The sequence below is a fragment of the Spinacia oleracea genome, chromosome 3, assembly GCF_020520425.1.
Source record: "Spinacia oleracea cultivar Varoflay chromosome 3, BTI_SOV_V1, whole genome shotgun sequence".
NCBI lineage: Eukaryota > Viridiplantae > Streptophyta > Magnoliopsida > Caryophyllales > Amaranthaceae > Spinacia > Spinacia oleracea.
Genome location: NC_079489.1, coordinates 13,259,128 through 13,320,549, shown reverse-complemented (window position 1 = coordinate 13,320,549; position 61,422 = coordinate 13,259,128). Strand labels below are relative to the sequence as shown.

General features: G+C 38.3%; 3 protein-coding genes and 3 long non-coding RNA genes across 6 annotated transcripts; 1 reads left to right on the top strand and 5 right to left on the bottom strand.

Annotated features, from left to right (window-relative positions):
* Positions 1-12,679: 12,679 nt before the first annotated feature.
* Positions 12,680-14,965, bottom strand: LOC130469484 (uncharacterized). Its single transcript, XM_056838823.1, has one exon. It carries the CDS (start codon positions 14,963-14,965, stop codon positions 12,680-12,682), a length of 2,286 nt encoding a protein of 761 aa, XP_056694801.1.
* Positions 14,966-21,670: 6,705 nt separating this feature from the next.
* Positions 21,671-23,465, top strand: LOC110791841 (UDP-glycosyltransferase 88B1). The gene has a single exon (XM_021996598.2). It carries the CDS (start codon positions 21,875-21,877, stop codon positions 23,315-23,317), a length of 1,443 nt encoding a protein of 480 aa, XP_021852290.1. The 5' UTR covers positions 21,671-21,874; the 3' UTR covers positions 23,318-23,465.
* Positions 23,466-24,597: 1,132 nt separating this feature from the next.
* LOC130469427 (uncharacterized) lies at positions 24,598-26,174 on the bottom strand. The gene is made up of 2 exons (XR_008929961.1): positions 25,646-26,174; positions 24,598-25,282 (listed from the first exon to the last, which is right to left on the bottom strand). It is a non-coding gene; the product is annotated as an uncharacterized lncRNA (long non-coding RNA).
* A 433-nt stretch (positions 26,175-26,607) lies between these two features.
* LOC130469180 (uncharacterized) lies at positions 26,608-27,735 on the bottom strand. Its single transcript, XR_008929548.1, has 2 exons — positions 27,584-27,735; positions 26,608-26,941 (listed from the first exon to the last, which is right to left on the bottom strand). It is a non-coding gene; the product is annotated as an uncharacterized lncRNA (long non-coding RNA).
* Positions 27,736-51,776: 24,041 nt separating this feature from the next.
* Positions 51,777-53,655, bottom strand: LOC130470669 (uncharacterized). The gene is made up of 2 exons (XR_008931389.1): positions 52,831-53,655; positions 51,777-52,237 (listed from the first exon to the last, which is right to left on the bottom strand). It is a non-coding gene; the product is annotated as an uncharacterized lncRNA (long non-coding RNA).
* Positions 53,656-55,539: 1,884 nt separating this feature from the next.
* Positions 55,540-56,259, bottom strand: LOC110791823 (pathogenesis-related protein 1A-like). The gene has a single exon (XM_021996581.2). The coding sequence runs from the start codon at positions 56,173-56,175 to the stop codon at positions 55,675-55,677; it is 501 nt and encodes a 166-aa protein (XP_021852273.1). The 5' UTR covers positions 56,176-56,259; the 3' UTR covers positions 55,540-55,674.
* Between the last annotated feature and the right edge of the window lie 5,163 nt (positions 56,260-61,422).

Here is a 61,422-nt window from a genome sequence, read left to right as displayed (position 1 = left end):
CCATAGATGGAGTATCTAATGCCATTAAATACTTGATCCGTTTACGTACTATTTGTGTGACCCTACGGGTTCAGTCAAGAGTAAGCTGTGGATTAATATTATTAATTCCACTTGAACTGAAGCGGCCTCTAGCTAGGCATTCAGCTCACTTGATCTCACTGAATTATTAACTTGTTAATTAATACTGAACCGCATTTATTAGACTTAACATAGAATGCATACTTGGACCAAGGGCATTATTTCCTTCAGTCTCCCACTTGTCCTTAGGGACAAGTGTGCATTTCCTAATTCCTTTGTCGCTCGATGCTTGCTCTTGAACATAAGGTAAGAGTTGTCATCCTTATTATGTCCAGAGGTGTTTCTCGGTTTCAGAGTTCAACTGATCAAATAAACAGATAATCATAGCCTATGATTCATCCGAGCACGGCCATGCATTTCACAGTTTCTAGCTCTCCGAGTGGCCTTGTACAACTTTTAAGCATCTCATCCCGATTTATGGGAGGACAATCCCAATCTTGCGATCTTGAGATTAGACTTCGTTTGATAGGTGATTACCTGAGCGTTGCCTTTATAGCCTCCTTTTACGGTGCGACGGTTGGTCAACGTCAAAGTAACCAGTTCTCAAACAAGTAATCTCAAATCACTCAGGTATTGAGGATTTAGTGTCTAATAATTTTAATGAAATTTACTTATGACAGATTTTCATCTCTTACAGTAAAGTTTCATAGGTCTTGTCCCATACTAGTCTTCCCAAAGTAAGTATCTATGCAAATGATTATGACATTGCCATGTCCACATAGTTCAAGAAACAGAACTACTAGTCATCTTGCATTCTAATCGTCTAACGTTTTCTATGCGTCCAATTTTATAGAAAACTCCGACTAGGGACCATTTTCAACCTTTGACATTCAAGTTCACTTGATAGACATTTCTTAGTCACAGGACTGGTCCTGACAGTCTATCTTGAATATATTGTCAAATTGAAGGGACTCATCATTTAATACTAAACCAAGATTAAATGGAATATGAAAATACATTTCATATATGATAAATGTTTAACCCCATTGTTTTACAACCATGGGCCTCAAACCCATCTTTAAAACAGTTCATGGAATTCAAAGCTATGCTTGATTTCCAGTGCTACAATGTGAGTGTTGTTTCTCACTTGTTGCATAGGTTTAGTTATCATGCTTTGCCAATCTTAATATCCTTTTCATCGAATGTTCTTCGAGATAGATGATAAGATCTTTTGAGTATGTTTATTATGTGATCTAGTCTTTCTTACTTCAAGAGTAGTTCTACGCATCTTGCAATGAAGAACCATCAAGTCAGAAGACATATGATCTACCCAAGTTCAGTGAAGAAACTCTTTAACATAAACAATCAACCCTGTTTTATTGCTTCTTAGGCAATAAGTACTTTTACTTCAACTGTTTAGGTTGCTAGTGATGCTTTGTTTGGATTTACTTATCCAAGCAGTTCACAGATATGTGGATTACTTTCCAGTTGTATCTTAGAACATAGAAATTAATATTTAATTTCCCACGCAACAACTCATGGTCTCCAATCCATGTTGCCATTTCAAAACACGATGCTCTATAGCTCGTCCTTATCAATGGTTAACTCCAAAGGGTCTTGCTTGATCCTTTGCCAGTGTTTATGCGTGTAGCATCAATATTTAGCATATCTTTATTTCCTTGAATCAAGAACTATTCCTATGTACCTTTTCAAGTACCATAAGTATTCTTGATCTCAATCTAGTTGATCTTCACTTAGATCAATAGAGATTGGTATATGTTCGTCATGCCTAAAGTCATACGATACGTTTTTGGCGATCCTCATATTATATCATACATGATAAATTCTTTTGGAGAATAATTCCCAATTGAATTCTATTCATGTAACTTTAGCTTATCTAGTTTCAGTAGATACTAAATTCGGCTAAATTCTTTGACATATAATATAGGTTAAGAATCTCATTTAGACTCTTTGATGTTTAACTTAGTAAATGCTTATACATAGTTCAAACATCCTTTACTTAGATTTATTCACATGGGTCGAATATCTCCAATGGAGACTTTCGTGTTTGATTTAGTAAATGCCATTACTTAATCTAAAACAATATCATAAGATCTTTGTAAATTGATCTTAATACCCAGTATGTACTAAGTTTCGCCATGGTCCATTATTGATGAATAATTTCAAATCTAAGTCATTAGCATTTGAATGTTATTTCACAATAGAGAGATATGTGTGTGATACACATAGGACCAAATAAGTTTTTATGTACTCCCACTAAACTTCTTATACATCTATAAGAATCATGTATATTTTATGAAACTAAAATGCTTATTAGCTTCACTTAAAATACAGTTCCAATTCCCAATTGCTTGCTTAAATCTGTACTTAGATTTTATAAGCTAGCTTTCCTTTTCAAGCATTTATTTGGATCCACAAATTCTATGACATACCATGTACATATTATATTCCAACATTTGATTGAGGAATACGTTTTGTCATCCAATTGCCATATGTACCAATATGCAATCAGTGCTTGAATTATAGACTTAAGCATTACGATTTTGCATGAGGTTTCAACACAATCCATGCCATGAATTTGCTTGTAACCTTTAGCAACTAATCTAGCTTTGTGTGTGAACACAATTCCATGTTTGATGGTTTTTATCCTTAAAACAAACTTGCAACCAATAGGTGTGAAACTATTCTTGCAAATCAACAAAATTTCAATTTTGTCATCAAAACATTGAGTATGTTTTATGGCTTTTAACCAATTTAAACATATAGTCTATATATGGCCTCTAACCATTTTAGGGAATCTGGGTTTCGTCATAGCTTTCTTACAGGTCACAAACTCCTTAATCTACATGATAATAGTTTGACTGTAAGTTGTAGGTTTCTTCACTATCTAATAGAAGAATTGCATAGTTTCAGTGACCTGAACTCCATGTTTCTTCACTATCTAATAGAAGAATCTTATAGTTTCAGTGATTTGAATTCTATGCCTACTTGTGTATAGAACATCAAACAATAGAATATCAATAGCCACTTGAAAGTCCTTTGAATATTCTGTTCTCCTTGAAGCACTTGTAAAGTCTTCTAAGAGATGTCTATTCTTTAAAGCCACTTCTAAAGTCCTTAAAGAATAAGTTCGGATTTTCTGAAGCACTTCGAAAAGCCTCCGGAATGTCCGTTTATGTTTGTTGTTCGCCTCGAAAAACTTTCGAGGTCTATTTTCTCCCACTTGTTATTTTGGAAACGAATCTCCAAAAGGACATTATTTCGAGCAAACAAACATTATGTTCTCAAAAATTCGTGGTAGAAACAATACCCTTGTGTCTCATTTGAATAAATCACAATGAAACATATATCTATACTTGGGCCTTAGTTTGTTGAATAACAAACACTAAGCTCCCACTGAGTTTAGCAACTCTCTAGATATATATAATTGAAAAGATATCCTGAAATTACTTTTCAATAGCTTTGACGAATTTGGTTTAGTTTGGTGGTAGTTGAGCATTTTGTTTTAGAAATTATAGGAAAAGTTTTTATGATTCATCATTAATCGAATCAAGTACCAATTGACTTCGATTATTCCAACTAAGATATGCCATATCTTATGGACCTAGATTGTGAAATTACAACACACAATCATTGATGATCATATTTGGTCTCAAGTAATCATCAACATGATCTAACCTAGATCTTTATGATTTCTTGCCAAGTGGATTTTATACTTCTGAATCTTTGAACTAGCCAAACAGATTCAACTTATATCACATTTGAGTAAATAAACCTATATTCACTCAAATCCATGTGAAATAATAAAGTCATAAAATCTTTCTTTAGCTTTGAACTCTGTTGTCTAGGCGTTCTAACAATAGTTCATATCTTTTGTTACTTTCAACAAGTAAGACTAGTTGTCTTGAATGATCTAGAAATCAATCAACTTTCAAAATTCCATCAAAATAGAACTTTTGAATGTTAACTTATTGATATGGTCTAAGAAACAATGCCAAAGATTAGTGGAACTCAAATCAAGGGGTTGATTTGAACCTAGTAAAGTTCTTTAAAGAGTTGTTTGTTTTAATCAAGCATATTGACTCAACCTGTAATTGACCATTTCATTCAAATAAACAAACAAACATTGTTTTTGTTTTTCCTGAATGTGAGTCTTTCTGTGTTTGAAAACAGAAATTTAGGTATGTTGATTATGGAACAAAATAGCCATTAAGTTCCAGCCTTTGAAAGGACTTAAAACAAACTAGATGACCCTACAACTAATGTAGCATTGCCATGCTTCATTTCCCACTTGTAGGTCATTAGTGTATCCTAGCTTCCATTGTTTGAGTTATTACCGAAGTAAGAACCTCAAGCGGTATATGATACCAAGGAAGTTTGATTGCTAGGTCACTTCTCTTTAAACATAAACTTATAGGTAGAAACGGAATCGTAAATTCCTTTCATATGTTCCTTTGTTTTCCTATTTCTTGTACCCTTTCTTATAGTCTTAAGAATTGAATTCTTTAGTGTTGACTTTGTTAGACATGTCCAATGTCACCAACAAGGTTCTTTACCATTTTAATTTATGTTGAATATTTTGTTTCAACTAGATGATCTTACCAGAAGCTTCTAAAGTTCTCTAAGTATCGATCTATTCGAATGTCTATGGACTAGACTCATTCGAGAAATAAATGGACAAAGATTTTAGGTTGTTAACCATTGGTAAGGCTGAGCGTTTAAACTCAATGCTTTATGATCTCAAAACTACATTGTATTTTGAATTCACAAGCACCAATTGGTTTGCCATTCGATTTTGATATTCGAAAACAACCATAAAAGTCGATATAAGAAACGTACATTTTAAATTGCTCACTTTCTCTCTTTTCCGTGAATCGTTCTTGGATTCACTACCAATCGAGGAAATTTACTGTTACCTTTCTAAAAGGATTTATTGCAGTGCAAGATATTTAATTATAAACAATAATTAAAACATACATTGAAGCATGCAAAGTCTAAACATTTATCATGAATAATAACTTGAAAATGAAAGCAATCATGCAATTTAAACAAGTCATTAGCATTTTATTCGAATTATGTGTTCCGGCAGGTGTGAATAAAATGATTCCAAGACCCTAAAACCATTGAAGAATTAAGCACAGTTTGTCGACTCAATTCTAAAACATTTTAGGTAAGCAAAAGCCTTTTGCTAATAGTCTAGAAACTACTCTTGGTTGATAGGTACGTCTAAGAACTTATTAGGTAAACCTATCGATTTTGCCACGACATAAAAGGACTCCTTACTTATATCGTTGAGTTTCACCAAAACTAACATGTACTCACAATTATTTGTGTACCTTTCCCCTTTAGGACCAATAAGTAACACCTCGCTGAGCGAAAACTATTACTAGATTGATGTAAAGGATATCCAAGCAAGTGTATATTTTGGCATGGCACCTTTTAACTCAATTTTTAAGTTTGGAACTTAAGGCTCTTACTATGTTGGTTAGATTTTAAGTGAACTAAAATTCTTAATCATGCAACATAATCAAGCTTTTGATCTCATGCATTTTAAGACATATTTAAAAGCAATAAATAACTTAAAACATGCATAAGATAAATGTGATCTAGTATGGCCCGACTTCATCTTGAAGCTTTAACTTCAAAGTCCGTCTTGAAAATCTCCGTGGGAGGCACCATTTTCTTCAAATAGGATAAGCTATAATTAAAACTAATTACAACTATTTGATGGTACGCAGACCATATTTGAATTGAAAAACAACTTTGGTACTTTAGACCAATTACATTCAAATTAATGGTACGCAGACCATATTTTCTATCCTATTTGGGCCATACTAGTCACTTCATAACCTGCAAAACAGTACATATACAATATATACCATTCACCCATTCATTATCATGAATGGCCCACATAGCTGGTTAGTAAAACACATTATGCATCACGTAAACATTTGCAGCAATTAATCAAGGGCACCAATAATCTACCAATTATTCAGTCCTTATTAATTCTAATCAAGTTGTTTTAACCTTAAGGATTTGTAGACCGAATCAAGAGTTTATGACTAAAAAGGGCTCCCACTCAAACCAATAAATTCATATGTTTTACTAATTTTAAACATAAAAATGTATTTCTAGTCTAACCGGAAACATACAAATTTAATTAAAATTTAAAGCTCATATAAATTTATAATTGAATCCAAAAGTTTAATTTAATTTCAGTCGTACTTAAATTAATTCATGATTTTAATTTTAGTAAAATAATTAGAATAAATAAAATTTATTTTAATTACAATATTCAAAATTAAAATCCTAGAAAATAATTTAAATTATTAATTTTAAAATTAATTAAAATTACGTAAACTGAAAAATTTCAAATTAAACATTCAAAACGATCTAATCGTAACGCAAACACCCTACGCATCGCACGCCCATGGGCCGCACGCACACAGTCATCGCTGGCCATGTGCGCGCAGCCCATGCGCTCGTCGCATAGCTGCTGCATCTACCATCGCAAGCCATCGCACGCTTTGGTGCTCGCTGCGCGCGCTCCATCGCTCGCTGTGCGCGCGAGCCATTGCTCGCTGTGCGCGCGACATCGCTCGTTGTGCGCGCGAGCCATCGCGCGCGATCAACGCTGGGCGCAGCGCTCGTGGCACGCGAGCTTGCGCTCGCTGCGCGCGAGGCTGCGCGCTCTTGCGCGAGGCAGTGCGCGTCGTGGCGCAGCTCGCTTGCTGCCCACACGCGACTGCCATGGCTCGCCTTTCGCCCATGCCCATTCGTCCATAGCTCGTGACCCACGACACAAGGCAGGGCTGCTACCTTGTGCTCGTGCACCATGCCTTGCTCATTGCATTCGTGCCGCACGGGCGACGAGCTCCCTTGCTCGTCGTCGCATGCCCGCACTATACAACACCCCTTAAGGGTAACACGAAGCGTCCATTGCTTTGTGCGTGCAAGTTATATGAACGAATCGCATAAAAATTTAAAATTTATATTTAAAATTAATGACAAATTAATAAATAATATTAATTTCATAATTTTAGGGCGAAAAATCGAAAATTTATTATTCAATTGATTTCCGATTGTCATGGATTCAAGTCTAGGTCATAAAAATTTAAAATTTATCATAAATTTACAATTTTTATGGTGGTTTTTTAATCATAGGTTTCTAATTAAATTATAATTAATTATGAAAATCAAATTAATTCTAAATTATTCTAATTTTCAACAAATTAATCATAATTACAAATTAGATTGCATAATTAACAAGGCTAGGCATTCAAACTTGTTAAACATATACAGTAGGTCAATCAAAAATTCAAGATTTATCAACAAGAATCGCAAATATTTAATTTAACATCTTAAATTTACGAAATTTTGCATTCGAAAAACTAAAACCTTCGAAAAGTCATAGTTAGGCTTCGAATTTGAGAATTCTGGGTTCGGCAGAAAAATACTAGTTTTGTCAAAATTTTAGAATGCCTTTTACATGCGGAATTGACACAAAAATCACTCGATTTGGATGAGTAACGAAGAAACTGCCGAAAAACTGCGTACGTATAATTAAATAAACCCAATTTGCAATTAATTAACAATTACGAAAATTAATCACCCCTTTTAATTCTTGCAAATTTGTAATATTTAACCATGTTCATGCAATTTAGATTATGAAAATAATAAGGGGCTCGTGATACCACTGTTAGGTTATGATACATATGACAATACATAAATCATGCGGAAACAACCATTAAGCCAGGAATACATATTATTTACACATAATCATATAGCATAATTTAGATGCATACTCTTTGTTGCGTGCCTTCCCTAGCTGCGCCCGAACCGAACAAGAACAAGTCTTTAGGACTCCAAGTGTCGTCCCTCCGTAGATAGTCCACAGCACGTCCGGATCCGCCTTAAGATTGACCAACTAGAATCGCCCTTAAGGTACTAGAATTTTCGGCACTATTGAGCAAGGAATGTGGCTGAATTTTTCTCTTAAAACTCACTTTGAATACTTGAATTAATCTCTGAAAATATGTGACCCTAGGCACGTATTTATAGAGTTATGGAAAGGGAATTGGAATCCTAGTAGGATACGAATTAATTAAACTTAGAATCCTATAAGAACTCTAATTAATTAATTTATCCTTTTAGGAATAGGAATTTAATCATATACTAATTCTAATAGTTTTAGGAATCGTGCATGAACACAAACTCACACACACACACGGTAGCCACGAGGGCCGGCCATGCGTGCGTGCGAGCAGCAGCCCACGCAGCGAGGCCCATGGCCTTAGGCGCGCGCTGGGCCTGCCTTGCGGTGGGCCTGGGCGCTGCCTTGGCTGGGCGCGCGTTTGGCTTGCTGGGCGATGGCCCGACTTCGTGCTGGGCCTTCGTCCGGCAGGCCTCGTCCGATGCTAATTCGTACGATACGCTTCCGATTAAATTCCCGGTTCCGGAATTCATTTCCGATACGAACAATATTTAATATTTCCGATTCCGGAATCAATTTCCGTTTCGAACAAATATTTAATATTTCCGTTTCCGGAATTATTTTCCGATTCCGATAATATTTCCGATTCTGACAATATTTCCGTTTCCGGCAATATTTCCGATTCTGGTAATATTTCCATTTCCGATAATATTTTCCGATACGTACCATGTTTCCGTTTCCGGCAACATCTACGACTTGGATAATATTTATATTTCCGATACGATCCATATTTCCGTTTCCGGCAATATCATCGTTTCCGGAGTATTCATTTCTTGCCTGTGACGATCTCAGCTCCCACTGAAACCAAGATCCGTCGATTCCGAATATCCATAGATGGAGTATCTAATGCCATTAAATACTTGATCCGTTTACGTACTATTTGTGTGACCCTACGGGTTCAGTCAAGAGTAAGCTGTGGATTAATATTATTAATTCCACTTGAACTGAAGCGACCTCTAGCTAGGCATTCAGCTCACTTGATCTCACTGAATTATTAACTTGTTAATTAATACTGAACCGCATTTATTAGACTTAACATAGAATGCATACTTGGACCAAGGGCATTATTTCCTTCACTACAGGCTGACTGTGCCGAAAGAAGAGCAAACGGTGGCCGACTGCCCTTAAGGCCATGTCGTTGTGTACACGAAAATGTTTGACTATGGGTTGCGCTTTCCCTTGCACCCATTCATTGAGAAGGTTCTGCGGGCCTGGAATGTCGGCCTCGTTCAGTTATCGCCCATAGTTATTCGCAATCTGGTTGCGTACACCTGGCTGTTTTCATTCAAACAGTGGCCCTTGACCCTCAACCTTTTCAAAAAACTGCACTGGCTGAAGCGTGATGGGAAAGATACCGGCTGGTGGACGATCTTTACCAAGAGTCAGCGTCAGACTGTGAGTCCCCGACTCTCCAGCTGCAAGGACTGGAAGGACCATTTCTATTTCATGGCTGTTCCCGAAGACTACCCCCTTCGGCGTACTTTCTACCAGCCTAAACCTAGGATGGAACAATTTGACCAAGCCGACCTTGGGCCCCGAGAGCGACGTGCGTACGACAGGCTGCTGGTTGATTATGTCGACGTTGGGCTGTCTAAGCCTAAAACCTTGCCGGCTTTCTGGCTTCCTCCTGTCGGTTATATTCTTAGTCCTGCCGCACTGGGTGCAGTCGGTCTTGCACCTACACATCCCCTTGGTAAATGCAGTCGTTTGCTTGCGCTCTTTATCTGTTGTACTTGTTTATACTTCTTGGATCTCTGTTGTGTCGTTTTGCGTTTGTTAAATTTTTTCCTGACTTCCTCGTTCTTTTTTCTCAGGGCACCATCTTTTAAACAAGGCTTCACTCGGCCTTGATAAGAACTGGAGGGTTGTTGAAAAGTGTCCGGCGGCTCCTGCTGAGAAGTATTACACTGTTGCTACCTTCTGCGCGAAAGCTTGTCGTGGTCGGCCAGCCAGCTTTGTGACTCCTTCTGCTGTTGTGGACCGAGGTGTGGTTCCTCGCGTTGTTCGAACAAAGGTTCTGGCAGCTGACCAAGCTACATCCTCCGCCCAAGACGAAATGACTACTGGCAGGTTTGCTTCTCTTCCTACCGGTCGTGGGGGGCATGCTACTCGGAAGAGGTCTTCCAGCCAGGCGAAGGCCAATTCTCCCAAACAGTCGAAAAATGACGCTGCGAAGACAGCGCAGGAGAAGGTGAAGGACGTCTACGCCAGCGTCGACAAGCCCTTGCAGACATCTGGCGCCGGAGCGAAGATCGCTTAACAGCCTGCTCAGTCGGTTGAGATTTTGGATGTCGACCTGATGTCCAAACTGAACCGGAAGCAGGTGTTGAGCGATTTGATTAGCGATCCGATCCACCCTGTGCCTGTGTCGAGGCATAGTCCTTCCATGAACCGGTCTGCCAGTTCGGCCTCTAAGTATGGGGTTATAGTTCGTTCTGGGGGGTTTATTGAGGACAAAACTGTTGTGCTGTCTCCGGATACTCTTGCCGGTCTAGCTGTTGCTCCCGGTCATGCTGAAGAGCACTGGCAGCCGCAGAGTGATGTTCTGAGGGGTGAGTCTATCCTTTTTGACCGTCCCAAAGACGGAGGTACACTGGGCTACCGGTCTCTGCGCCAAGTTGTTACACCCGCCGACGGTATACCTCAGGAGATTGAGACGCCGGCTGCACAGTTGATGCATGACCTGTACTCGGTATTTTACTTCCCTCTTTGACTTGCTTGTTTTTTATACTTGCTTTTATTTTTATACTTGGTTTTATTTTCGGCTCTGAGCGATTTTTTCTTTCAGGTGACGCAATCTGCTACCGAGCTTGTGGAGTGCTATCGGAGCTATCAGCGTCGTTTAAAACGATCGAAAGCTGAGAAAGAGAAGCTTCAGACTGACCTTGCTGAATCGGTCAAGACTGAAGGTGACTGCCGGAAGGAGATTGCGAGACTTGAGCTGGATGTTATTGCCGCAGGCAAGAGGAAGGCTGAACTAGAGCTTCTTCCAGCCAAGTTGACGGCCGAGGAGCAGAAGACGGCTGAGCTGCAGATTAAGCTGGATGCGGCGCTGCAGGCGGCTCAGGATGCTGAAAAAGATGCTAAGGATGATCGCAAAGCTGTGGCGCTGAAGGCTGTGCAGAAGTTTATGAAGTCTGACTTTTACTGCGAGGAAATGAAGGGGCGCTACAATGGTGGGTGGACTGCAGCCCATCGTTGTGCCGTCAAAGCCTTGACGCTGACTGAGGCTGCCTGGGGTAAGGTGGAGGGATCCTATGAAGAGGGTGGCCACGTTGATCCGACTGGCATGGAGACCCAGACCTTCCCAGACATCGTCATTCAAAATGCTGACCCTCGCCTTCTGCCAGACAGAGAGATTCCTGAGTCTGCTTACTGGAGTGATGCAGACGGCTCAGCTTGACGGTCTTGGCATTCATCAACAGGCTCTTCCTGTGGCTCTTCCAACAGTTTTTTCCGGCCTCATACTTGCTAATGCCTGTTGGTAGTTTTTGAATATCATTTAGCGGATGTAATTTATAAACAATTTCCTTTTTTGGTACCTTTTAGCTGTTTGTGGCACTTTGTCTTTTGCCGTGTATTAACTGTTTCAAGAACGTTATTTTCGTCTTGACTGCGCCGTCTGTGGCGTATGTTTGTGCCTTTTAGCAGCTACTCACTCCGCATTTAGTTATTTTTGGGTGGTGGCTGTCGTCCCTGTGTTTGTTTAACATTTATGTGATGCACTTGATGGATTATTCGCTTGTTTTATTTTATTCAATTTGTCACGTAGTGGCGTCTTCTTGCCTTTGATTTTAATATATATCGCATCTTGCCTCTTTGTCGACTGCGCCAATGTGTTCAACCTTTGCATTTGTTTGTCGTATTTTGCCTCGTTGCTGACTGAGCCAATGTGCTCAACCTTCGATTTAGTTTATATCGTATCTTGCATCATTGCTAACTGAGCCAATGTGCTCAACCTTCGATTTAGTTTATATCGTATCTTGCATCATTGCTGACTGAGCCAATGTGCTCAACCTTTGATTTAGTTTATATCGTATCTTGCATCATTGCTGACTGAGCCAATGTGCTCAACCTTCGATTTAGTTTATATCGTATCTTGCAACATTGCTGACTGAGCCAATGTGCTCAACCTTTTATTTCGTTTTGTCGTATCTTGCAACATTGCTGACTGAGCCAATGTGCTCAACCTTTTATGTCGTTTTGTCGTATCTTGCAACATTGCTGACTGAGCCAATGTGCTCAACCTTTTATTTCGCTTTGTCGTATCTTGCAACATTGCTGACTGAGCCAATGTGCTCAACCTTTTATTTCGTTTTGTCGTATCTTGCAACATTGCTGACTGAGCCAATGTGCTCAACCTTTTATTTTGTTTTGTCGTATCTTGCAACATTGCTGACTAAGCCAATGTGCTCAACCTTTTATTTCGTTTTGTCGTATCTTGCAACATTGCTGACTGAGCTAATGTGCTCAACCTTTTATGTCGTTTTGTCGTATCTTGCAACATTGCTGACTGAGCCAATGTGCTCAACCTTTTATTTCGTTTTGTTTATGCCGTATAGTTTACCTGGAATATACTTGTAGCTCATATATTAGATTTCAAAATATGGCACTGTCGGCCCTACTACATCATGTTTTCATACAACTTCATACATGGAATTTTCTTAAAGTATATGCGTTCCATGAGTTCTTCAGCGGTGTTCCATCCATCTCCATTAGTCTGTATGATCCAGCTACCACTTCTTCCCATATCTGGTAGGGCCCTTCCCAATTTGCAGTCAGTTTTCCTTGTTTTTGAGCCTTGCCGGTTGCTGCCGTCCGGCGAAGTACAAGGTCGCCTACCTCTAGATTCCTATGTTTTACTCGCTTGTTGTAGGCCCTGCTCATTCTGTTCTTGTATGCAGCCGACTTAATTTCCGCCTGCAGTCTGACCTCTGGTAAGAAATCCAGTTGGTGTCTGAGTAAGCTGTCGTTTTCCTGTTCTTCATAATGCTGGATGCGGAAGGTGGGTAGTGCTACTTCAGCCGGTATGACTGCTTCTGATCCGAAGCATAGTTTGAAAGGGCTCTCTCCCGTTGCTTCTTTAACCGTCGTTCTGTTACCCCATAGGACCTCTGGGACTGTGTCTGCCCACTTGCCTTTGAACTCATCCAGCTTTTTCTTAAGGGGTACGAGTATTTGTTTGTTTGCAGCCTCGGCTTGCCCGTTGCTCTGTGGGTGGCAGACTGAAGCGTATGCGAACTTGATCCGGTAGTCTGCCAAGAATGCTCGTATAGGTTCGCAGTCGAACTGGCATCCATGGTCGAATACTATTGCTGTCGGTATTCCAAACCTTGTTATGATGTTTTTCCAGATGAACTTCCGTACCTGGTTGGCTGTTATCTTTGCTACCGGCTCGGCCTCAATCCATTTTGTGAAGTAATCGACGGCAACAATCAAGAACTTCCTGCCTCCTGAGGCTGTTGTGAAGGGTCCTACAATATCCATACCCCACTGGGCGAATGGAATTGGATTCAGAATGGGCATCAAGTCGTTTGCTGGCATACGTATTACTGGGGCAAACAGCTGAAATTTTTCACGTTTCTTGACATAGCTCTGTGCGTCTTCGAACATGGTTGGCCAGTAGTAACCTTGTCTTTGGCAGATCAAAGCGAGTGTTTTTCCTCCTACATGGTTTCCGCATATTCCTTCATGCACTTCTTCGATTAACCTTGCGGATTCGTATGCCGTCAAACACCGCAGCAGGGGGAGGCTGAATGCTCTTTTATAGAGTTGTCCCTGATATATGACGTACCAGCAGACGTCTTTTTTGATTTTCTTTGCCTCCCTGATATCGGCCGGGAGCACTCCAGTTGTCTTGTACGTCCAGATATCGTCGTACCACTCTTTGTTCGCCGTGATGACCATTATTTCTTTTCCTTTTTCTTCCGTACTCCTTCTATGCATGATTTCTATCATTACTGATCGACTGAGCTCGATTGCTTTCGAACTGGCCAGTTTTGCTAGGCTGTCTGCGGCAGTGTTCAACGCTCTAGGGACCAATTTGATCTCAAAAGCCTCTAATTTCGCTGTCAGCGTCTTCAGTTTTTCTTGATACCGCCGCATTGACGACTCTTTTGTTTCATACTCTCCCGAAAACTGATTTGTCACCAACTGAGAATCTGTTGTCATTACTATCCTCTTGGCATCTGCCGACAAACATAGCTGTACCCCTGCAATGGCTGCTTCATATTCTGCTTCGTTGTTCGAAGCTGCGAAATTGAATCTGATTACGTATTCGAACTTATCTCCTGTCGGAGAGGTCATGACAACGCCGGCTCCCGCTCCCGACTGAGCGGCTGACCCGTCTACTGATACTTCCCAGGATTCTGCTTTGGTTTCATCCTCTTGATAGGATGCTTCAACTACGAAGTCGGCCAAGGCTTGTGCTTTTATTGCATTGCGCGGGTGAAACTCAAGATCGTACTCCGACAGCTCTATTGCCCATCGCAACAGCCTGCCGGTTGTATCCATTTTTTGCAAAGCCTTCTCTAGTGGGAAGTTCGTCAGGATTTGTATGGTATGTGCATCAAAATATGGTCTGAGCTTTCTGGCGACTATCAGGACTGCATAGGCCACTTTCTCTATCAGCGAGTATCTCGCTTCTGCCGGATTCAAAATGTGGCTGACAAAGTATATAGGCTGCTGGACTTTGTCTTTTTCACTGATTAGTACGGCAGCAACGGTTTGGGCTGAAGCGGACACATACAACTGTAGCTTGTCGCCCTCTTCCGGCCTGGCTATCGTCGGCAAAGCACGAAGATGGTCTTTTACCTTCTCAAAGGCCCTTTCCTCGGTTTCTCCCCACCGGAATTTTCCGTTCTGCTTAAGAGTGTTAAAAAATGGGATCGACCTGTCGGCTGATTTGCTAACAAATCTTGTCAGAGCTGCCATTCTTCATGTCAGCCTTTGTACATCTTTAATGCTTTTTGGTTGGGGCAGACTGAGTATTGCTTCTAACTTATCTGGGTTTGCGTCTATGCCTCTCTCGCTGACAAGGAAACCCAAGAATTTCCCCGATTTCACTCCGAACACACATTTCTTGGGGTTCAGCTTCATTTGGTAACGGCGCAGAGTTTCAAACGTTTCCCTGAGGTCGTCTAAATGGTCGGTCTCCAATTTGCTTTTCACTATGGAGTCGTCCACGTATACTTCAATGTTGCGGGCTTTTTGGTTTGCGAACACTCTGTCGACCAGTTTTTGGTACGTTGCCCCAGCGTTCTGTAACCCAAACAGCATAGCCTTGTAACAGAATACTCCCCCCTCAGTGATGAATGCTGCTTTTCTCCTGTCGGTCTTTGCAAGGCTGACTTGGTGGTACCCGGAAAATGCGTCAAGGAAACTGAGCAGCGCATGGCCAGATGTGGAGTCGACTAGCCTGTCGATTCTTGGCAGTGGGTAGCAGTCCTTCGGGCATGCTCTATTAAGGTTTGTGAAATCTACGCACATTCTCCACGAGCCGTTTGACTTCTTAACCATTACGACGTTGGCCAACCACTCTGGGTAGTCGCATGGTTCAATAAATCCTGCTGTCAGCAACTTTTCTACCTCTTCCTGTATTGCTTGATTTTTTCTGTTGAAAAGTTTCTTTTCTTTTGTTTTACCGGCCTGACTGCTCTGTCGACATTCAGTCGGTGCTCGATTACATCTGGGCTTATACCTGGCATTTCGTCTGCGGAAAATGCGAACACATCCGCGTGTTCTCTCAATAGACCGATCATGTTTACCCGCAATTGGGGGTCAATGTCGGTTCCTATCTTCACTGTTCTTCCGGTTTTTCCTTCTACCAGCTCGACTTCTTCTGACTCTCCTCCGGCCTCTACCCTAGGTAAAGTAGCCCCCTTTTCGATGCTTTCGATTGTGGGTGGCTTCATTTTCTGCCTTTTCTCCTTCTTGGGCAACAGAGATTGCTCACTCTTCGATTTTTAGGTTTGGCCTTTTGCCGGTCTTTTCATTGCTGCCTCTCTCGCTATATTCCTGGATGGGGTCAGTCGGCCTGGTGTTTTTAATGCCGTCAAGTAGCATGATCTTGCTGACTCTTGACTGCCTCGGATTCTCTCAGCCTTCTCAAAGTTAGACATGTATATCATGGTTAGATGGTATGTTGATACCACTGCCTGTGCATCGTGGATGAATGGCCGGCCCACTATAACGTTGTATGCAGCCGGCACTTTGATTACCAAGAAGTCTACCATTAGGTCCCTTGCGGTCCTTCCCTCTCCAATCTGCACCGGTAGCCTGATGCTACCTTCCGGGAAGACCGTGGCTCCGGAAAATCCTATCACAGGATAGTTGACTCGTGTGAGCTCTTTCTCGTCTATTTTCAGCTGAATGAAGGCTTCCCAAAAGATAATGTTCGCTGAACTCCCTCCATCCATCAGTATTCGTTTTACTGGGAAGTTTGCTATTTCGAGGCCTAAAACCAGTGGGTCGTCGTGAGGGTATATAATTTCGCGGCAGTCGGTTGGGGTGAACGAGATGTTTGGCATGACTTGGGGTGACGGCCATTTTCTGGTGCTATGGTAGTTTATCAGGTGGCGGTGTTCGCCCAGACTTCTGCCGACTCCACTGATTGTTCCTCCATGGCACGGTCCCCCGGATATGACCCACACTGTCGGCCCTTTCTGGCCATTGTTTCTAGCCTCTCCACTCCGACTGGTTTCTAGTGCTTTCTGCTCTATTCGGAGTGGCGCTTGGGTGGATGGTAAACTGTTGTTTGTGTTATTACCTTGCCGGCTGCTATTCTGTTGGTTGTTGTTGTTGTTCTATCGGGCTTTATATTGTGTCAGGTAGCCTCTCCTGATCATATCCTCGATGTTATCCTTCAAGTCTCTGCAGCCTTCCGTGTAGTGTCCACAGTCATCATGGAATGCACAGTACTTCGACTGTGGTCTTGGTTTGTCGCTCATTGGTGGGGGCCTTTTCCAGTTTTCGTTCTTGTTGACATTGTAAATTGCGGCTCTTGGGGCGTTCAACGGGGTGTATTCATGGAATGTGGGGTATATGCTGGTTGACTGTTTCTGGTAATCTCTCCCTCTTGGGTCCCTCCTATGTTCATCCTTTCTGAACCCCCTTGACTGACTTTGCTGTGCCGGCTGAACCGACCTTGGTGCGACATTTCTAGTCTGTGCCGACTGAGAGTGATTTGGGATTGTCATCAGCTCGTCGCTTTTAATGTATTCATGGGCCTTCACCAATGCGCTTCCCAGATCGGTGAAGGATTTCCTTCCCAAGTATTTTTTGAACTCGCAGTGGTTCATTCCTCTCATCAGGGCCAACACAGCTATCTCTTGTTGCAAGTTTGGGATGCTGGTGGACTCGTTGTTGAATCTGATGAGGTAATCTCTTAAGGACTCTCCGCTTCTTTGGGTGACTGCCATCAGTTCTCCCGACGTTTTCTTTCTCTGCTGCCGACTGATGAACCGTAGCATGAACTCTGCTTCTAACTGTCGGTAATTATATACCGACCCCTTTGGTAGTCCCTTATACCAGCCGGATTCCACTCCCAGCAGCGTTGAGGGAAATACCTTGCACCACATGGCGTCGGAATCTATATACAGCATCATATGTTGCTCAAACGTGTTGCAATGGACCTCCGGATCCGTGGATCCGTCATACTTGCAGAGTGGGAACTTCAATTTCTCCATTGGTTCCTCCAGAATGTCCGCGCACTGGGGGGAGTTTGCAGGTTGGATGGTGTAACGGCGCGGCGCGTACCTCTGGGGTGCTTCTCTTGTTTCTTCGATGACCATGGGTTCTGGCCGACTGCGCAGAGCAATCGCCTGGTTTGTATTGTGGTGTTGTTCTTGTTGCACTAGGATCTGTTCTCCGAATAGGTTTCTTATCGGCAGTCTCTTCCGCTTTTCGCCGACTGGTGCCTCCGTAGCCTGGTGTGTGACTGTTCTGGGTGTGGGTTCTGTGTTTGCTTTTCTCGCTGGCTTCAGGGCCGACAACGCGGCCATCACCGCTCTTGCCGTAGCCAACTGTTCCTCCGTGAACTGACCGTCGAGTTTAGACGGCATTTGTGTATCATACTGGGCTGGGCTTTCCGGCTCTCCATCTGAGTCGTCGTCCTCGACTGAGTATCCAAGGACATGTAAGGGTGTTGCTGCAGTCGTAGTTTTGCTGACTACCGACTGGCTCCCTAGCTGGGGGGTGGGTTGGTCATTGACGGGTGTTATTATTGGCTCTGCTGAGAACAGCGTGGGTTTCAATGGGGTTGTTGTTTTTGTCGTCTGTGTACTCTGTGGGGTTGTTTTTGAGGCTTTCTTTTTGCTTCTCTTGTACGAATCCGACTGCGTACTCTCCATTCTCAAGGGTGATTTTTGATGGTCCGGGGTTTTTTTTTTTTTTTGTCTGGCTGTGGGTTCTGTTTACAAGTGGGGGTCCCCTCCTTCTAGCGCCAATTGTTCCGGTAGCGGATGTGGAACAGGAAAGGGGATGACTGACTTCCGACTGAGATTGCTGACTGGATCCTGCACAGTGAAACCGTTAACTAGCCTCGGGGGTGATCCGAGAATTACCCATCCGATGCTTAAGTCAGATTATGCTGGTAGCTCTGTAATAAATGCTTATAAGAATGATTGGGCTGGAATTGCGTACCTTTGGCATTGATGGGGGTCCGTATATATAGACGGGTTATTTGTACGGAAGACCCGGGTTATTACCCGTTGGTTCCGGATCCTCCCTTTCGGCTCTGATAGGTAGATGATGTCAGAGAAATGCCGACTGGGATCGTAAACCCTGGATGCCGACTGCACCTTTGGTGCTTCTTGTGAGTATATGTCTATGATACAGCTGTTATGGGTTGTCCTACCGGTATGCCGGTAGGGCTACCCGTACACTATCACTGTCTGATTAACTGGAGTACGTATTGCATATCACATTTTGGTCTTTTTTGGGTTAGATAATAGTCTAATTTGATACTCCGTAGTTGTTTCTTTTTATTGATGTCAATTAATTAAACTTTGAATATCATCTTAAGAATAGATGGTATGTCAATCAAACTTATTTGATACATGTTACATAATGACAGGTCAAATTTTCATATATACGTGTGATTGTTAATTCGAAAAGGTGAGTTTTTTTTTTGGTTCTACGACGATGTGTACTTATCATAGATATAAATTATGTCCAAAAAAAATCTATTATATACGACGTACTTCACTTCGTAGTCTAATGATTTGATAGAATGGCCTATGCAATATGGATCACTCGATTCACACCAACATCTGCAAAATAGATTTTATGTACATCGCACTTTGACACCATCCTATTAAGGGTGACCATTAATTCTAAAAGCTAAGATGGAGTGCATGTCATTGGTGTCACTTTATCAACCAAAAACAATCTATAGTGTCCTTGTGGTGAGTAACGACTTAATAGTAATGGGCTAATGGCCCATGCAACATGGATCACACGATTGACACCAATACAATCTTTCTCCTCAACCTATATGCAACAACATTACGTAGCTAACAATTTGATAAGGATGGACCACCAACAAAATTGGTCGTTTTTAACCGCAAATTTTTGGCTATACCCGGGTACAGCCAAAGCTGGCTGTACCCCCATCCAAAACGATGTCGTTTTGTGTTGTTTAAAATGAACATTAATATACTGGTACAAAAATGAACATTTACTATTTCGGAAATGAACATTTATTTATTTATTTGGAATGAACATTGACTATTTTGGAAATGAACATTTATTTATTTATTTGGAAATAAACTACAAAAATGAACATTTACTATTTCGAAAAAGAACATTTATTTAGTTATTTGGAATGAACATTTACTATTTTGGAAATGAACATTTATTTATTTATTTGGAAATAAACTACAAAAATGAACATTTACTATTTCGAAAAAGAACATTTATTTAGTTATTTGGAATGAACATTTACTATTTTGGAAATGAACACATATATTTATTGTGAACAAACAAATAAACAAGAAAGAACAAATAATTCAACAAAAAAGAACAAACAATATGAAAAAGAACATAAAATTCCAGAAAAAAGAACAACCAATACAACAATTATGAACAATTTTATGATGAATTTTAAAGCCAACATGAAAAAACAAACAATACAACAAGAAAGAACAAATACTGGTACAAAAATGAACATTTACTATTTCGGAAATGAACATTTATTTATTTATTTGGAATGAACATTTACTATTTTGGAAATGAACATTTATTTATTTATTTGGAAATAAACTACAAAAATGAACATTTACTATTTCGAAAAAGAACATTTATTTAGTTATTTGGAATGAACATTAACTATTTTGGAAATGAATATTTATTTATTTATTTATTTGGAAATAAACAATATAGGCGCTTGTAAAAACATAAAAGACCAATGAAGTGAACAATTTCATTATGAACATTAACCATATATTTATTGTGAACAAACAAATAAACAAGAAAGAACAAATAATTCAACAAAAAAGAACAAACAATATAAAAAAGAACATAAAATTCCAGAAAAAAGAACAACCAATACAACAATTATGAACAATTTTATGATGAATTTTAAAGCCAACATGAAAAAACAAACAATACAACAAGAAAGAACAAATACTGGTACAAAAATGAACATTTACTATTTCGGAAATGAACATTTATTTATTTATTTGGAATGAACATTTACTATTTTGGAAATGAACATTTATTTATTTATTTGGAAATAAACTACAAAAATGAACATTTACTATTTCGGAAATGAACATTTATTTATTTATTTGGAATGAACATTTACTATTTTGGAAATGAACATTTGTTTATTTATTGGGAAATAAACAATATAGGCGCTTGTAAAAACATAAAAGACCAATGAAGTGAACAATTTCATTATGAATTTTAAAGCCAACATGAAAGAACAAACAATACAACAAGAAAGAACAAACAATAAAGCAGATAATTATTATGAACAAAAAAATAAACAAAAAATAACAAAAAATTCAACAAAAAATAACAAACAATATAAAAAAGAACATAAAATTCCAGAAAAAAGAACAAACAATATAACAATTATGAACAATTTTATGATGAATTTTAAAGCCAACATGAAAGAACAAACAATACAACAATAAGTTTGATGAATGAATTTAAAAAACAACAAGAAAGAACAAACAGTACAACAAGAAAGAACAAACAATACAAAAAGAAATAATAAAATATTAATGAAGAGTTTAATTATGGTCATTAACCATATGATTATTATAAACAAACAAATAGACAAGAAAGAACAAACAATATTAAAAAAAACATAAAGTTCTAGAAGAAAGAACAAAAAATACAACAATTATGAAAATTTGATGATGAATTTAAAAAACAACATGAAAGAACAAACAGTACAACAAAAATGAACAAACAGTACAACAAGAAAGAACAAACAGTACAATAAGAATGAACAAACAGTACAATAAAAAAGAACAAACAGTCGACAAGAATGAACAAACAATATGAGCGCGTCATTTTTGGGGGGTACAGCCAGAGTTGGCTGTACCCGGGTACAGGAGTTAGCAATGGATTTTTAACAACCACCACATACCATAATCATTAGTCTCTTATCAGATTATTTTACAATTATTAAACCGTCAGATCGATAATATGCAAAGTAAGGGGAATGAAGTGACATGACATTTGTATAACAGTTAGTTTTACAAGAATTTGTATAACCATAAGCATAGAATCATTTGCCGCTTGTCCTCTTCCCCTAAACAATCGAATTCTTCAATATCATTTTTCTTTCTCACCATTTTATTAGATCATCAAATTAACTAAACTCAAACAATGGAGAAAGTAGTAGTGCTCTACCCATCACCATTCATAGGCCACTTAATCTCCATGGTAGAACTAGGCAAACTCATCTTAATCCATTCTCCTACAATTTCCTCCATCACCATAATAATCCCAAACTCCCCTATAAACAATGCTTCCTATTACTCCTCATACGTCTCCTCTATCTCCGCCTCGTTCCCTTCCATCACCTTCATCTTCCACCCTCCTGTCCCGCTCCTTCTCGGAGACCTTTCGAGTTACGAGGATGTCGAACATATCACGTTCGAGACTCTTCGTAGCAACAACACCAACGTTCTCAACTCCCTCCAATCTCTCTCCAAGTCTTGTACTATTTCTGCTTTCATTGCCGACTTGTTTTGCTACTCGGTGGTTGAAGTTTCTCGGTCACTACTCAACATACCTACTTACTATTTCTTCTCTTCTGGTGCTTCTGTTCTAGCTTTCATGCTTAACCTTCCTGTTTATGACAGAACTTTTACCGGTTCTTACAGGAATGTTCGGGTTCCGCTCGAGATTCCCGGGTTATTCTCTCTTCCTACTAGTGATATGATTGAGTCCATGCTTGATCGTCGGGTTAGTTATAAGGAGTTTATTAAGTTAGCTGAAACTTTTCTTAAATCGGATGGGATAATTGTTAATACTTTCGAGTCGTTAGAAGTTAGAGCTGTTAAGGGTTTGAAACAAGGGAGTTGTCTTCCTGGAACTCCAATCCCTCCTGTTTATTGTATTGGGCCTTTGATGGCTAATAAAGGCGGAGGCGAGGATGGCGCCGAAGGAGGAGGTGAAAGACACGAGTGTTTAAGTTGGCTTGACTCGCAACCAAGTCGAAGTGTAGTGTACTTGTGTTTTGGAAGTGGGGGTGTGTTTTCTAAGGAACAAACAATGGAGATAGCTATAGGGTTGGAAAAGAGTGGCGTTAGGTTTTTATGGGTGGTTCGTGCTCCACCTAATAAAAGTACGGCTAATGCGATGGTAGAGTCATTGCATGGACCAGATTTGGACTCACTCCTTCCAAAGGGATTTTTGGATAGGACTAAGGATAGGGGTCATGTGGTTAAGCTATGGGCCCCACAAATTGAAGTATTGGGGCACGAGTCGATAGGTGGGTTCGTAACTCATTGTGGGTGGAACTCGACTTTAGAGGCAGTATGTGCTGGAGTGCCTATGGTGGCTTGGCCTCTATATGCCGAGCAAAGATTTAATAGGGTTTTACTTGTGGAGGAGATTGGAATAGCCCTACCAATGAATGAGTCAGAGGGTCGATTTGTGAGGTCGAGCGAGATAGAGAGGCGAGTCAAGCAAATTATGAGCTCGGAAGAAGGGGATGTTGTAAGGAAACGTGTTTTGGATTTGAAAGATAAGGCTAAGGTTGCACTCAATGGAGGAGGCTCGTCTATGATTGAATTGGTTATGTTAGTTGAATCGTGGAAATGATGGAAATATTCATCAATCCACAAGCTTTGTTTACCCTTTCAATATTTTATTATAATTGGTAAAGAATAGTGCACAAGTTCTTATTTAAATGTGATTGTAAATCGGAGTTCACGTTATTCCATTATAATATAAGTTATTCGACTGGTCATGCACTAGTTGTTTGTTATACAATAGTAGTGATGATAGAACTGATTTATGTTATGTTCAATTTTAAACGGATTTATGTTTTGTTCAATTTATACGAAATACTTAGTTTTGTTATGTTGAATCTGTACGAAATGATTAATTATATTTTGTTCAATCTGTACGAAATAGTTAACTAAATTTTGTTCAATTTGTACAAAATAGAAGTGTTTACAAGTTGTAAGAAAAAGCTCGAAAAAACAGGAAAAAAAAGAAAATTGCCTCAATTTTAAGTTTAAAATATCGTCCATTGTAATCTAAATATTTATTCTATAATTTGATTGCAACTAAGAAAATAAATTTATTTGAACTAAAATAATACTCCCTCTGTTTCTTTTTGTTTGTTACGTATTCCTTTTAAGACGTTTCACAATGTTTGTTACGTAGGACAATCTTTCCTTTTATAAACTTATTATACTATCATTTTTTGTACCAACTTTTAATTTTAATTGGTCCAATTTTTTCAACTCATTAAATTTTTGTATAATTTCCCAAGTATGTTAAGTTAACAATCTGTGTGGTTTTCCATTATTGGTTCATTTTGATAAATAAAACAATCTTATTAGTTGTTGTATTAATTAGTGGATTGAGATTTTACTTGGGTTTATTTTTTTAATAAAAAAGAAAAGAAATTTTATATTATACGTTAATAAACATGCAAAAGTCCAAACGTAACGAACAAAAACGGAGGGAGTATCAAAAGTGGTTGAGAGAAAATAATAAAAGTGAGGTAGAGTTTTTCGGAGGGAATTAAAAAAAATAAAAATAAAAAGTATTGCATCAAGTAAAAGCGGGTTCGGATCCTCTGGAGTTGGAGAAAAACTCTACAAAATAGAGTTGAGAAGATCTTGGCCTTCTATTATATTTTATGGCTGAGATTTGCTCTAAATAAAAAAAAGGAAAAAAAAGAAAAGAAACAAGTTAGGATTAGGGGCGTGCATATATACTTCTCCTAAATTATAGGGGAAGTTAGTCTTTTATGGTATTTCCCACCAAAATCTTCATCATTATCAATTTTGGTGGGAATTTCTCTTTGTTTTTCACGGGAAGATAAATAAATTACGGATACTTGCACATAACATTATACATACTCAGTATTACGATTGAAGGCTTGTGGCCATAAGTTTTTATTTTTCTAAAAAAAAAAATTGAAGCAACAATCTGTATCCCTCTATATACACAATCGACACAATTGCCTGCATATACCGATGAACATTGAAGTCGTAACTTCGAGCAGCCATTGTAAGTAAGAGAAGCTAATATATTCTAGTAGCAACACCCTCATAAACACAAGCACAAACCTTCTGGGAGACAAGAATAGGATCACCGTGATCGGTACTCAGACCATAACTCAATTTCTTCAACCTTGCAGTAATCTTATCGACATGAACGTTCCCCTGTCGCCCATCTCTCTTCACTACATACATACTTCTTTTTTCTGTAGCCTATGCATGATTTGAACCTACATACATACTTCTTTTTTCTGTAGCCTATGCAGGGCTGGGCTGCAACAGGGGTTTTTTCTACTAGTATGCTCTCCCATATTGAGCTAATAGGCTAGATTAAGAAAACGATGGTTGCAACTCTTGCAAACCAAAGAGTTTGAAGCATACTCACGCAAGTAATTTAGCCAAAAAGAACATATCAGTAGCTAATAAGGCAATTTGAGTGGCATATGAGGTATCATAAAACATCATACACATTTAAATACTACAGTATCTCATTCAACCAACCAATTGCAAATGGGTCACCTTCGTATTACTCAATCTAGCCCAGTTGAATCTACAAAAAAAAAAAAACAAATATTGGGTTGGAAGTAGTCAATGGAGTAACTGATGTAATAGCTTCAAATAGATCATTCAAAACACCAACAAAAACAAAAGCCCTCAATCAATTGCATAAATAATCAAGGTAATACACCAGAAATTTTCGAAAAAATAGAACTAACTTAATTGGGGAAAAAATTGTGTTGGAAGTACTCCATGGAGTAACGGATGTAATAGCTTCAAATAGATCATTCAAAACACCAAAAAAAACAAAAGCCCTCAATCAATTGCATAAATATCAAGGTAATACACCCGAAATTTTCGAAAAATAGAACTAACTTAATTGGGTAAAAATTGATGAAATTAATATATTCGTAACCTGGGATTTAGGTAGACACCGCTTTACCGGAATATGCCTGAACGAAATGCAGTTCCGACGAGGTGATCCGACAGGGATGAAACACCATGGCAGATGATTGTAGATTTGTAGTTTTCTGTGATTAATATGGAGACTGGTACGGAGTATTTGAGAATTAGGCGTAAATCTTGAGAGATAGAGAGATAATGATTTCATCTTCTTTTGTGAAGATGTTGAGTTGTGAGAGATTAGATGATGGCGACGGTGCCCACATCGAATTGGTGTTGTATTATCGATCTCTATCATCTTCAAATCCCTCAACAATTAAACAAGAACATTAGGGAAATTCCTTCCCAGATGTTTTATCTTTTCATCGTATAATGATTTTATTTTCTTTATTTTTTTTTACTTTTTTTAATTAGTTGAGTTAGTAGAGAAAATCTCAGCCATTAAATATAATAGAAGGCCAAGATCTTCTCAACTCTATTTTGTAGAGTTTTCTCCAACTCCAGAGGATCCAGACGCGTAAAAGGGGGTTTTGGATCCTCTAGAGTTCTAAAACAACTCTAGAAGGTAGAGTTTGAACATATCAACCATTGAATGAAAAATCAATGGTTCATATATTATATTTCCAAAATACCCCTATTTTTTCTCATCAATATGAGCCATTGATTTTAAAATGTATGGTTTAGATACAAATCTACCTTATAGAGTTATATTAAAACTCTAGAGGATCCGGACTCCGTAAAAGGGGTAAAAGCAGACTGCATATAATACTCTCCTATTTTATACCTCACTCCGTTTCAACTGCCATATGGAAATATGGAATCCACTTAGATTAGGACAAGTAAAAATGGGAAATTTGATATTCCAATCCGTACTTAAAATGTGCAAATGTGCAAATGTGCATTCGTCAAGAGTGCAAATGTGATTCGTCAAGAGAAACAAATTTCTGCAACTAAGAATTGAAAAATCCATAGTAATAAGCAATAAGCAATACTGAGAATAGAAGACCGGCCTCTGAAATGAATCAGCAAACATTTGACACCATTCACCAACCTAGCTATGAGTAGGCTTGATATAAACTCCAATGGAGGTGAGCTGCGCATCACTTGAGAAACAACCATGGAACCCGCCGAAACGATTACCCGGCCCAAACTTCAAGTTAAAACTGCCGGAAGAGTCTCTTGAATTATCACGCCCAAATGGTCCATACTTCCATAGATTCGTTTTGATTGTTAAAGATTTTACATAACCGGACTCATGGTAACCAGTCAGCCCTATGATGAATTCCCTTCCATTGAGTTGTAATGACTCCTGCATAATGCTTATGGATTATATATAAATAATAATTATTCTAATATAACACAATAATAAGTTTTCTTTTGAAGTTCTTTTTTTTCTAAAAAAGTTTTTGCATGCAAGAGTAATTATTATCTTTTCTTCTTTGCTCAAGCATTGTAACTCACATCTAACAATGTACGGAGTAACATTTTACTTTAACTTTTTATTCAATATAAAAATAAGCATTGTTACTTTAAAATTTGTACATACACAAGTGCTTTGATTTTTATGAAATTCTAATTAATATAGTTGTTTATACAGAGTACAATACTATTGCAAAAGTATATGTTTAGGTCACTAAGTTTGATTGAAAGTTTTAGATACAAGTAAAGAAAATAAATTATTTTCATAAAAAATTTTGTTTTATTTTTATTTGAATGTCTTTATAAATTAATATATTACAACCCATCCTATAATATTATCCTACCTAGATTCGTCACTGCTAATAGGCTAATTAATTGCTTTACAAGTTTACAGGATAATTCTAACTTATCCATGATAAATATGTATGTTTTACCATTGCAATGAGAAAAGTGATAGTACGTGGTAAAACATTTGAATAACAACATATACGTGATATAGAGAGAGAAATAGAGAGAGAGAGAGGGGGAAAACCATTTTGAAGGTTCCACCAATATGCCTCCCATGCAACTCTGAAAGCACCAATTTTCCATCTTCAGCATATTGAAATTGCAAGGAGTTAATGTAGTTGGTTCCATAAGATATTAATATTTGGGTAATCTTCGTCCGACCTTTTTCATCCCAGGCTTTACCAGACATACTTCCATATGGACCTACTTTTACAAGCGTCAAATTATCTGCATCCATTAGATCACAGAAAATACATTTTTGAATTAAGGAAAATTCTCACTGCAAACCCGTTTTTATGGAACTTCTACAATTCTTAAGAACACATATACTTGTATATATCTGAGTAAAAACTAGAAGATATAGTGAACTTACCAGCACCGCCCATATTTCGAATGTTTTTGCTGCTCTCACGGAGAAGTACTCAATGATGTAAATCTCCAAATGGTTGAGAGGGCCTCTTACTTATATAGTGGCGTACATAGTTGTTAGTTTTACAGAGTTCCTCAAGAGGAGGGGGTGAATTGATATTTTACGTATTTATAAAAATTAAACTACAAGGAACAGAAATAGTAAAATATGCAAGCAAGATTTAGCGTGGAAAACTCTCTAGGCCCAATAGAGAGGAAAAAACCACGGCCCCTTTGGGGACTTAAACACTTTTACTAATTAGGCAAAACAACTCCGTTTCTTTACAAACCTAATCTACTCGGGCCACAATCTGCCAATCGCCTCTGATTGCAGATGACTAGGAACAACCCTCTTTGTTCCTTCCTGATAGTTCAGTAGGAACACTTGACAAGAGGGGGGGTGAATTGTTTCTTGGGAACTTGGGTAAGTTTCTTGCGGAATTTAAACAATAAAGAGACTGAGAATAATGAGCGAAGAAAGATATAAAATGGAGGAACCTTCTTGACCCTAATCAAGAAGAACCTCACTACTTTTTTGTATTAATGTAATAACTCTATTACAAATACACTCTTTAACTCGAGTTCCTCTCGAACACGAGTTCCCCACAGCAATCCCCTTTGATTACTGTGCTCCTCTTTCTCTCTCTGACTTAACTCTAAGTCGCTCCTTTTCTCTTTGACTTAACTCTAAGTCGATCTGTTTCTCTTTGACTTAACTCTAAGTCAATTAAGGATCACTCAACCCTTAAACCCAAAATACAATTTGATATAAAACTCTAGTACGTAATAAAGCTCAAAGTAATAAGGAACTCAAGGGACACTCTTTTGAAAACTGATTCTCTTTTAAAACGTTTAAGCTCTTAAGATATATTTTGCAAAGATCAGTTGTGTTTTGAAAAGCTAAAACTCTTCTCCTTTTATAGGAGAGTTTTACTTAGGGTTTGGTACCCATGTTCTCCTCAACTACCCACTAACAGTTACTGCTCAGTAACATGGGCATAGTTGGAGAGAAACAAGGGAGACCAAATCAAAACACTAAATGTACGTTGAACAGAAATACGTGGGGAGAGTTTCAAGGAACGTGGAAAAACTTTTACTTGAGAAACAAGGAGAATAAATCAGAATCCTATGTTTCATTTATTAATTAAATACTTTTTATTTATTAAAAAGATTTTCCAAGTTAAAACTCTTTTATAATTACAGTTAACATATTTCATTTAAAACGTACCAAAAACTATGTCCCTTTCATACCAAATTGCTTATAAACTTTATTAAATACTTACATAAATCCTAAAACATAAACTCATATGTTGTAGTCTTCATGTTGCACCTTTAGAAGCTTCACTCGAAGACTTCCCGATTTGTTCCTTCTCTGGAACGCCGAGGATCCACATAATATATGAGGATCTCGCCTTAGGAACTCGCCTAAGGATCTCGCCTTGCTTAATGATTATTTCTTCAATGTAGTGTCTGACATGGATCAATTACTTGCTTATATTCCACGTTGCTTAGTTTATCCAACTCAGGATCTCCTTAACTTAGCATTATCCCTCTAAGGATCTCGGAACCTATTATGCAACATAACTTAACCAATTGTCAGGAGTTTGCTTTGTCATCATCAAAACTTTAGGGTCAACAATATTCCCCCTTTTTGAAACAGTCCCTCAACTGTTCCTACTCACTGATCTCTCGTGAGATCTTCTCTCTTGCTCAAGTAAGCCTGACTCAGGCTTATCATACAATAACTCAACACTTTAATCAAACGTATAAGAATTAATTAACTACTAACAGACGATATAAGACCAAGTAACAAATACTGCTCTATATGGGAACAGGAACAGACTTCTTTAAAGATTAAGACTTTAAGGGTGATACCTGAAAGCTTCCGGTTGATGTAAATAAGTCTGATAAAAAGTTTCGCAAAGAACAAAGGTTGTATTTATACGAATCTAAGTGTTTACCCTAGATTCAAATCCAACCCAGTTTAGGACTCTTTTTAATAGATAGATTTTCGCAAATCTTACTTCAAACGCGTTTAGGTAAAATCAATCTTTTCGTATTTTGAGAGTTATATGTTAACTCAAATTCAAGAGTATAACTTCAAACAGTTTTGCAAAATCAGTTTAAAAACTTTGACGTTTATCTTTTTGTAAAAGTAAAAACTGATTTATTTCATTTCACGATATAACTAGGACTCTTCAAAATACTCTGTTCCCATACTAAGCTTGTACTAAATTACGATGGTCTTATACCTTTCGACCCTTATAGAATTTGCTTGACTTGATCCTTGATTTAATCTTGCCACGTACTTTGAACTTAATTACTTCATAGCTCCCTAGCTTGCTTCGGTTTTGCATTTGTTCTTCTTTAAATATTAACCTGTTCCTGACATTCTCCAAAACAAACTATTAGTAGAAGGTAAGCTTGTCATCATCAAAACCAGGAATCAACAATTTCCCCCTTTTTGATGATGACAACCTTACAACTTGATAGGAGTAAATAACTTAAGGAATGAGATATGTAACCTGACAATCCAGAGTCAAAAACTTAACCAGGAACAGATGTGTCGCGTAGGTGGTAAACCCAAGTATAAAAACAAATATAATGGAACACAAGTTGTCCTCTCAATATCTTCCCCCTTTGGAATGATCAAAAAGGGAGTAGGGAAAAACGCCAAACCAAAAGAGAAGAAGAAGAAGGAGGATATGGGAATCATATTACCCTAGCAAGCAGATAGTCATCATGGAGCTCAAGTCGGTCAACGAGTTTGACCGCACCCCTGCAAGCAGAACAAGATAAACGCAACATATAGCACAACACAAGCAAAAATTCTACAAGTCAGAGTGGGGCAACTATCAGAACGTAGGAAAAGCGCACTAATGAGCATTAGTCATAAACTTGGCGCATCCAAAAACCAACACCAAAAATAAAATTGTTCAAAGAGCCAGCAAAACAAAATAAAATGTTTGATGGACAGCAGATTATATGGGGTAGGATAAGCAAAGGTTGTGAAGCAGGGTCAGGTTTGGGGAGATCCAGGAGCAGCATCCTCAGCATGTGTCACCTCCTCGACGATCATGTCATTCAGGCGTTCTGTCATATCATTGAAGAACTCAGCCTGGTCTTGGCGCACCTTGTTGATCAACTCCTGCAAAGATGAAACAGCCGACAACAGAACTGCATTGTCCAGCTGCAGTTGATCCACTTTGGCTATCAGGAGCTTGACAGAATTATCTGGGGAGGGTGCAGCAGACTGGGTTTCTCCATCCTTGTCTGATTCAGAGTCTTCAACCCTGTATACTGGAGGCATTTCCTTAGAAGAACTGGCAAGACGGTTGCTGCGACGAATGGGCTGAGTAGACACAGGAGAGGGATGTGGCTTGTTGATAGGTGAGGTGGCTGGCATTGAGCATTTCTCCTTTGGGAATGCAGAGTGCGACATCTCCTCTGACTGGCCCTCCTCTTCCTCACAGGGAAAGGCCGCCTCACCTACATCTTCTGAAAAGTCCTCTTCATCATCTACATCCTCCTCTCCCTCATCTTCCTGTGGGGTGGCTTCTTCAGCACTCGACTTCCCAACACAGACTACCCCATCCACCACACTTAGACTGATCCCATTTAGGCAGGCTTTGTTAAGAATGTGGGCTGGTGTATGTGGCTCAGCAGTGTAACGGGTAAGGTCCACTCCTACCTTTCGCATAATGAAAGTAAGAAGAGAACCATACCCGATCATGTTGTTTTGGGAGATGGAGTGAGAGAGATGGGAGATAAAAACAACAGGAAAGTTAATTTGGCGTTGGGATTCTAGAAGAAAGATGTAGATGAGATCTAACCTGCTAGCCAAAGCGCGCTTGTCATGACGCGGAACCAGACCCCTTCGAACAACATTGAAAAGAACCTTTTGAAACGGAGTCAGGACAGACTGATTGAGAGCTTTTGGGTGTTTCCCTTGTCCACCAAAATAGGAATAAACCTCCTTCATAGTCGCTCCCCCAAGCTCAATTTGGCCCTTCCCCTTGTGATAGACCTCCTCACCCAAGACGGGGACCTTGAACCAGGAGCCCAATTTTTCAGCATCAAAACTAAATTGTTTCCCATTAACTTCAGAACGACAAACCCCCTTTGTATTTACGAAATTGGAGCAAAATTCCCCCATTGCTTCTGGATACATACTAGCTTTTGAACATACCTCAAAAAGATGAGTCCATCCCTGAGATTCGATGGTCTCCATTAACTCGACGAACCCGACTTCTCGACACCACGCAAAATCAATACTGAGACCAGGGAGCATACGATCGGGGGGAAAATAGAAGAATTTTGTGGGTTCAAGTTTGACCTTCTTCTCCATCGGAGGGTGAGGTTCCCCCTGAGTCAGTGCGGCAACTTCCTTTTTCATGACCAGCTTCCTTTTGGTGGTGACCCTTGCGGTGGATTTCACAGCGGATAGTTTGGGAGTTGGTTGTTTGGGAGGCATTGTTTGAAGCGGTAAGACGGTGATAATTGGTGTGGAAGGAGAAGAGGGATCGTTAGGGTTTTGGAATTGGAGTCTGAAGAGAGTCATGATTTTATAGGGTTGAGTGTCGCGATTTACTAGGAGAGTTAAGATGGGATTTCAAAATTTAAATTTTGGGGATTTGACGAGGAGTAAGGGATGTTCCGTGAGTTTTTATAGACGGAATGATTTGGAAGTTGAAGGGCTTTTATTGGGAATCAGTGTGTGGGAAGCGTGTTTGAGTGTAGAAAATGGAGTGGTAATGCATGTACCGAGTTTTGTAAGATTCGATGAATCAAATTAATTGCTTTCCATTCATTTTTAGTATTCCCACGTAGACCTCGAATTAAATGCAAGTATTGGGAAAAAGTGCGATTACCTTAATAATGTGCAGACGTGGCTGTGGTAAAGCACAGCTGGTTTTTGCAATCCGAACCTGGTTGTTAGTCCATTCAGAAAATATGGTGCATACGAAAAAAATAATTAAAAACATTTTTTTTTTTTTTTTGATATTTTCCAGTGAGGTTAGAAAATTGTTAAGGACAACAGGTATTATTGTATTCGTATCATACCGAGTTCTAACCTGAGCTTGTCGTGTCTGTCCCTGTTAAGTGGTTTGGTCAAGATGTCAGCTACTTGATCTTCTGTGGGACAGAATTCAAGTTTGACTAGTTCCTTTTCCACATAATCTTTTAAAAAGTGATGTCGAATGTGAATGTGTTTGACCCTTGAGTGGTGCACTGGGTCTTTTGATATGCAGATTGCACTTGTGTTGTCGCATAGGATAGGAACACACTTTAATTTCATACCAAAATCTCTAAGTTGTTGTTTGATCCATAGCATTTGGGAACAGCATGAGGCAGCAGCTACATATTCAGCTTCTGTTGTGGATAATGCCACTGTGTTTTGTTTCTTTGAAGCCCAGGAGACTGCACATGCTCCTAGGAATTGAACCATTCCTGATGTGCTCTTTCTGTTTACTAGGTCACCTGCATAGTCAGCATCTGTATATCCTTTGAGATCAAAGTGATCATAGTTAGGGTACCATAGGCACAAATCGTCTGTTCCTTTTAGATATCTTAGAATTCTTTTGACAGCTGTAAGGTGAGATTCTTTTGGATTTGATTGGAAGCGGGCACAGACACCTACACTGAATGCGATGTCTGGTCTGCTTGCTGTGAGATAAAGTAGGGAGCCTATCATACCTCTGTACCTTGTTTGGTCTACACTTTTACCTTCTTGATCCTCATCCAGTCTCGTGGTTGTTCCCATTGGAGTGTGGTTGCTCTTAGCAGACTCCATTCCATATTTCTTGATGAGGTCTTTTATGTATTTCTGTTGATGTATCATGATCCCTTGTTCCGTTTGCTTGATTTGGAGACCTAGGAAGAAGTTGAGTTCTCCCATCATGCTCATTTGAAATTCTTGCTGCATTAGGTCAGAGAATTCCTTGCATAGATCTTCGTTAGTTGCTCCAAATATAATATCATCAACATAGATTTGAACAATTAATATGTCTGTATTTCTTGACTTAAGGAACAGAGTTTTATCAACCTTACCTCGATTGAACTTATTGTCTAGCAAAAAGTGTGAGAGACGTTCATACCAGGCTCTTGGTGCTTGTTTCAGTCCATACAGTGCCTTATCTAGTTTGTAGACATGTGCGGGATATTCTGGATCCTCAAAGCCTGGAGGTTGTTCCACATAGACTTCTTCCTTGAGAATACCGTTTAGGAAGGCACATTTTACATCCATTTGATAGAGTTTGAATCCCATATATGATGCAAATGCTATTAGTATGCGTATTGCCTCCATTCTGGCAACTGGAGCAAATGTTTCTTCAAAGTCTATTCCTTCTTGTTGGTTGTATCCCTTGACAACTAGTCTGGCCTTGTTCCTGGTAATCGTAGCATGCTCATCTTGTTTATTTCGAAATACCCACTTGAGACCTATTACTCGATTGTTCAATGGTATAGGCTCAAGATGCCATACTTTATTTCTTTCGAATTCATTAAGCTCCTCCTGCATAGCAATGATCCAATCAGAATCAGTTAGTGCTTCTTTGTAATTTTTAGGTTCAATCATGGATAAATAAGCATAGAAAGCACAAAAGTTTTTGAGTTGGGATCTGGTCGTGGTTCCACGTCCAAGATCACTGATTATTTGGTCAAGGGGATTTGAGCTTTGATGTTTCCAAGGTCTGGGTTGGAAAGGTGTGGTTGTTTCCACAACAGACTGTTCAACTTGCTCATTTGTTTTTGCATGATCTTCGGCCTGTGCTGGTTCCTCTTCAACTATGTTATCTTCAGATGTTTCTTCGACTTGGGTTTGTTCTTCTGTTTGGGAACTTTTCCTTATCTCTTCGTCTTTTGTTTCTCTAGTGAGTCCTAGTTCGAAGTTTCCATCAGAAGTTGTACCTGCAACATAGTTTTGGGAGTCAGTTTCATCAAATATAATATGTATGCTTTCTTCCATGCACATGGTCCTTTTGTTGAATACTCTATAAGCTTTGTTGTTTGAGGCATATCCTAGGAATATTGCTTCATCACTTCGTGCATCAAATTTTCCCAGTTGATCCTTTCCATTGTTGTGCACGAAACACTTGCAACCAAAGATTCTAAGATGGGTTATAGAGGGTTTTCTTCCTTTGTACAGTTCATATGGAGTTTTGTTTTTGATAGCTCTAATTAGCACTCGATTGAGCACATAGCATGCCGTATTTAGAGCTTCGGCCCAGAAACTTTTTGGAAGTCCACTAGCAATCAACATAGTCCTTGTCATGTCTTCAAGAGTTCGGTTCTTTCTTTCTACAACACCGTTTTGTTGAGGTGTTCTGGGAGCAGAGAAGTTGTGATCTATTCCTGAACCTTTACATAGATCATCAAATCTTTTATTTTGAAATTCTGTACCATGATCTGATCTGATGTGGACCAGCTTATGACTGCTTTGTCGTTGAACCTTTGTGGCGAAAGCCAGGAATTCTTCAAACGTCTCTTCCTTGTTGGATAGGAAGATCACCCATGTGTATCTTGAGAAATCGTCTACAATTACGAGTACGTACTTCTTTCCACTTCTGCTCTGTGTCCTCATTGGTCCACACAGATCCATGTGGATCAGCTCCAGTGGTCTTGTTGTACTGATTACCCCCTTTGATTTAAAGGACGTTCTTACTTGCTTTCCTTTGATACAGGCATCACAGACTGATTGTTTTGCAAACTTTGCATTTGGGAGACCTGTGACTAAGTTTTTCAATTTTAATTTGTTCATTAGAGAAAAGCTAGCATGACCAAATCTTTTGTGCCATAACAAAGGATCATCTTCAATAACACTGAGACAGGTTAGATTGGAGTGAGGAACCGAGTTGAGGTTAACCACATATGTGTTCCCTTTCCTCTGTTCCTCTAGGATCACTGTCTCTGTGTTACTATTGATGATTAGACATTTATTTGAGAAGAATTTTGCATAATTGCCTTTGTCACAGAATTGAGAAATGCTTAATAAACTATGACCTAGTCCCTCAACTAAAAACACATTATCGATGGAGTGAGACTTTGACTTACCAACCTTACCAATGCCAATGATGTTACCTTTCTTATTATCGCCAAAAGTCACAGTTCCACCTTCGTAGGTCGTGAGTGAGAGAAATCTATTTCTGTCTCCCGTCATGTGCTTGGAACAACCACTGTCTAGGTACCATGTGTTGTTCCCCCTCACTTCGACCTGCATGAAGTTTTTAGTTAGAGTTTTTAGGAACCCATCATAGCTTGGGTTCCTTACTTGGAATCAAATCACTTTTCTTTACCCATTTAGTTTTGGTGAATTCGATGTTCTTTTCCAAGTACCTTTGGTTTTTAGGACAAGATACTCTATAGTGACCGATTTGACCACAGAAGGTGCATACTATGTCACTGTATAAATCTACTCTGGTTTTTCTAGGATGATGCTTTTTGTGGTTAAAACCTAAACCTTCTGTGCGTTTGGTTCTAGCTTCTTCTATCCATTTTGGTGTTACCTCTATTTTGTGTCTGGTCCTTTTAGCCAATTCACTTTCTAGATGGGTCTTTTCTTGGTGAATTTTTACTAGTTTTAACTGAGCTTTTTCTAGTTCTTCTTTATAGAGGTTCTTGGTTTTGGCTATTTCTAGGTCAATCAGATCTTGTTTTAGCCAGGAGTTTTCATTGCGTAAGGCTTCACACATTTCTTTTATATGAAGGTTCTGATCAAAGAGTTTAAAGAAACGATTGTCAATATCTAAGTTTGAGTTTCTAGTCCATTCCAACTCCTCTGTGAGTTTATTGACAAAGTCTTGGTGTTTTCTGTCTGAGTCTAGTTTTTCTTTTAGGAGATCCTCATAATCACTAGTGAGACAAGAAAGTAAGTCAAACAATTCTACTTTAGACATGGATTCAAGCCTACTTTTAATAAGAACAAGACTTGCCTGGAATTTATCAGATTCTGAGTCTGATTCTTCTTCTTCATGTTCAGCTACAAGACACAGGTGAGCAATTTCTTCGTTGGGTTGTTCCTGTTCCTCATCAGAAGAAGTATCTCCCCATGCAGCAATCATGGCTTTTCTTACCTCAGTTTTGGAAAAGGAGTTTCGGTTGTCTTTGAATCTATCTTTTGTTGTTTCCTTTCCTTTTCCTCGTTCTTGATCCCATAGAGGACATTCCCTAATGCGATGTTCCAAGTTTCCACACTTATGGCATCCAGTGTCAGTTTTAGGGAACTTTCGATTTGGTTTGCTTCTGTGTTCCACATCTTTGTAGTTCCTAAACATTCTTCTGAACCTCCTAGCAAACAGAGCTGTCTCTTCATCTTCTTCAGAGTTTTCATCATTTTCGGTTTTTAGAGCAAGAGCTCTATTTTTGGTATTCTCTGAAGGTCGCGCGTTCAATTGCAGTTCATGAGTTAGGAGAGATCCAGCCAGTTGTTCCAGGTTAAATTTGGTGAAGTCTTATGGAAACAGTCCCTCAACTGTTCCTACTCACTGATCTCTCGTGAGATCTTCTCTCTTGCTCAAGTAAGCCTGACTCAGGCTTATCATACAATAACTCAACACTTTAATCAAACGTATAAGAATTAATTAACTACTAACAGACGATATAAGACCAAGTAACAAATACTGCTCTATATGGGAACAGGAACAGACTTCTTTAAAGATTAAGACTTTAAGGGTGATACCTGAAAGCTTCCGGTTGATGTAAATAAGTCTGATAAAAAGTTTCGCAAAGAACAAAGGTTGTATTTATACGAATCTAAGTGTTTACCCTAGATTCAAATCCAACCCAGTTTAGGACTCTTTTTAATAGATAGATTTTCGCAAATCTTACTTCAAACGCGTTTAGGTAAAATCAATCTTTTCGTATTTTGAGAGTTATATGTTAACTCAAATTCAAGAGTATAACTTCAAACAGTTTTGCAAAATCAGTTTAAAAACTTTGACGTTTATCTTTTTGTAAAAGTAAAAACTGATTTATTTCATTTCACGATATAACTAGGACTCTTCAAAATACTCTGTTCCCATACTAAGCTTGTACTAAATTACGCTGGTCTTATACCTTTCGACCCTTATAGAATTTGCTTGACTTGATCCTTGATTTAATCTTGCCACGTACTTTGAACTTAATTACTTCATAGCTCCCTAGCTTGCTTCGGTTTTGCATTTGTTCTTCTTTAAATATTAACCTGTTCCTGACATTCTCCAAAACAAACTATTAGTAGAAGGTAAGCTTGTCATCATCAAAACCAGGAATCTGTTAGGTTATGATACATATGACATTACATAGATCATGCGGAAACAACCATTAACCCAGGACAACATATTATTTACACATAATCATATAGCATAATTTAGATGCATACTCTTTGTTGCGTGCCCTCCCTAGCTGCGCCCGAACCGAACAAGAACAAGTCTTTAGGACTCCAAGTGTCGTCCCTCCGTAGATAGTCCACAGCACGTCCGGATCCGCCTTAAGATTGACCAACTAGAATCGCCCTTAAGGTACTAGAAAATTTCGGCACTTTTATGAGCAAGATGTGTGTTTTAATTTTCTCTCAAAAAACTCACTTTTGAATACTTTGAAAACTTGTTATAAATTGTGAGCCCTAGCCTCATATTTATAGGGGTATGGAAAGGGAATCGAAATCCTATTCAGATACAAATTAATTAAACCTAGAATCCTACAAGAACTCTAATTTAATTAATTTATCAAATAGAATTAGGAATTTAATCATTAACCGAACTCTGCATGTTTTAGGAAACGTGCACGAACACAAACACTTGCACACACACGCACGGCTGCCACGATGGGCCCCATGCGTGCGCGCGAGCAGCAGCCCACGCAGCGCCCGCGCGCGCTGCGCGCTGCGCGTGCTGTGCGCGCTGTGCGCGCTGCGCAGCCTGCTGGGCCTGGCCTTGCGCTGGGCCTGGCGTGGCTGTTTGTGCGGCGCGCTTGGCTTGCTGGGCGATGGCCTGGCTTCGTGCTGGGCCTCGTCCGGCAGGCCTCGTCCGATGCTTATTCGTACGATGCGCTTCCGATTAAATTTTCCGATTCCGGAATTCATTTCCGATACGAACAATATTTAATATTTCCGATTCCGGAATTAATTTCCGTTTCAAACAAATATTTAATATTTCCGTTTCCGGAATTATTTTCCGATTCCGGTAATATTTCCGATTCTGACAATATTTCCGTTTCCGGCAATATTTCCGATTCTGGCAATATTTCCATTTCCGATAATATTTTTCGATACGTACCATGTTTCCGTTTCCGGCAACATCTACGACTTGGATAATATTTATATTTCCGATACGATCCATATTTCCGTTTCCGGCAATATCATCGTTTCCGGAGTATTCATTTCTTGCCTGTGACGATCTTAGCTCCCACTGAAACCAAGATCCGTCGGTTCCGAATATTCATAGATGGAGTATTTAATGCCATTAAATACTTGATCCGTTTACGTACTATTTGTGTGACCCTACGGGTTCAGTCAAGAGTAAGCTGTGGATTAATATCATTAATTCCACTTGAACTGAAGCGGCCTCTAGCTAGGCATTCAGCTCACTTGATCTCACTGAATTATTAACTTGTTAATTAATACTGAACCGCATTTATTATACTTAACATAGAATGCATACTTGGACCAAGGGCATTATTTCCTTCAGTCTCCCACTTGTCCTTAGGGACAAGTGTGCATTTCCTAATTCCTTTGTCGCTCGATGCTTGCTCTTGAACATAAGGTAAGAGTTGTCATCCTTATTACGTCCAGAGGTGTTCCTCGGTTTCAGAGTTCAACTGATCAAATAAACAGATAATCATAGCCTATGATTCATCCGAGCACGGCCATGCATTTCACAGTTTCTAGCTCTCCGAGTGGCCTTGTACAACTTTTAAGCATCTCATCCCGATTTATGGGAGGACAATCCCAATCTTGCGATCTTGAGATTAGACTTCGTTTGATAGGTGATTACCTGAGCGTTGCCTTTATAGCCTCCTTTTACGGTGCGACGGTTGGTCAACGTCAAAGCAACCAGTTCTCAAACAAGTAATCTCAAATCACTCAGGTATTGAGGATTTAGTGTCTAATAATTTAATGAAATTTACTCATGACAGATTTTCATCTCTTACAGTAAAGTTTCATAGGTCTTGTCCGATACTAGTCTTCCCAAAGTAAGTATCTATGCAAATGATTATGACATTGCCATGTCCACATAGTTCAAGAAACAGAACTACTAGTCATCTTGCATTCTAATCGTCTAACGTTTTCTATGCGTCCAATTTTATAGAAAACTCCGATTAGGGACCATTTTCAACCTTTGACATTCAAGTTCACTTGATAGACATTTCTTAGTCACAGGACTGGTCCTGACAGTCTATCTTGAATATATCGTCAAATTGAAGGGACTCGTCATTTAATAAACCATAAATTAAATGGAAAAATGAATTCATTTCATTTATTGTGAATGATTAACCAATAATGTTTTACAAAGATTTAAACTCTAAAACTTTAAAACATTAAACAGAGACATCAAAGCCATTCTCCAATATGCTTGATTCCCATAGCTGCAGTGTGCGAGTTGTGCTTCGCCTGCGGCAGAGGTTTAGTTAATGGATCTGATATGTTGTCATCAGTTCCAATTTTGCTTATCTCGACTTCTTTTCTTTCAACGAACTCTCGTAGAAGGTGAAATCTACGAAGTACATGCTTGACTCTCTGGTGGTGTCTAGGCTCTTTTGCCTGTGCAATAGCTCCGTTATTATCACAATACAGGGCTATTGGTCCTTTAATGGAGGGGACTACACCAAGTTCTCCTATGAACTTCCTTAGCCATATAGCTTCCTTTGCTGCTTCATGTGCAGCAATGTACTCCGCTTCAGTTGTAGAATCCGCAATGGTGCTTTGCTTAGCACTTTTCCAGCTTACCGCTCCTCCGTTGAGGCAGAAGACAAACCCAGACTGTGATCTAAAATCATCTTTGTCGGTTTGGAAACTTGCGTCCGTATAGCCTTTAACAATTAATTCATCATCTCCACCATAGACCAGGAAGTCATCTTTGTGCCTTTTCAGGTACTTCAGAATGTTCTTGGCAGCAGTCCAATGCGCCTCTCCTGGGTCTGACTGGTATCTGCTCGTAGCACTGAGTGCGTACGCAACATCCGGGAGTGTACATATCATAGCATACATTATTGAACCAATCAATGATGCATATGGAATCCCATTCATTCGTCTACGCTCATCAAGTGTTTTTGGGCACTGAGTCTTGCTTAGAGTCATTCCATGAGACATGGTTAGGTAGCCTCGCTTGGAGTCCGCCATCTTGAACCTATCAAGCACCTTATTGATATAAGTGCTTTGACTAAGTCCAATCATCTTTTTAGATCTATCTCTGTAAATCTTGATGCCCAATATGTACTGTGCTTCTCCTAGATCCTTCATCGAAAAACATTTCCCAAGCCAAATCTTGACAGAGTTCAACATAGGAATGTCATTTCCGATAAGCAATATGTCGTCGACATATAATACTAGGAAAACAATTTTGCTCCCACTGACCTTCTTGTATACACAAGATTCGTCCGCGTTCTTGATGAAACCAAAGTCACTGACTGCTTCATCAAAACGTATATTCCAGCTCCTGGATGCCTGCTTCAATCCGTAGATTGACTTCTTTAGCTTGCATACCTTTTTAGCATTCTTTGGATCCTCAAAACCTTCAGGCTGTGTCATAAACACAGTTTCTGTTAAAACGCCGTTTAAGAAAGCAGTTTTGACATCCATCTGCCATATTTCGTAATCGTAATATGCAGCGATTGCTAACATTATTCGAATACACTTTAGCATTGCAACTGGTGAAAAGGTTTCATCGTAATCCACACCGTGGACTTGCCTGTAACCTTTTGCGACCAATCTAGCTTTGAAAACTTCAAGTTTTCCATCCTTGTCCTTTTTCAGTTTGAAAACCCATTTGCTTCCAATGGCTTGGTAGCCATCTGGCAAATCGACCAAATCCCATACTTGGTTTTCAGACATGGAGTCTAATTCAGATTGCATGGCTTCTTGCCATTGCTTGGAGCTAGGGCTCGTCATAGCTTGTTTGTAAGTCGCAGGTTCATCACTTTCAAGTAATAGAACGTCATAGCTCTCGTTCGTCAAAATACCTAAGTACCTTTCCGGTTGAGATCTATATCTTTGCGATCTACGCGGGGTAACATTACTAGATTGACCATGATTCTCACCAGATTCTTCTAAAGATCTCTGAGTTTCATCCTGAATGTCATCTTGAGCATTCTCTAGAGTTTGTTGTTCGACTCGAATTTCTTCGAGGTCTACTTTTCTCCCACTTGTCATTTTGGAAATGTGATCCTTCTCCAAAAAGACACCATCTCGAGCAACAAACACTTTGTTCTCAGATGTATTGTAGAAGTAATACCCCTTTGTTTCCTTTGGATAGCCCACAAGGATACATTTGTCAGATTTTGGATGAAGTTTGTCTGAAATTAATCGTTTGACGTATACTTCACATCCCCAAATCTTAAGACACATTTGGAGGCTTTCCAAACCATAATTCGTATGGATTCTTTTCGACAGCTTTAGACGGAGCTCTATTTATAGTGAGTGCAGCTGTATTTAGTGCATGTCCCCAAAATTCTAATGGAAGTTCGGCCTGACCCATCATTGACCTGACCATGTCTAGCAAGGTTCTGTTCCTCCGTTCTGACACACCGTTCCATTGTGGTGTTCCAGGAGGAGTTAATTCTGATAGAATTCCACATTCTTTCAGATGGTCATCAAATTCATAGCTCAGATATTCACCGCCTCTATCAGACCGCAGTGCCTTAATCTTCTTGCCTAATTGATTCTCTACTTCACTCTGAAATTCCTTGAATTTGTCAAAGGATTCAGACTTATGCTTCATTAGGTAGACATAACCATACCTACTGAAGTCATCAGTGAAAGTGATAAAGTAGCTGAAACCACCTCTAGCATTTGTACTCATTGGTCCACATACATCTGTATGGATTAAACCCAATAGTTCATTTGCTCTTTCTCCAACTTTAGAGAAAGGTTGCTTTGTCATTTTGCCAAGTAAACATGATTCGCATTTACCATAATTCTCTAAGTCAAATGGTTCTAGAATTCCTTCCCTTTGAAGTCTTTCTAAGCGTTTCAAGTTTATATGGCCTAATCGACAATGCCACAGATAGGTGAGATCTGAATCATCCTTTTTGGCCTTTTTGGTATTTATGTTATATACTTGTTTGTCGTGATCTAATAAATAAAGTCCATTGACTAATCTAGCAGATCCATAAAACATCTCTTTAAAATAAAACGAACAACTATTGTCTTTTATTATAAAGGAAAATCCCTTAGCATCTAAGCAAGAAACTGAAATGATGTTTTTAGTAAGACTTGGAACATGGAAACATTCTTCCAGTTCCAAAACTAGCCCGGAGGGCAACGACAAATAGTAAGTTCCTACGGCTAATGCAGCAATCCGTGCTCCATTTCCCACTCGTAGGTCGACTTCACCCTTGCTTAACTTTCTACTTCTTCTTAGTCCCTGTGGATTGGAACATAAGTGTGAGCCACAACCTGTATCTAATACCCAAGAAGTTGAATTAGCAAGTATACAGTCTATAACGAAAAATACCTGAAGATGGAACGACTGTTCCGTTCTTCTGATCTTCCTTTAACTTCAAGCAATCTCTCTTCCAATGCCCCTTCTTCTTGCAGTAGAAGCATTCGGATTCAGAAGTGGGTTGACTGACCTTCCTCTTTGCAGATTTGGCGCCAGTTTGCTTAGTTGGGCTGGCCTTGTTGCCACCTTTCTTAGCATTCCTCTTCTTTCCAGATTTCTTGAACTTGCCCCCACGCACCATAAGCACATCCTGCTTATCACTTTTGAGCGTCTTTTCAGCGGTCTTCAGCATACCGTGAAGCTCAGTGAGCGTTTTGTCCAGACTATTCATACTGTAGTTCAGTTTGAACTGATCATACCCGCTATGAAGAGAATGGAGGATGGTGTCTATAGCCATTTCCTGAGAAAATTGCTGATCCAGCCGACTCATATTCTCAATGAGTCCAATCATTTTGAGAACATGTGGACTTACGGGCTCGCCTTTCTTAAGCTTGGTCTCAAGAATTTGCCTATGAGTCTCGAATCTTTCGACTCGAGCCAGATCTTAGAACATGTTCTTCAACTCACTGATGATTGTGAAAGCATCTGAGTTGATGAACGTTTTCTGCAGATCCGCACTCATGGTGGCGAGCATTAGACATTTCACATCCTTGTTGGCATCAATCCAACGATTGAGGGCTGCCTGAGTGACCCCGTCGCCTGCAGCTTCAGGCATCGCCTCATCTAGGACATACTCCTTTTCTTCCTGCATAAGAACTATTTGCAAGTTCCTTTGCCAGTCAAGGAAGTTTTTCCCGTTCAACTTCTCCTTTTCGAGAATTGATCGAATGTTGAATGAATTGTTGTTTGCCATATTAAAAACTACAATTGAAAAGAATAAACAAATAAATAACCATTCACAGTTTCTCTTAATAAACTTAAATTCTAGCATACATGCATAATTCAATGTTTATTAAGCATTTTATTCAAATTATGTGTTCCGGCAGGTGTGAATAAAATGATTCCAAGATCCTAAAATCATTGAAGAACTAAGCACAGTTTGTCGACTAAATCCTAGAACATCTTAGGTAAGCAAAAGCCTTTTGCTAATAGTCTAGAAACTATTCTTGGTTGATAGGTACGTCTAAGAACTTATTAGGTAAACCTATCGAATTTGCCACGACATAAAAGGACTCCTTACTTATATCGTTGAGTTTCACCAAAACTAACATGTACTCACAATTATTTGTGTACCTTGCCCCTTTAGGACCAATAAGTAACACCTCGCTCAGCGAAAACTATTACTAGATTGATGTAAAGGATATCCAAGCAAGTGTATATTTTGGCATGGCACCTTTTAACTCAATTTTTAAGTTTGGAACTTAAGGCTCTAACTATGTTGGTTAGATTTTAAGTGAACTAAAATCCTTAATCATGCAACATAATCAAGCTTTTGATCTCATGCATTTTAAGACATATTTAAAACAATAAATAACTTAAAGCATGCATAAGATAAATGTGATCTAGTATGGCCCGACTTCATCTTGAAGCTTTGACTTCAAAGTCCGTCTTGAAAATCTCCGTGGGAGGCACCATTTTCTTCAAATAGGATAAGCTATAACTAATTACAACTATTTGATGGTTCGCAGACCATATTTGAATTGAAAAACAACTTTGGTACTTTAGACCAATTACATTCAAATTAATGGTACGCAGACCATATTTTCTATCCTATTTGGGCCATACTAGTCACTTCATAACCTGCAAAACAGTACATATACAATATATACCATTCACCCATTCATTATCATGAATGGCCCACATAGCTGGTTAGTAAAACACATTATGCATCACGTAAACATTTGCAGCAATTAATCAAGGGCACCAATAATCTACCAATTATTCAGTCCTTATTAATTCTAATCAAGTTGTTTTAACCTTAAGGATTTGTAGACCTAATCAAGAGTTTATGACTAAAAAGCGCTCCCACTTAAACCAATAAATTTATATGCTTTACTAATTTTAAACATAAAAATGTATTTCTAGTCTAACCGGAAACATACAAATTTAATTAAAATTTAAAGCTCATATAAATTTATAATTGAATCCAAAAATTTAATTTAATTTTAGTCGTATTTAAATTAATTCATGATTTTAATTTTAGTAAAATAATTAGAATAAATAAAATTTATTATAATTACAATATTCAAAATTAAAATCCAAGAAAATAATTTAAATTATTAATTTTAAAATTAATTAAAATTACGTGAACTGAAATTTTCAAATTAAACATTCAAAACGATCTTTAATCGTAACGCAAACACCCTACGCGTTGCACGCCCATGGGCCGCACGCACACAGCCATTGCTGGCCATGTGCGCGCAGCCCATGCGCTCGTCGCATAGCTGCTGCATCCCCATCGCAAGCCTCCGCACGCATTGGTGCTCGCTGCGCGCGCCAGCGCTCATCGCACGCGAGCTATCGCTCGCAGTGCGGGCGCGACATCGCTCGTTGGGCGCGCGACATCGCTCGCTGGGCGCGCGAGCCATCGCTCGCTGGGCGCGCGAGCCATCGCTCGCTGGGCGCGCGACATCGCTCGCTGGGCGGGCGAGCAATGCTGGGCGCAGCGCTCGTGGCACGCGAGCTTGCGCTCGCTGCGCGCGAGGCTGCGCGCTCTTGTGCGAGGCAGCGCGCGCTGTGGCGCAGCTCGCTTGCTGCCCACACGCGACTGCCTTGGCTCGCCCTTCGCCCATGCCCATTCGTCCATTGCTCGTGGCACACGACACAAGGCAGGGCTGCTGCCTTGTGCTCGTGCACTACGCCCTTGCTCATTGCATTCGTGCCGCACGGGCGACGAGCTCCCTTGCTCGTCGTCGCATGCCCGCATTATACAACACCCCTTAAGGGTAACACGAAGCGTCCATTGCTTCGTGCGTGCAAGTTTTATGAACGAATCGCATAAAAATTTAAAATTTATATTTAAAATTAATGACAAATTAATAAATAATATTAATTTCATAATTTTAGGGCGAAAAATCGAAAATTTATTATCCAATTGATTTCCGATTGTTATGGATTCAAGTCTAGGTCATAAAAATTTAAAATTTATCATAAATTTACAATTTTTATGGTGGTTTTTAATCATAGGTTTCTAATTAAATTACAATTAATTACGAAAATCAAATTAATTCTAAATTATTCTAATTTTCAACAAATTAATCATAATTACAAATTAGATTGCATAATTAACAAGACTAGGCATTCAAACTTGTTAAACATATGCAGTAGGTCAATAAAAAATTCAAGATTTATCAACAAGAATCGCAAATATTTAATTTAACATCTTAAATTTACGAAATTTTGCATTCGAAAAACTAAAACCTTCGAAAAGTCATAGTTAGGCTTCGAATTTGAGAATTCTGGGTTCGGCAGAAAAACACTATTTTTGTCAAAATTTTAGAATGCCTTTTACATGCGAAATTGACACAAAAATCACTCAATTCGGATGAGTAACGAAGAAACTGCCGAAAAACTGCGTACGTATAATTAAATAAACACAATTTGCAATTAATTAACAATTACGAAAATTAATCACCCCTTTTAATTCTTGCAAATTTGTAATATTTAACCATGTTCATGCAATTTAGATTATGAAAATAATAAGGGGCTCGTGATACCACTGTTAGGTTATGATACATATGACATTACATAGATCATGCGGAAACAACCATTAACCCAGGACAACATATTATTTACACATAATCATATAGCATAATTTAGATGCATACTCTTTGTTGCGTGCCCTCCCTAGCTGCGCCCGAACCGAACAAGAACAAGTCTTTAGGACTCCAAGTGTCGTCCCTCCGTAGATAGTCCACAGCACGTCCGGATCCGCCTTAAGATTGACCAACTAGAATCGCCCTTAAGGTACTAGAAAATTTCGGCACTTTTATGAGCAAGATGTGTGTTTTAATTTTCTCTCAAAAAACTCACTTTTGAATACTTTGAAAACTTGTTATAAATTGTGAGCCCTAGCCTCATATTTATAGGGGTATGGAAAGGGAATCGAAATCCTATTCAGATACAAATTAATTAAACCTAGAATCCTACAAGAACTCTAATTTAATTAATTTATCAAATAGAATTAGGAATTTAATCATTAACCGAACTCTGCATGTTTTAGGAAACGTGCACGAACACAAACACTTGCACACACACGCACGGCTGCCACGATGGGCCCCATGCGTGCGCGCGAGCAGCAGCCCACGCAGCGCCCGCGCGCGCTGCGCGCTGCGCGTGCTGTGCGCGCTGTGCGCGCTGCGCAGCCTGCTGGGCCTGGCCTTGCGCTGGGCCTGGCGTGGCTGTTTGTGCGGCGCGCTTGGCTTGCTGGGCGATGGCCTGGCTTCGTGCTGGGCCTCGTCCGGCAGGCCTCGTCCGATGCTTATTCGTACGATGCGCTTCCGATTAAATTTTCCGATTCCGGAATTCATTTCCGATACGAACAATATTTAATATTTCCGATTCCGGAATTAATTTCCGTTTCGAACAAATATTTAATATTTCCGTTTCCGGAATTATTTTCCGATTCCGGTAATATTTCCGATTCTGACAATATTTCCGTTTCCGGCAATATTTCCGATTCTGGCAATATTTCCATTTCCGATAATATTTTCCGATACGTACCATGTTTCCGTTTCCGGCAACATCTACGACTTGGATAATATTTATATTTCCGATACGATCCATATTTCCGTTTCCGGCAATATCATCGTTTCCGGAGTATTCATTTCTTGCCTGTGACGATCTTAGCTCCCACTGAAACCAAGATCCGTCGGTTCCGAATATTCATAGATGGAGTATTTAATGCCATTAAATACTTGATCCGTTTACGTACTATTTGTGTGACCCTACGGGTTCAGTCAAGAGTAAGCTGTGGATTAATATCATTAATTCCACTTGAACTGAAGCGGCCTCTAGCTAGGCATTCAGCTCACTTGATCTCACTGAATTATTAACTTGTTAATTAATACTGAACCGCATTTATTAGACTTAACATAGAATGCATACTTGGACCAAGGGCATTATTTCCTTCAGAATCAACAATAGCCTTTTGGGATTCCATGCGAAGGTTGGCTAACCAAGGGTTGTACTATTATTAGACATCTAATTTATCCCCATTTTCAACTTCTTGGGTACTTAAAAGTTTTGACTCACCATTCCAAGTAAAAGATTGAATTAGAAAACATCATTAATTAGTTTTGAACGTCATTTTTATGATTTATGGGATGGGCCGTCGATGAATTTTTTATGAGCTTTTAAAGTAACTACTCCATTTGTTTCTTTTTGTTCTTTACGTTTGAACTTTTACACGTTTATAATAATAATAATAATAATAATAATAATAATAATAATAATAATAATAAGTAGTAGTAGTAGTAGTAGTAGTAGAAATAACGATATAGAATTAACAATGAAAATTAAAATAATTAGACTATAATTTTATTAAAACAAAGAAAAAGAAATAAATTAAGAAAATAAGACTTTTTTTTATCAGTAAGATTTTTTTTTAAAAGGCTTCACGAGCCAACAAAACCTGGATATACAACACTACAAAGAGACAAAACGGCCAAAACAATCCCTCAAAGGGCTAGACTTGGCACCATACTCACAACCTAGAAGTCTTAACAGAATTAAAGGAAGCAGTAGCTCGTACATAACCGAGACTTACCTCTAGAGAACAGAGAGCTACAAAGAGCTACAAACACCTACTCAATTACAAAGATTAAAACCATGTTTTATCTATGCTTGTAACGTTATGAGGGATAAGTTGAGTAACCCTTAGTTTAACTTCCTTCTTAATTAGAGTTACTAATATAACCTTTCAGGTATGATGATCTTCCTTTCCTAAATTGCACTAGTCCTTTGCATCCAGACGTTGTAGGTAGTAGCTGCCAAGGCACAAAATATAACCTTCCTTTTAAAATTGCCCTTCACATTCTTTAGCAACCATTCCTGACATCTTATAAGCATGTAGTCCCTACAGGGAACACCAAGCCAAACTCTACTGCTGTATTGACAAGAAGAAAATAAGACTGAAAACTAATAAATATCGATAATTACACTAAACTAAGCTATAAATACTCAAAATAACAAATTAAGGAAAATAAGACTAAAAATGCTAAAAATAGAATAAAACGACTTGAAAAATGCCTAAATCACTACCCTATGAGAGACATAAATATCACTCATCAGAATACTCCAATACCTGGGTGTAAAATGTTTGTGTTGGTTACTAAGCTGGAGAAAGTGAAGGGTGTACTAAAGGAGCTTACTAGAAATGGATTTACATATATTCAAGCTGCAGATTTAAAAGCTCATCCTAGCTGCTCAGGAAGCTCGATCTGCATCTTCATCCTTCTGATCATGAGCTAGCTGACTCAGAAGTGAATGCTATTCAGAATTATAAAGTACATCATCAAACGTATTTGGAATTTTTGAAGCAGAAAGCTAAACTTGACTGGATCAAGGCTGGTGATGAAAATGCATCTTATTTCATCAAAGTATCAAGAGCAGAAATACTCAAAATTAGGTGTATAGTATCCATAACATGGATGGAATTTGGAGGGATAAGCTATAGATGTGCCAGATGCTTTCCTGGATTATTATACTTCTTTACTGGGTGTGGCTCAGCCTCATAGAAGTCCTGTCTTACAGCATATTATTCAGGCTAACCCTCTTGTTAATGATCAACATAGAGCAATCTTAAATGCTCCCTATACTAGGAAGGAAGTAAAGCAAGCTCTTTTTTCCATCCCTGGTGTTAAGGCACCAGGTCCTGATGGATTTGGACCCTTTTTCTATAAGGATGCATATATGGCATATAGTGGGAGAGGAGGTTATTGATGATGTGTTAGATGTCCTGCAACATGGAAAACTGTTGAAGGAGCTCAATCACTGTAATCACCTTGATACCTAAAACAAAATGCCCTAAGAATGTTAGTGAGTTCAGGCCCATTTCTTGTTGTATTACATTATATAAATTATATAAATGTATTACTAAGGTCCTGTGTGGAGATTGAGACAAATTCTCCATGAGTTGATTCTGGAGAATCAAGGTGATTTTATTCATGGCATATATATTGTGCATAATATTATGGTTGTAAAAGACTTAATAAAGCATTATGGTGGGAAGAATGTTAAGCCTAGCTATCTGATGAAGATTGATCTCCAGAAGGCCTATGATACAGTTGGTTGGCATTTTTTGCATGAAATGCTAGAGCAATTAGGATTTCCTATTCACTTTATAAAGTTAGTTATGGAGTGTGTTACCATTCATGTGTTTTCTCTGATGATCAATGGCACTATGCATGGATTTTTTAAGTGACAGAGAGGCTTGAGGCCAGGGGATCCCATATCTCCTCTCCTATTTGTGATCTGCATGGAATACTTGTCAAGAATATTACAAAAAATGAGTCACCTCACTCAATTCCAGTTAGCCAAGGTGTAAGGATATCAGGCTTACTCATCTATGTTTTGCTGATGATCCGATCCTTTGTTGTAAAGGTGATTATCCATCCATTTATCTACTTCTGCAAGCTTTTAAATTGTTCTCCACTTCTTCTGGCTTGGCTGCTAATACTCAGAAAGCTTCCATTTACTGTCATGGAATGTCCGAGTCTAATGTGAACAAAGTGGTTTCTGCTTCTGGTTTCACTAAAAGTACTTTACCCTTTAAGTATCTGGGTACCCATTTATTCCAGAAAGATTTATGTAGCTCAATGTAGTATATATGTTGGTTGATAAGATGACTGCTAGAATTAAAGTGTGGAATTCTAGGATTATCTCTTATACAGCTAGGATGCATCTTATTAATTAAACGGTTTTTTCATGAAATGCCCCCGAGGTTTCACGAAATTCACCAAATACCCCTGCGCGTTTCAAAATACATAATATACCCCAATTTTTTTCGTATTGTTCACCAAATACCCCTATTTTGACTTTCCGTTAGTCCTCCGTTAAGTCATGTTTATAATTCACCAAATGCACATGTTTATAAACTTTTTGCACAATATACACCTATTTGTAAACTTGTTTGCACCAAATACCCAAACTGCTTTTAAACTGCATAATTTAAATCTAACGGCTAATTTGCAGTTCTAAATTTCCTAGCAATGAAGTAGAGCAGTTTGTAACAAATTTCCAGCAATAAACAGGGATTATATTCCATAAAAAGCTGATTAATTTGCATAGTAGCTTTACAAATACTCTGAATAATAATACCCTTGCAATGAACATTTACAATCACTCTTGTACTACAAGGCATTGCCCTGCTTACATAAGATATGATCTTCGTGGGCTTCATCACAATAAAAATAATCATTCTTACAAATTTAGTGTTCTCGTTGAACCAACTGTGTATGCTATCAGTAATTTTGTGTTTACACTTTACATCAAAATCTAAAAATGCATGAAAAATGTCAGTTTCTTAGCTTGCCTTAGGCCCAAGAGACAAAGAGCAGCAAATTGAACTGGTGTGACATGAGCTTGTGGAGACAGCAGTTGGTTGGCACCAAGAAGTTCATTAGCAGCACCAAGATCAGATGGCCATAATAAAATGACAAAACCAGAGATCATCAGATTGGGTGCTGCCCTGCCAACTGCAAACAATATCTTGGAACTCAGATACAATGGCAAACCAATGACTATTAAAGAGAATAGGCAAGAAGCTTTTGAGACATGATTTTGGAGGTACCAACCCCAACACTTAATCAAACAGACAAGATTCTCCTTAGATATACTTGAAAGCAAAATACACAATAGGTGAAAATTCGAGGTTGAGCAGAATTCTGTTTGGGCCATAACTAAATGTTTTTATCACAAACCATGATATCTTATCATCATTCTCAGGAGTGTTTAACTTTAAAGTAGGACCCTTAATGGTAATGCTCACCGTAGTCATCATTTATCAAAGGTTTATCAAAAGTTTAAGACCTTCAATACTCATGAAGTCATGAAGCATATACAATCATACACATTTACACCATTCACCTGTTTCACAACAATTATTATCTCTCTAATTTCACAAAGGCCCGCTTTGTTCAAGTGAAACTTTTTTCCAAATTAACCAAGACTACAATCATAATGCACCACAATCAAAATCTATCATGCCAGATGCCATCAAATTCCAAAAATTAAATTTCACAAATTCCACAAATTTTACATAATAAACAGGAGGGGGGTTGTAGGTAACCTGGACTTGTGATTTTCCAAATTGATTAGAGTTGAACACGAGATTAGGTTTTCCGTGATCGTCAACCCAATCTTCGCAAGCTTGCCAATCGTCCATTAAACAAGCTTCCTCGCTGAAAGCATTCGGGTCAGGGTCCATATATTACGGGTCAATCACAAAAATTGGGTACACAAAATTCGATTCTGTAGCAGCTTGTTCAAGAGTCGGGTTACCGTGGATTCAGAATCCCTTTCGGAACCACATTAGAGAAGAATTGGATGAAGCCGCCATTTTTGTGATAATTGAAGAAGTTTTAGCGTCTGGAGTTTGGTAGGGAGAAGGAGGTGGTTCGAGGAGAGAGAATTGAGAAGGCGCCGTCGTCTTCTCCTTCCTTAGCTGCCGCCGCGCCGTCTTCTCCTTCCTTCCTCGATCTCCTCTCGCCGCCAGCCTTCAACCTTCGTCGGCGGCAATGGTGGATTCTTCGGACTCCCTACCACCTGCACTACCAAATCACCGGAAGAAGAGACTTGTATTTCTGGGTAATTTGAGGTGAATCAATGGCTATTGATGAATTGGGGGTGAGATTGAAGATGGGTAAGAAAGAACAGAGGAGATGAGAGGAGAGAGAAGAAAAGAGTTTTTTTTTTTAAAGTTAAAATGTAGAATATAGGTAAATAAGGGTATAAACGTAAATAAATACTAACGGAGCACTAACGGCCGTTAAATCCAAGGGTATTTGATGCACTTTATGTTTACATAGGGGTATATTATGTATTTTGAAACGCGCAGGGGTATTTGGTGAATTTCGTGAAACCTCGGGGGCATTTCATGAAAAAACCGTTAATTAAATTTTTCCTTCTCAGTCTACACATGTATTGGTCCCAAATTTACATTCTCCCTAAGAGTGTTCTACAAGATATTTTTAAGATCTGCAAAGCTTTCTTATGGAGTGGGCAAGCCTATAGTTCTAAACCAAGTAATATTTCTCGGGAGCAGCTTTGTTGTGATAAACAGTTTGGAGGGCTAGGTTTCAGAGATGTAGTATTGTGGAATACAACAATATGTGCATATATGTTTGGGATGCGGCCACCAAACAAGACAATGTGTGGATCAAGTTGGTGGGAATACCAACCTGTAGCTTCAACAAGTTGGTACTGGAATAAAGTTTGTGAAACAAAAGAGCAACTCAAGCAAGTGTTTACTTACACTGATTTGTGTGCCATGCCTAAGTATTCCGTTAAGATGGTGTATACTAAGCTAGCTAGTATCAGACCCTTGGTGCATCGGGATAAGATTGTGTGGAATAGGCTCTGTATGCCAAAACATAGATTCATTTGTTGGCTTGCAGTACTCCAGTTTAGGTTGCAAACAACTGCAAAGTTAGCTAGAATTGGTGTAAGCATTTCTGACTGTTTGTTGTGTGGTCAGGATGCTGAAGAGCATGATCACATGTTATTCAGATACCCTTACAATAATAGATGCCTTGCAGAGCTGAAGCTGTGGTCGGGAATTCACAGTCCTAACACCACACTACAGAGAATTACCAGGAGTATTACTCATGGTAGGGGGTCTAGCTTGGTTCAGAAGGAATGTCCTGTATGCAGTGGTGGCTGCCTTGGTTTACATAATTGGAGTAGTAGGAATTGTAGTTTCTGGGATAAGGCATTTCCAACAGTTGAGCATGTAATGAATACTTTGAAACGAGCCGTAAGGAGTAGAGTAATGGTAGTTATGCTTAAAAATGTAAGTAGACAAGATAGTATATATGTGTTTTTTGGCTCTTTAAGATGCCTTTGTTTTTTTTTTAGGTTGCTTGCTCTTGGTTGAAATGGTCCAACCTAGTTGGTTTGTTTCTCCTTGAGTTTTTTTTTTGTACGCAAGTAAGAATAATATTAAACCACCAACAAACATACAACCTAACCAACTCAAGAGAGACGAACCAACTAATGTCCCCCCTCAACAAGAGCTAGAACAACACACTACAGCTGAGGGACACACCCTTACAAAGCTACAAACCATATATATATAGTCTTTCCTACTAACTTTCTTAGACATAACAACCAAAATTCTACTCCTCACAATCTTCTTTAAGCTAGCTATTACATTATGAGAAGTATGAACTGACTGATTCTAGTGGTTGTTGTTCCTGCTTCTCCAAATCAGATAAACCAGAGCTGCAACTCCAGCATAATACACCATCCTTCTGAACTTAGTGCATCTCCTGTGGCTGATACTACTAACAATGTTCAGCCGAATCCCAAGCCAACTTTTAAGCTCCAACAGAGTTTCTCAGCTCCTTGAGTTGACTTTAGGTTGTAATTGGTTGAAATAAACTTATTTGCCTAGCAAAAAAAAAAAAAAAAAGATTTGTATACTACGGATTTAAAGAAAATAAATAGTTTTTACAATCGCAGTAATTACTATTCTACATTATAATATGATATACTTGGATCAAGGTATGTTGCATTCTTGTTTATAAAATCTGATTTATAAGGTAGTTTTTTTTATAAATTTGCCAAAAATATTTTAAAAAGTCATAATCAAGTAACAACATCATCATCATCATCATTAAATAATATTACAAAGCCGATCACTAGTTGAATAGCTAGCTAGCTTAGTGATATAATTAAGACACAACTTAGTTATGTACTTCGTAGGTAAATTAATTAAAAGGGTTTTTTTTTTAATGGGAAAGAAATATTATTAATAATTAATTATACAGTATCTACATACAATAGTAAAATATATATGTGTATCATATATTTAGATAAAATACATAACTATTACAATCCTAACCATTACTATTCCGCGTTATAACAGGATGTACTTAGAGCAAGATACATGAATATATGGTTGCATTTTTGTTTAGTAAGGAAGCTCTCCAATGTAATTACCCGGAGGATCATAGTTACAAGTGACGAACGCCCCACCATTTTGGCAAACAACTCTCGCACAACCCAAACGCACGGATTCTCTCCACACAACTTGAGTATAATGCAAGCACTCTCCATTTATGCAACTATTTGAACGATGATCATAACTTGATTTCTCACTAATCCACAACTTCACAGCTTCAACACCACTTAGCGCGGCGCCATAAGACCCGTAACCTTCTGCTATGTTCTCGCCGTAAGTTGAATCTGATGAGTGCACCAATTGGCAGTCTACCCTTTGGTTGGCGTATTGTTGTGCGTAGGCTGCTACGGTGGTGCTCCATGCTAAGGGGCCCACCCCTACCGCTGCTCGGGCGGCGTTGTGTGCCGCCACGTAGTCCTTAGGGGAGTTTTGTGCTTGGCAGTGAACAAGAAATAAGGTTATTATTAGTAGTACTAGGGCAAATGCAATATTGGGAAGTGAGGATTTCATAATGAACAAGATTGTAATTTGCTTAATTATTAGGAAATAATTACTAGATGGAGGGAAGTGTTTGTTTGAGATATGATTCGGAATGTTGGTTGGGGGTTGTATTTATAGATGGGGAAAGGGAATGCCAATAAAGAAGCAACGATGACTTAGATGTACAATTAGTATTTTAACGATCAATAAATTAAACTACTCCCTCCGTCCCGGAATACTTGATCTGTTTTCCTTATCGGACCGGCCTTTAATACTTGACCTGTTTCTAAAAATGGAAATATTCTAACAATATTATATTATTTCTCACTCCACCCCTATTAACCCACCTACCCCTACTCCATACAAAAAATAATTAAAAATTCAACCCCTACTTCTCCAACCCCACCCCTTTACACATTTCCCACTAACTACATTAAAATAATACCCCACTATCAACTACTACCTCCGTTTCAAAAAGATCTTTACAGTTACTATTTGCACGAATTCCAATGCAATATTTAACTACTTATATATCCTATTTCGTATGTGAAAAAAATATAAAAATTTGATATTATGAAAATACATACCAAAACCAATCTAACAAAATTTTACATGTAACGTTTTGATGTATATAATAGTGAGAATTTACGGTCAAAGTTTTTATACTTTGGACACATTTTCCAAAGCGTAAAAAACTTTCAGAAACAGAGGTAGTACTACCTATTAAATTAAATAAGTCAATTTAAGTCCCTTAAACTATGTGCCGGTCAAACCGGGTCGAGTATTCCGGGACGGATGGAGTATGTAAATATTTTCGATGATTGATTTTCTATGAGACTGTCTTATGTATACGACGGTCGATATCAACATTATTATCATGATAAAATATAATTATTAGAAATAAAAACTATACTCTCTCCGTTATTGAATGTTAATCTCTCTTGGAATTTAACACAATCCAACATAAGTACACTTGTTACATTAATTTCAATGGAATCTAACCCATTTGGGTCAGAAGAGGGAAATAATTAAGGGATATAATGGGGAAAAGGTCTACTTGAGAGTAAACAAGTGGGTCATTTGATATTTAGAAGAGTATAATGGTATAAATGTTGAACAAATAAGGAAAGATTATAAAAGGACTAACAAATAGAAACAACTCCATACAGACAGAGGAATAACATTTAAGAAGGGAGTAACTATTTCTATTTGATTAAAAATATAATTAATAAAATATAACTATTTGATTAAAAAGTACAACTATTTGGTAATAAGTTGGTCTTATACATAAGACCGCCTGATATAAAATTTTGAATTGGAAGTTATTCTTTGACTTGAAACAAGATATGAAAAAATCATACGAAAAAGTAATAAAAAACAATTATTTTGACCTAATAATGACCCGGAAATTTATCAACACTGAACCCGGACAATTCAAATAAGCATGATCAACCATCTTGACGTGTGTATATTTTTTTTACATGTTATTTTTCCGCGCCTTGAAAACAGAAGAGTAGAAAACAAAACAAAGAACTTGATAATATCCAATATGCATGAATGATATTGGATCATTTTAGAAGCGAGATTAGTCAAACAAAGCTTACAAGTCACATGCCTAATAGGACTATAGAGTATAATTTTCTTTTAAAAAATTACAAGTATGCATTTGTTTATATTTAACCTTGTTGATCGAAGAAAATTTGTCATATTTTTTATAGTGCAAATGAAGTATAAAGGCGATACAAATAATAAATATGAAGCTGAGGTATGTAGAGTCAAATCTATTATCATCTATTGTACATTAGTACACAAACGGTCCTTATAGAAATTATGTTCATGTCTTTGTTTAATTTGATTGGTATACAGCAAGAATATATCACTGCAATAATTTATATCTTTAATGACAACCTAATTAATTACGACGGGTCAAAAATCCCGTCGCAAAAGGGTTAACAACCAAACAAAAAAGGAACAACCGCCGCAAATGTCTTTTATGACGGGTTAACGATGGGATTTTTCATTTACGACGCCCCTTTTACGACGGGTTGGCGACAAAAAATCCCTTTATTAATCAACGATTATTGGCCTTTAACGACGGGATTTTCCGTCGTTAATGGTACAATTTCTTGTAGTGTATTACTCGTAGTGTATTTTTTGAAAAGTTAATATCTTTTGTAAAGGTAGCACGTATATATGATGGTAGCAATTTCAAGATCTGCATTCTGGAGATGGATTTTCTCAAGTAATACTGTAATCAATTAGTACTTAATTTAAGGAACATGCGTAATTAGCAAGTGCGTGACGGAATATAATCAGACTTTTTTTCCATGCTCACGAGTATTCAGTTATCACAAGCTAACTGGCTAACTATATATCAGGAGTATTATATTATTTCTTGTTCACTGATGCATGCCAAGCGCTATAGCTCCATAATTTATACTCCATTTGTTCTCGAATATTAGTCTTATTTGAAATCTTGACACTATTCACAATCGAAGATACTCTTCTAATTTCTTTCCAATACGTATTTTAAAACATATTCATGTGAGATTTTATTTTGTTCGTCTTAATGTGTAGTTTATATTTTTTAAAATATCAAACTGAATACACGAGTATTCAATATCATACTTTTATATTTTTTAACATACGTATTTGAAGATATTTACGTTTAAATATTGAGTTGAAACGAGTTGAAAAGTCAAAACAAGACTAATATTTAAGAACGGAAGCGGCTTGGTTATTGTTATAAGTCAAGCCGAATGTACCAGTAATGAGCATCTCCGCATATACCTTACGGTCGCACCATGCAATAGTGATCAATTATTCAATGGAGCAAACTAATTAACATAAGTGATTCATGTATCAAAATTTCAAAACAAACAAACTAAGCAACTAATTAATACTAAACAAGTAGTAGTAGACCTAGCTAGTAGTAAAAGCAGTCATTTACGTGATATGTTGTTCATAACCTTTACCTTTTTTTGATGCAAAATGATTCGTTGTATTGGATGCGTTTGACCTTATCAAACATATAACCGTAACTAAGTACTACTTCATATTATTGTTAATAATGTTTACTTTTAGTAAACTATTCGAAGCAAATATGACTATATCATTCCTCTCTGCGCAATTTAGCCTTCAACTCCGGGGTTGGCGTAGAAATAAGTTCACATTTGAAGTCATCCGTGACTCAGGAATTTCAAGAAGAAAGTACTAAATATAATTCACATGTGGGCGCCTGGCCGGTGACGGATCCAGAACATTATATTAGTGGGTGTAAAATATCTTGTGATAATTGAATAGGTGCAAATCGTCATTTTTTATACTTTCTCCGATTTTTTTTAAATTGCACCATTTTGACTTTGGCACTATTCATATACTTCGTCTGTTCTTGTGTTAGTTTATTTTGAAATCTAAGACAAACCTACAAAAATACAATTGTCACATGAATTTCAATAGAATATATATAACTCGTGTGGGTAAGAGAAAGAAATAATTAAAGGGTTTAATGGGGATAAAAGTTTACATGAGAGTAAACATATGGACCATTTGGATATGTATAAGGGTATAAAGGGGATAAATGTTGGACAAATAAGGAAAGATTCCAAAATAAACTACTAAAAAAGAACAACGCAATAACGATTCATAACTAATATTCAAGAACGGAGTGAATACTTTTACTTGAATTTTTATATCAACACATAATAATCATATGTTTTTATGTAAAATAGTGTTAGATTAGTCATAAATCACAATACATGTTTCATAATATCAACTTTTTATAACTTGTACAAATATAAAATTAGAGATATATAATGGTCAAATTAATGATGGACAAGTGATGCAATTAAATAAACGGTTTTTTCATGAAATGCCTCCGAGGTTTGGCGAAATGCACCAAATACACCGCTCTTTCGAATCACATATTATACCCCTAATTTTCCGTACTATTCATGAGATGCACTTGGAATAAACGGACAATAGTCCACCGTTAGCTGCGTTTTACCTTTTTGCCCTTAATTTGGGTTTGGTGCGATTTACCTGTAATTCCTTGACAAAAAAAAAATCTCATCTTCTTCTCTTTCTCTCAACTCTCCCATGTTCTTCCTCATGCTTGAATTCTACTCGAAACTTACAAAATCTGGGTAGATCCTCATTCTTCAATTCTTGTGAAATTTGCTACGCATTGTAAAGGCAAGTTCGTGGGTGTGATTTTGATTAATTCGCGACAAAATGGGGGAAAACTGAGGCGATTTACAGCGCGAGTTAGAGTCGAAGAGGAAGATCCAATTTTGAAGTTGGATAATCTACTTGGAGGTAATAATCTCTTCTTCGCTGTTTTTTTTTGCTTGTAAAGTTCAGTTTTTTTGCGAAATTGATTAGGGTTAGGGTTTTGTGAAATTGTCAGTTAATTTTTGATATTGCGAAAATTTGTTGTGATTAATTGATTGGTTAGTGGTTGTTTTTCCTGGAATTGTATTGTTTATTGATGAACTTGATTATTGGATGTGGTTATTGGTGAATTGTGGTTGTTGAAATGAAAATTCATGTTTTTTTCTTAAACTTTCCCTTTAGGATGACTGCTATTTGGTTGTTATTGCATTATGGATCACATAGCGTTGATGTGAGAGTTGCAGACATGGATAAGTGTGAGGGGGTCGAAAAAACACGACGGGACGCCTCTAAAAGGGTATACGGCCCGCACAACTTTCCCCTTTGGATGTGGCAAGCATATTTAGTAAATAGAAACTAACTATGGGCGTTAGCCTCTTTTTACTAGTATGTAGGAGTCGCCATTCAGTTTAAAAAAACTGACAAAACCCGGTTATCGTGATATGTCTGGAGTTCAAACATATTTAACTCACAACGGCCATAGGTTCCCTTGTGATCCCTGATGTGGAGATCGCTCAACGTACATCCAGCGGAGCAGAGATTGAGAATTCGGGGGGACGTTTACTAATACGGGGGTGCCCAGCATTAGCCCACGCGGCGGTCCATACTAGTTCAATGCGACGACGACGGGACATACGTACGTAATGCTACATTACTACTCTGAATTGATTTTAATACACATATATTTACTAAACAGATGTCAAAATAGTGATCGAGGTTAATTCAAGGTGCTTAGCAATAAACCGGTTTGTCTAAGAATTATCTGATTTAGGCATGAGTAATATAGAAGATTAAAGTGAACAGATTTATATGGTGATGAAAGCTATAAAATATAGATTCAGGTTACAGTATAGCGTAGGCTATATTGCTGTTCTCAGGAACACC

What these genes read in the sequence shown, in the direction of transcription:
- LOC130469484 (XM_056838823.1), bottom strand. Translation starts at nt 14,965, where the DNA reads ATGGCAGCTCTGACAAGATTTGTTAGCAAATCAGCCGACAGGTCGATC.
- LOC110791841 (XM_021996598.2), top strand. Translation starts at nt 21,875, where the DNA reads ATGGAGAAAGTAGTAGTGCTCTACCCATCACCATTCATAGGCCACTTA.
- LOC110791823 (XM_021996581.2), bottom strand. Translation starts at nt 56,175, where the DNA reads ATGAAATCCTCACTTCCCAATATTGCATTTGCCCTAGTACTACTAATA.